The sequence below is a fragment of the Semicossyphus pulcher genome, unplaced genomic scaffold (genome assembly GCF_022749685.1).
Source record: "Semicossyphus pulcher isolate SPU_LCO1_2020_fin unplaced genomic scaffold, fSemPul1.0.p SCAF_11, whole genome shotgun sequence".
Taxonomy (NCBI): Eukaryota; Metazoa; Chordata; class Actinopteri; order Labriformes; family Labridae; genus Semicossyphus; species Semicossyphus pulcher.
In genome coordinates, this window is record NW_027211615.1 from 17603190 (window position 1) to 17673931 (window position 70742).

Sequence of the window (70742 nt, forward strand, 5' to 3'; positions counted from 1 at the left end):
GCATTTTTTAGTCCATCACGCGGCAGAGATTCAAACAGTTCTGAATACATCTTTAATCACATAATTACAATATGTACACATATAATTCATATCCATCATGTATACTGAAAGTGGTCTTCAGCAGGTCTTCAAGAGGACAACATATTTGATGTGATTTTATTCGTATGCATGTGCCTAAGCTTCTTAACTTCACTCTTAAAGGGAGCCCTAGAAAGTCAGCTTCAGCGTGATATACTGTCACTGCTCTTCAGCCTGTCGATGGCAGACAGCATCATAGATTCGATCTGCTGAAAGACGCCTCCTTCATGTTCAAACACACTCTGAAGCTCTTCAAATTGAATCGCCATGTTACACGTTTCTGCCTCCTGCTCAGGTGTAAAGGCTCTGGTTGGATACTCGTGTGAAATTCAGCTCTTTAAGTGAAAATAAAAGGGAACACTTGAACACAGGTGATGTATTTTAAATTGTCTCGGTGTAACCAAGATGTTCGGACGAAATTTGTTAAATAGCCTTTAAATAACTTTACCAAATGTTTTAGAACACTTAAACCTACTGTGTGGCGTTTTTAACTGGTTTTGACACAGAGTTAAATTGATTCAGATGCGTCTTTATGACCTACAACAGCAAACAAGACCATAAGGAATAAGATTGAATATGTCTATAGATTCATTTTTAATGCCTTTTACTGCTGCCACGAGTCAGACGATGTACAACACACAGACCAGACAAGACAAGGTCAGCAAAGAGATGACGCATACTGCTTTGTCCACGGGGGTCGCCAAAGCTGACACCAACTGTAAGTTCATCACAGCGTCCTCCAGTCAAATGGAAATGCTACAGCTACGTAACCAGTAAATCACTGTACAACAGTTTCACAAACTTTCAAGAGCTATAAACTTATTTTCAGATCCTAAATATGAATACATTATTCTCAATGTGTACATGTAGAAAATAGAAGTTAGGAGTTGGATTATCCGATTATACTAAACTAACTAACAGTAGGCTCAGTCAGTTAGCCTGATGTTATTAGCATAATGTTTTTCTTTGTTTGTTTTGTGACATAGGCTGTGTTACTTTTGCTAAAAGTAATGGTAAGTTTTTCTGCATTACATCCTTTTATAACATTAAATACTAGGACAGATTTTTGGACCATATTTAATCTTCAGTCTCAACATGTGTAATGTTAGCAAGCTAACTCTTTGCTAGTTGGTTCAAATAGCTACGTAGCTGTAACATCTGGCAGGTACTGGATGTAAACATGTTAATAACATATTTTAATTTAAGAACCTGCTGTTAGCATTAGTTTGTGTTGGTGTAACCTGTTTTAATATCTCTGCTAAGTGAACACATATTTTAAACTGGCTAACTCACATGCTTAAAAATGTGAGAGGTTGAATAGAGAGCACTTTCAAATGTAAGCAAAGTGCTTTGCATGTGAGACAGATAGCGTTGGACTCGCAGCAACATATTTCAATTAGTCGCCCTAAATTGATTTTCTTCTTAAGAGTAGACATCATTGTTTTCTGGTTCGTTTAAGTCCATTTTACTTGGATGACAGCAGTAAGTAATCCTAAAACATTATGAGCAAATGGGCCCATGGTTAGGGGTTTTGACACACAGTTTAGACACTGGACAAGAGAGCCTCTAAGCAGGCGAGAATTGCAAATGCTCCAATGTGAATGACTCAAAGAGAAAATGAATGCGACAACAGGGTGCCTGGCCCATTGCACTTACAAAGAGACACCGAAAACAGAGAGCTTTTCTTTGTTTTCCTCCAGAGAGGAGGAAAGAGGGCACGAGGTGTGTTATTCTGTGAGCGACACAGAATGAAGAGATGGGTAGTGAAGGGAGATAAGGTTCATTAGTGGAGGTGAGCAGGAACAAAGCCTAATCTCCATTTTAACCTTACCTTTAGAGAGAGACTGCAGTTGCTGCTGTGATAAAGGACTAGTGCAGCCCTGAGCTATGCTCTGAATACTGATTAATCCCTTACTATTGTTATCAGGAGACGTCAGCTAATGCCGCGATGCTGAATCGCACTCAGCTGCTGTGGCTGAGGACATTTTTTGTCTATCTCTTCCTTCCCCTCTCTCTCTCTCTCTCTCTCTCTCTGTCGGTCTCGTCCATTCTTTGGGTCTATCCGTCTCTCTCTTCATGAGGGGAGAATAGGCGCCTGGGGCCTTTGATGGCATAAGGGGGCGTTAGTGTTTTGATAAGCATTGATATCAATCTTATAAATCTGAATTTAATGACCCGATGTGCCTGGACTGTAGACATTTGTCATGGAATCCTCATATGAGGAATAAAGCTAATAGCGTCTCTGAATTCACATTGACTTTTTCGGACAAAAGAGCGCTTGCTCGTACATTATGTGCCATGCCGATGACAACCTCATGTATTTGTGTTATCGACCTACCACGCACGTTCACGATTATAATGTACAGTAACACGAAAGACAGTACACTTCCATGTGGGGAGCATGAGACGACTCCGGGAACGTAATAAGAGATGTCAAAGGGTAAGGATGAAAAAGAAGGAGCAGGGGGAAAAAAACGCAGAACGGAGAGATCAAACAGAGGAAGAGGGGTTTAGCCTCAGCGTGAGTTCTTACCGTCCTTGTTTCCCTCCACCACCTCCTCCTCCTGCCTCTTTGAGACTGTCTCTCTTGATGGATTGGCCCATCAGTTAGAAATAATTAGGATGAGCCGTAGTCTTGTCTTTCTGAATGCAGTATCACCAGGGAGCAGGGTCAAGCCTTAAAGCAGAGCTTCATCCTGTCTTCACTTTTATACTCCTAAGGGGACATAAAATTGCATCATTCTGCCTTTATTACTCTGATACCTCTGTGAAGAAACATGCAAAGACAAGCAGATAAAGTCTGGTGGTTTCACCTGCTACTCAAAGGAAGCCGTACGTGTGCCGTAAGCTGTTATTTTCACCTGCGGAAGTGCGAGCCTCAGCCCGATCAAGAAGAAAGTCACGGCACACAACATGTAGCTCCTCTCAGCGGGTTTAGTGAGGATGTGCTGGCCTCAGTCCGAAGGCCTCATCATGTGTGCCTTCCTCTCTTCTATCTGTTTATGTGTAGAGGATCACTCGCTCTTCAGCCGACACTCTTGTCCACTGGAGGCCACCACTCCTCTCTGCGGACTGCTGATTAAACCATTTTAAACTTATACTCCTCAAGTGTGTGCTGCTTATTACACTCCAACATACTGTTATGATAAATGATTTAGTTAGATGCATCATGGGAGCTGTGTGACTCACCGACGAGGACACTGTTGAATCAAGAGCAGAGAATGACGTGCAAAAGATCCGTCCTGCGGATTTAGATCGCAGTGATCTGTGAAAAAAAATGTTGAAATGTTTTTTTATATATACATATATATTTGAATACAGTTGTAGTTTAGTGTTGAAATCAGTTAAAATACATCTTTGAAGGTTCTCAGTCATCCAGGTCAGGGTCATTCTAGGCTTAATCCAAAAGTCATCTAAACCTCTGCGGGTAACCTTCTGCCACAGTTTGAGGAGAAGAGGAGCATTGGCCTTACCTTGCAGTTCCTGTTAAATGAACAGTACGCGTATAACAGGGTCTTTATTTTGTGTTAACAACGAATCAAATGACTTCCAGTTATGTAAAAGGTCTCTCGGTTAATTTCTCTGGCTTAGCGGCCTGTAGCTTTAATGTTTTTGTGCAATCTCACAGCTTTAAACTTCATTTACAGATACGTCAGATTGCTGTTTTCAGCAGAAAAGCTCCAACATGGGAGGGTAGAAAAAGTTAGCAAGGTTTATTTAATGGAGCAATTAAGTTTTTAGGCCTATTATGCCTTTATAGAGGGGGACAGAGAGAGAGAGAAGATAGTGGATAATGGTGGAAAAAGAGACAGTGGGGACGGCATGCTGCGAGGGTGGGGGTCGTACCCGGGGCCAGCGCCTCGAGGACTGTAGCCTCTGTATATGGGACGCGCAATTTAACCGCTGAGCTAAACCGGCGCCCTTTAACAGAGCATTTAACTGCTTAAGAGACGGATGTTTTTCTCAGGTGTTGGTGGAGACAAAATCAGAGCCAAAAGGAAACTAAAGATTTTGCCTACATTCGCAATATGACCACAAACACAACCCCTAATACATGATTATGTTTTTATTGGGCCTGCTAGATGTTTAAACTCTTTGCTAAAATGTTGCAACAAAATCACTTAATTAGGCAAATTTGTGACAGTGTTGTGGTTATAGCTTGTTGCGCTGCCCACCAGTGGCCTTAAATGCAGCTTTAAGCGTCACACACAACATACCAGTTGTTATTCAGCGGGTATTGGGGAGAAAATCATTAGTTGCCACTGCTTCATTAACAATGCACAATGTCAACCAATAAGAGCTTTCCTTTAAAATGAATTTAAATGTTGTAAGTAAAACTGTTTTGTTTTTACATTCCACCAGAGGAAGAGTTTTCCTGAGGGAGTCACACAACACTGTGCAATATGCTTTGTACATATCTGCATATAAAGCTGTAAATTCATCTTTTCGTCTCGTTGCAGCTTTAACCCAAGATTTCACGGAACAGCAGGTAACATAGCACTAAATTGATTTTCTCTGTCTGCGCCGGAGGACGATGCCTGATAGCTCTGCACATTCCTAATGACACCTATCTGCACCTGTACGTGTTGTTATATTCATGTAAGAACGCCTCTGCATGTCTTTCTGCAGCCTCTTGCTCTCCGCGTCCTTTACACTGATGAGCCCTGAGCCCCAGTGGACCCACTCACCCTTCTAGATAATGGCTTTCTTGTCAGGACAGAGTCTGACCTTCTGCTAATACCACTGAACAATGCCATATTATTGCAGTCATCATCATCACCATCAACAACGTCATCTCTCTCTCAATCTATTTTCTTTTGTTGTGATGTATGTAAGGCCTTGAGAAGGCATATATAATATTTTTCTAAAGATTATGACGCGTTTGTCTTTTCACTCAGATTCTGTAAGTTCTGCCTTTTTTGAGTAAATTTACGTAGATGGAAAGTTTAGCTCGTCTTTCCTCAAGTGTCTTGAAGACATATTGAACTTGTGGTCACTGTCTCATCTACCTGAAGAAAATTTGCAGAAAAGTCAGACAGACACTGGGGCTGTAGTTCATTCCCTGCACAGATTCATTATTTAAACATGACCTTTCTTCCTCCTCTTCTTTAAAAGTGGCACCTTCATGAATTTTGTCAGTCGGACAGATTGGTTGGCACCTTGTAAAGTGCGAGGTGTAGAGGTGCCACAGACAATCTTGAACAGGCACTTTCCTCTCCTCCATTATTGAGATGAATGTGATTCTGAGAGTGAATGAAAAGTGCAGACAGCAGCATTCGCACGGGGATACAGTGTGTGAATTTTAAGTGTTGTTGGTTTTTAGTCTTTTTTAACAAAAACGAAGGACATAACTATATTCAAATTGCGACCACCACGCTAAGGGTGAGAAGTTTATACATCGCATTTAAATGCAGAGAATGTGAAAATGTTTTATCAATTTAGGTGCTATCGACTGATCTGCAACTAAAAAGAAAAGGGACTGTGAAAATCCAGCAGACATCCGGTTGTATTTCAATTAAAATAAAATATTTGATCACCTGTAAGCTCCCCTTATACAACAGCTAATAGAATTCAACCACGTCCTAGCATACATTACTGTAGCTTGATCATTTTTGCCTTTTATGCCGTCATTATGGTAATTTAGCTAACGGTAGCTTTGCCTAATGTTTACTAGCTAACTAGTCATAGCACCAGTTTGTTAAATGCTAACATTACCTGATGTTACCTAGCTGATTCAGGCTTAAAGGGCATAAATTCCGAGTTTATGGTAATGTTTGCTTACAGTAGCTAAAGGGTAATGTTAACTAGCTAATGGTCATACCCATTGGTTGCATGCTAATGGTACCTGATATGACATAGCTGTAGGCATAAAGTGCATATATTCCTAGCTAACATAAATTTTAGCTAATGGTAGCTAATGTTAATATTAGCTACCTAACAGTCATATCACCAACTGGTTGAATGCTAACATTACCTGATGTTACCTAGCTGATTAAGGCTTAAAGGGCATACATTTCGAACTTATTGTAATGTTTGCTTATAGTAGTTAACAGTAATGTTAACTAGCTAATGGTCATACCCATTGGTTGCATGCTAATATTACCTGATATGACATAGCTGTAGGCATAAAGTGCATATATTTCTTACGTAAATGTTAGCTAATGGTAGCTAATGTTAATGTTAGCTAGCTAACAGTCATATTGGCAATTGGTTGAATGCTAACATTGCCTGATGTTACTAAGCAGATTAAGGCATAAAGGGCAGAAATTCCTAGTTTATGGTAAATTGCGTACTTAGCTAATGGTTATTGTTAACTAGCTCATAGTCGTATACCCATTGGTTGCATGCTAATGTTACCTTATATGACTTAGAGCTAGGCATATAAAGAGCATATATTCATAGCTAACGGAAATGTTAGCTAATGGTAATGATAGCTATCTAACAGTCATATCATTAATTGGTTGAATGCTAACGTTAGCTGATGTGACTTTGCTAGCGGTTAAACTGGTTTAAACTTGAAATATTGCCTTTTACATACCATAGCATTTTTCCTTTGCATTGTCTTTTAGTTCCTAATCAGTAAGCAGTGAAATTATAACGATAGAAGTTTCCCTATGTTGCTACGAACATAGAATAACAGAATTTAAGTGTAACACCAGTAGTGTCAGGTCAAAGGAAAATGGCCGCCAAGAATATGGTGAATGAGAGAGAGACAAACATGAAAGACATTGTGTTTGCATGGCTGAATATTTTTGCGAGAGTAAGTGAGTGTGTGTGCCAGTGACTGTGTGTTTGCGGTGCCTTTCATGTTCATTGCATGGTGCCTTGTCCGTGTCAGGCTTCACATCGTGATCAAACTCTGAGCCTGAGTGGCTCAGCTGGCTGCAGAGGACAGGACAGGACAGCTGCACATAACAAAAATGGCTGGTCACATCTTTCATGGCTTTTGTGCTTTAATGTCCTGTGTTTTTTGCACCAGGTGCATAGTCTTAGCGTGAACAGGATTTAACACACTTCATCCCTCAAATACCCTCTCTGCCCAAAATCCTTCTCATCTTGCTCCAATGTGCATTCAGGCTCATGCACGTATCCTCAGAGGGGGAAAACAAAGAAAAGGTCACATTTCCAGAACTTGAGCTTCCCATAGAGTACTATTTTATTTGCAAACAACATAATGAGTTCATGACTTAAATGACCCTACCTGTCACATGTTCGCCCATCTTTCATGTTCTGCTTCCTACCTGAGAGGAGAGATCCTGCCTTAGAAGTAACCTTCAGGAGGTGTTTCATAAATACTAAGAAACATGTTAAGTTATCAGTAAGTCTTCTTCCCTTCAAGGCTGTGACGTATTTTACATGGCAGCCACAGTGAAACCTGCTTCACCCTGGTGATGGAACGAAAGGGAGGAAGATGGAATTCCTTCTACTGAACGAAAACACATTTTCAATTACACCTACCCTCTCACGCACGGTGCGTGTTTGTGTTCTTCTAAAGGAAAGGGATCGCTAAAAATACAATCCAATCTTTGAACAAATGGGGAAAAGAGGCTGCTACATCCAAGGTTTGAAAACACATTCTGCTAAATCTAAGTAGAGCAAAATGGCTCTGTGTTTTACTTGACATCATGATAAGGAAAGGTTTACCTTCCTTTTTTGTGACGGAAAAATATTAAGCTCAAAAGTGGTTTGAAGGTTTGAATGTTTTATGTGTGCAACATGAGTTAGTGCCAGGCCATGTTGGGTTTCCTGGCATGGCTTTAATGGGGGCTGATGCACACACCACACAATGAAAGTCCATCTGTTTCACCATGAAATATATTCAGCCAAACAACTGTGCAGATAAAAGAAGCTTAAAAATCTGCATATTTTGGAATGATGAACATATCAAAAATATTAAAATCAGTGTTATGACTCAAAGTGAAAAATGTGCCCTGTTTCTGCTCATTCTGCTTCCTGAAATTAAAAACACTAGCTTTCCATCTTGCTGTGAACTTGTCACATTCAAATCAAATTAAGATGAGAAAAAATCTCATAATCCAAACCTTCAGTTTTGACATATGCCTCTCAATGTCACTTAGCTCTGCCTCTGACTCTGTGATCAGCATTCCCCTCACTACAGCAATGCATCGACCATCTCTGTCCTGAGGTTTCCCCTTCGGGGGACACACGTGTGTATCTCATCCCAAGGTTGGTAAACACAAATCAAAGCTCTGTTTGGTGATGGATCCTGGGGGTAGGCAGGGAGACTGGGTGATGTGTGTGTGGGGGTGAGGTGGGGCCTTGGTCTCAGGCTGGGGGGAGATTTTAGGATGGAGGGATGAGACGACATCACTTCAGGGAGGGAAAGGCATGTTTTTAAGGTATGTATAAATACGTGACCATGTGTGAGTAGTATATGTACAATATATTGTTTCACCAACTGCATGTTACAGTTGACAAAAGTGAGTCATGTATGCCTGAACAACCCAGTCTCTTAGAAATGACAGTAATATACCAGTTTGTTTCACTTGTTGTGTTTTGCTGTTATACACTGATATAAGTATACGGACATGTGATGGAACAGCACTATTGTTAAAGTTACATGCTATAACGACTCTTTAATGTGTTTGGTTTAATGTTCAGGTAAACGCTTCTGGCCACTTTTTCAATTATTAACTCTTACTTAAACTTCAAACAATTCCGAGAGCCTCACCTCCAGTGCGACAAGGAACTACATACATTTACCATTATCTGTAAAGGAGGCCAAGTTTTAGCTGAACATCTGACACACCAAGCAAGAGAGAGCAGGAGAGAGAGAGGCAGAAGGTGAAGCCATTGCTAACTGCTTTAAGCTAACTGCTAGCCACGTAGTCAACGATTTAGCGGATAGCTTGCTTAAGGAATGTGACAGCAATTTAAATGTACTGTAAATCGATACTGCTGCCTCTTTATGAGCTACAAAAACAAACCAGACCATTAGTGTAAAGAGTGTCTCTTTCTAACAAGTTATTTTTAAAGCTTTGTTGTGGAATAAAGCGCCTTTGCTTAGATATTACTCAGTAAAGTTTCAAAGTGAGTCATACGTTAGCTTTTTAAAGTGGAAGCAGGAGACATAACGCTTTGTTCACAGGGCTGCCAAAATGAATTAAAAAGGTTTACTTCGAGCTAAATGCTACTTTTGTCACAATGACAATGCTAATGTGCTGCTGTTAAGTTGTTTAAACGTTTACCAAATCATAATATTAGCATGTTACTATGCTAACATTTGCTCATTTAATACAATGTACAGCAGAGGCTAATTGTTGTTTGAATTTATTTGGACATAAAACAAAGTTTGATGACCCCAGAGTAAAATCAGAGAAGTTTTAACTCATCCTGAGTCATGTCCCTCATGATTGTGTGTACCAAATATCACAGCAATTCATGCATTATTGTTGAGACGTTTCACTCTAAACCACAAATGTGAGCCTCATGGTGGTGAAAGAGGAATAGTCAGGCGATTACCAAAGTAATTAGGATTCTTTATTTAGGAACAATGAACGTCTGTAACTAATTTCATGGTAATCCATCCAGTATTTGTTGAGATATTTCAGAGTGGAGTAAAGTGATGGACCGATTCATTACCACAGTTTCCTCTCTAGAGTCATGCAACTAGCATAAAAACATCATTCAGCATTCAACGTGACTTCTCCTTCAGTTGGCATGCTGTGTAATTGCTCTATTGTGAACATCTTTACCCAACAGTTTCTGAGTTCCGGCTCTATACAAAGTCTGCAGACAGACAAAGTGAAGAGAAACTGTCAGGGCCAACCTCCCACTGCCACAGTGAGAACAAACTTTATTTTCTGAGGTATAAGGACAACTGAAGATGAGCTCCTGACATCCTAGACAGAGATATAGATGAAGTTATAATGTAATGTTTTAAAATATAATTTACACTGAGGATGCAGACATGAATCTCTTTGTTTAAATGCAAACAGACAGAGTGAGAGCAATGCAAGGAGACAAGAGTTTTTCCGAGCATGTGGCTCACAAGTCTGTCCCTTTAAGCCCTGCGAGATCTCATACTGGGACCAGTTCCAACTGAAACTTCAAATCCATCTTTTCTCTTTGGTTTCTAATTAGCAGTTAACAGATGATGCATCACAGAGACAGAAGGGAGAGAGAGAGCGTAGCCTCGTACAGCAAAGCCTCTGCTGACTGATACCAGCCCCTTATGCCACCCACTTCTTGTGATTTTGAGATTTTTCAGGTGAGTGATTTCCCTCTTTCCCTTTGCACGCCTCAGATCAGGGTTTGGGCTGATCTCGGTTAAACTCTTAATAAGCCCCATTTCACGGCATGCGGCCCAGAGATTAGATCTGACAGGGCAGGCGTGGGCTAGTACTGAGACTACAGATCTGCAGGCTGAGCTCTGGATTGGAAAGGCTCCGAAGCCGGGTGCAGCTTGTTGGACGAGAGTTCCTTGTCGCATAATGATACAAGGAACCATTAATGAGGTTTTTAGATATTCTTGCTTTTAACTAAGTGTTCGCATGCACATGATGGTTGCCCCATGTTCCCTGAGTCTGTTTGAAGCGCCGGCTGTGCACCTCCTCAAAAATTAACGCTACGCGGACACAAGATGCAGTATGCACATGAACGGTAGGGGCGGTGTAGAGGCAGAGGGGATCTGACAGGGTCAACACAGCAGCAGGGAGTTTTGAAGACAAGCTGATAGGCCAAGTCCACAATTACCCACATCTGTTCGATGTGTCATTGCCTCTGCACAGCGATAAACATGTCGGTCAAAATAGCTGGCAACAGGTAAGTTCCATTTTAAAAGTCGACATGGGCCTCTATACATGTGTGTTGGTGAGTGTGTGTGCAGACCCTTGTGAGACCCTTCCCTCTGCATCTATTCTGTAGATTTGCTTTGCACGGGATGTTTTCAAGAGCGGCTGTTGTGGTTCCCTGAGCCAGTCACAGCGTATAGGTGAGTGTGGGAGTGGTTCAAATTAGCAACTAGGCCCCATTCAGACCGGCGAACATGGCGAAAGAGCGATGCAGAGCTGGCCTTCTTTCTGTTGGACAGGTAGGTGTCTCAAACCGGGTGGGACAAGCTAACCAGTAGTTAGCATTCTAGCGTAAAGGTAACTAGCGGTTAGCCTGCTAGCGCAAAGGTAACTGGCGGTTAGCATGCTAGCACAAATGCAATTTTTCTCTCCCTATTCCAATACTTGAGTATTAGCCAACACGTGAACCCCTCCAATACCAGGGCAATCAAAAGTTATACATATTATAGGTGAAAGAACATTTAATGCTAACATTTTGCTTGCTGTAGCAAACACTTTACTCTATGCTAGCCCCTCACTGCTGTTGTTTCTTACTGGGGCAGACTGCTAAATTACCACATCATTGCACACAGAACACCAGCTTCGGGTTGTATCAGAGGCCGATAAAGATACTGGTATTGGTATCAGAACTACTTCAGCAGTTATAGGTGGAAGATTTATGGAAAAAAATGTAACAGTGCCAACTTTCTCTCTGTCAGAGTTTTCCCACTGACCTATCCCACCTCTCACGCTGGAGGTGCTCTTCCTCCATCTCATGAGGTGAAAGCTGTTGGTTTGAGCTGCAGCAGCATATGAATCAGATTCCATATGAAGCTAAAGACATGTTCTCCCAGCCCAGAGCGCAGGCAGGTGAACCCGGCCCACCATATGGCTTCCAGGGAGCTTATTAGGCTCAGAGCAGAAAACACATTATCCACAGTGGACCAAGGCCACCGAGAGATGATTTCCATTATGAAAGCCTTTAATTCCACTGCTGCGAGTGGTAGGAGGAGGAGAGGAGGGGAGGGGGAGTGGAGATGTGGAAAAGTGCTTGAGGAGAGGAGCTGCATCCCGGCTGCTCAGTGGATGATATCTGTGAGGCCTGTGTGCTCCTCGCTGGCTTAGAGGGAGAGATGTGATTTCTCTACAAGTAATTACATTGTTGATAATAAAAATGGCAGACCATCTGACCTGACTGTATTTTCTCTCTCTGCCAATTCTCCCTTCAACTTATTCAAATTTACCTTGAGGATGTCTGTGGAGAATGGATCTAAGAGAAGGTTGATAATAAAAACTCAAGGCCTGTAAATGAAAGATTCCGAAAAACATTTTTAAATATAAAAGTGACCTGATGATTCTTCTCTTGTGCAACATTTAAAAAGCTTATTGATTTCATTCATGCTGCATTGAGACACTACACCTACAGAAGCCAATATCACTGTGAAATGTTTGACACTAATTACTTCTTTTGGGTGCACTTGATTTCTCAAAGTAACCTGTCAAATTAATGTTTTCACATACAGAATAATTATATCTATTTGTTTCTTCTTTTGCACAACAAAAAACAGACAAAAAACATTTGGTAACCTCAACACCAAAGTGACACCATCCACCCATACAGTGAACTGTCGGCTCTGTGCAGCAGCACTGCAAACCTTTTCTCTTCCCTCACCGTGACCTGTTATTTATTTTCACTCTTTATGGTATTTATTATTGTTGCGCTCTTCAAACACTGTGAATCATGACCAATTTTCCCTTCTGTCAAACCTCATTGTAAAGCTCATATATTGAAAAGATCAATCTTTTGTAAATGTGATACAGAACCTGCTTCATAAATATCAATGATGTGTACATACTGACCCCTTGTGGGCAGAAGTTGTAACTGCAACCAGACTCAATTTAACTAGAACCTGCTGTGACCCTAACGCATGGATGGTTTAGTGTATACTGTTTATGTACAAAAAGTAAAGTATATAATTATTCTGGTTAGATTAATCTCTGATGTCAAGATGTCTTTTCCCTTTAATATACAGTAAGATAATTACTTTTTTTAGAAGATGATCACATCTTTGTTCTCTGATAGAAAATGTTTAGTCTGATAATGATGGTAAGAACTGACATCTGTCCAATGCAAACCACCTTACTGTGTTTATCCACCCTTGGTTTTCAAATGCTGACTTTACCTCCGTGTATATTTCGGATGGCAATATCAGAATCAAGTTTATTGCCAAGTAGGGGTGAGACAAAATATCGATACAGCAATATATTGTTGTCCTGACTCATGCAATACAATCACTGATATGCTGGCGCCGAATATGGATATTTTAATTTACAACTATATGGTGCTATAAACAGATTTCTCTGCGATTTTGACTCGTCACTACTTAATGACTCCTCGCGGTGGTGCCTGTGACAAGATTGAGGGTAACGTGAACAACAGTTAATTGGCCAAAGAAGAAGTTGACAGCAGGATAAAAGAAGAAGAGGACAGCGGGATAATGTCGAACAGCGATGGAAAGAAGTTAAGAGATGCGCCACCCACTTTCAAATTAAATGTCCTAATTTGTTCTATAGTTCAGTAAATTTAATTTACAGACTGAAAACACACACATGGTTTCATCTCAGTTTGTGTTAAATTCTGTGACACCAAATTTAGAGAATAAATACATTCATTATTATTACCTTTTTAGGGGCATTTTGTATTCTTCAGATAATCAGATATGGTGATGTATCATTATATGATTGTCTTGCAATATATCAATTATCGCAGAATAGCTGTATCGTGATATTATTGTTATCGTGGGCCATGTATCGGGCATCGCATCGTATCATCCAACCCCTATTGCCAAGTAGGTTTACACATACAAGGAATTTGACTTGGTGTTTTGGTGCAGAACAATAAACACAGAAGTAGAATAAAAGTGAGTAAAAAGCTATTAAACAGTAGTTCTCCTACTGACAGGAGACTTAATTAGATACAAATAGACAATAAGAATAAAATATAAAAAATCAATGTAAAACAAAGTATGTACACCAGGTGTAATTAAAAAGCTGATGGTAGTGCAAATAGCTAACAGTATAAAATTAAAGACATTGTGCAATGAAAGCAGACAATATATAGTCCAGTGTGCGTTAATGTAACGCATACATCTGAGTTAGAGACTTAACATTAATGTGATGTTCAGTGATGATGAGATGACATGATAAAACTTTTATCTGTGGTATCATGCTAATTTCAAGTTTCATATTTCACTCTGTGATACCTGTGAAGTAGCTTAGCCTAATTTACAGTTAAACAAACTTTTTCTCACACTGGTGCTCTGTGCAGGCCCTCATACAGCCTCTGCCTGAAACCACTCAATCAGCTCTGTCCCTTTAAGAAACCCTGCCCCTACAAGCCCGCTTTCCTCTAATTGGGCATCTCTCGGAAGCCTGCTGAGGCTGAACTTTGTGATGTCACAAAGTGCAGCGTGTAGAAAAACCTGTGTGTAACCTGGCCTTCACAGCAGACTGAGCTGAGAAGCCTGGGGATTACTCCAACATACTTTTACCGACAGATTTGAAACTTCACCCACGTTTAATCTGGACATCCAACATTGTAACATTATATACATATCTTAAAATGTGATACAGCATAATACCCCCTCTTTAATGAGGAAAAAAAGGATAGATAGAATCAACTAATTAAGAGTTTAATTAGGATGTGAGAGCTGGCCAAGTCATGGCTCTGTAAAAACCAAGATTAAGATCGTAGGTTGAATGTAAACCCCCCGCAGAGAGAAGACAAACTATTATTAACCTGAGGAATACAAATGTCTCATGGGGGATAAGAAGGTGCCCCTAATATCACAATAAATACTCAGTATTTTGTTTGATATTTGTGCATCATTCACAGTTTTCCCATCAGACACTGTTGACTCGTCAGAAGCTAAAATAAAAGCTGCTCATAGACTTGACTGACAGACTGACAGTGCTCCTGCTCGACTCAAGAGCATCTGAGGACGTGGTTCTGCTAACATCACTTGAGGATTAGATTGTTTGCCATCTCGTTGCTGAGAGGCACATCTCAGGGAATGTGTTTCACTTGTTTGTGTAACCTGAAGATGTGAAGAGTTCTCAGGAGCTGCATCAGTGAGCTCATTTAAGCTCCTCAGCTTTGGCATTCCTCCGAAACACTTCATCACAACACAGTGCAGCAGACATGATCCTCAGACTCCTTTCTATTTCCTCCTAAACTTCCTGTGATGCATCCAAACACTTGTAAACGCTGAGAGACATCACTCCAAAATGCTAAAGTAAACATCGTACCTGCAGCATAAGAATGAAAGAACGAGACTGAGGGGGAGAAAAGACATTTCAAACAGGCCCTCTGGTGAAATAACTAAGAAGTTATGGTTGTAAATAAAGATGTCAACCAAAAGGTAACATTACATTACATTACAGTGTCTAAAGGCAATTTATTAATTTCTGTATATAAAAAGTGCAAAAGTATCCCTCACTTCCTCCCCATGAGCGGCCCACCCAGTGTTTCTGCTGTTGCCTCGTAACCACAGAGAGGTTATAATCATCATCTTCTCACTGCTTCTCTCAAGGTGAATGATGAATAGGAGCAGACAAGGTCGGCTGTGAGACATATTCATACAGGCTCTTTTTCTGTCGGATCAGACCGCTGGTGCGAGGAGCAAAGAATTTCCAGCGGGGAGCAAACAGGAAGGCCGAGTGATGCAATAAAGATGAGACTGACGTGACGGCCGTGAGAGAGGCAGCAGGAGGCTGCAGGCTGACAGGAAGCATGAGGGTCTGTCTGCGGTAACCAGCCTGCCTGGAACTGCTCGTGTAGGATAAAGCTGCAGACATACTGAGACTAGAAGATGTATTATTGGCTTGTGTAATCAGACAACTTGCTGTAAGCACATTAATTTAAAAAAAAATGCTTCTGACCTCAGTTTAGAGAAATATTTATGTGTCTTTGTAAATATGGCTGCAGGATGGGATGACATGGGATACAGCACCAATAATTTGTTCGATAAACATCACTTATGTTTAAGTTTAGCGAACTTTGTACATAATATAAATACATGTTCATGAGTTTGTGAAGAAGTATGTTTGATTGTTTAAAGTTTAGTTTTGTTGCCCTGAGGTTTCCTGTTGTACATTATGATACTTCCAATGAGGAAAACACAGAATATAAAAAGAAGAAATTCCATATAAAAGAGGGTTAGTATGTAAATATGTTACAGCAAAAGTAATGTACACAGTTTAGGAACTCTGCTCGGCCCACTGAATTTTGAATGAAGATCACGATACAGACAGTAAAAGATTAAAAGAAAAACCAACAGACAGTGACTTGGTTAGCAGAACTGTTTAAATGTAAGCTGGGTGTCTATCAACTGTTTTAAAAATGCAACTATTGTGAACTCACATTAAGAGCAATCATTGTAAGGTTTCTTTTCTAAAAGTAAAAGCTGGTTTTATTCTGTGAGGACTTCAAGAAATATCTGCCGTTATGAAAAGAACAGCAACATTATCCACAGAGACGCACACATACTCCTAAATATACTCCTCCTTTGAGTATATACAGTGTTCACCTCAGAATTAGAAAAAATCAAAAATATCTGTGAAATAATTTTGCTCTGTTTAATTAAGCAATATCACATGAGAGGGAGTGATGTTATACTGAATATCATCACGGCTGTGATTCGGTCGTAAGCACAAGGCCACAGGCTGAGTGCTGCAAATAATCACAGCCGTGATGATATTCAGTTCAACATCATGACCTCGAGTGTGATATTGCTTTTATACACCAGTTAAACAAGCGGTAAATAGTAGTAAACAGTAATAATCAACAACAGATTGTTAATTGTTCCACAACTTAACTGAAACTGGACTGTTGTTGCCAAGCAACCCAAACATTCTCCTGCACTGTGTGTCTACAGGTTACCATAGATCTGCTACTTTATCTGATGTATATTTAGCTGTTTGATTTAATTTACAAAGCAACCAGTAAAATAAAAGTCTGCTGTGTGATTCAGAGGTACCAGCTTGATTAAAGTCAACATACATGGTGTACAGTAATGTTAATTAACAGTATTCAGAATACCTGGCTGAGGCGGAGTGATACACAGAGTGAAAAGTCCTTGTGATGTTATTCTGTATATCGCCACTCATGGAATGCCTCTTGTCCAATCAGATTACTTAGTCAGAACTAAATGTTGTATAACTGATAATAATGCTCCAACACTTAGGGTCTAAAGCCATGCTAATAGCTGGCTATCTGATGCATTAGTACAGAGTTGTTAAATGCTAACATTAGCATGCTAACATCGATACTAACTTGAAATATTTTAATCTAGACTGAATTGGTGGAGCGACGATAAATTGTGTTCCAATGATGCCTTTTACAGGAAACACTGCATTGCTGTATTCATGGCTATTGGTTAAAATAGTTACAAAGTTAGCCGTGGATTAAAGTAATTTTCTTTAAATGAGTTGTTAATTGTGCTATTGAGCATACAGTCTGTATTGAACAAGGTTAAAAATAATGTCACCCATTGAAAAGTTGCTTCATTCGTCCACTAGGTGGCAGACACTCGTCAGAGAGAAATAGCTCGCTCTAATACTGGTTTTGAGACTCCCAAATTATAAGTATAGGCTTACATGAATAAAGTTTGGCATACATTTATTTATATTGTGTGCTTGCCTTATAAATGTAACGATTATTTAATGCTTTAACCATAAAAATCGACCAGTTTGATATCTATGTTCAGAATGCACTGTGTGCTGTGATTTGTTTTTCACCGGACCTTTTTTTTTTTAAATGTCAAAAATATTACCTGACGTTTTTAATATGTTAGAATAAAATGTGTCATAAAAAATATAACAAAAATTTATTTTCAGTTTTTATATACGCCACAGGGGTCAAAGTTGATCAGTTCGCCTCTCAAAATGGCGGATGAACCAACACGGGAGTGGAGCGATGAGCAGCTCAAAAGTGATGATTTACCCAAAAAAGACATTATAAAGTTCATTCAGGATAATGCAGCCCACTCGGTATGTTGATCACTTTAGTCTCTTTGCAGGTTTACAGTGCATACTTGTAGTTTACAGTGTTTATGCTCCCTTTGAAGCGCAGCATGCAGCATGGTTAGCTCGTGGGAGCCAAACAGGAAGACTGCTGTGTTTTAGTATCTTGGGAGGCAGAATGTACTGCAGTATAGAGTTCTGTTATTACACGAATGTGATTCACAATTTAGATAAAAGGCACAGCGAGTGGATTAATCTGACTAGCAGCACAAACAATTCCATTTACTTTTTGCTTTCATTTTAAAATTGTCGGGCCATAACCAGAACCTGTCAGTGATGTCACAGAAGATGCTCATACAAAGCACTTAACGCATTTTCCCTTTTCAGTTCCTGAATGAGCACAAGCTGCTGGGAAACATCAAAAATGTTGCCAAAACAGCAAAGAAAGAACAACTGATTATCGCCTACAACCAGCTCTTTGAGAGCAAAGTAAGTGATGCTAATGAGACATGATATTGCACTTTGTCACACTGCATCCTATGTCGTTCATGCGATCTATCTGAGAAACGCATCCAATAACAAATATATATGTGTGTGTGTTTCATGCTTTGTCATCTGCAGAAGTTTAAAGGCACAGAACCCATTGAGGAAGTGACAGAACAGGTTAAGGCTGTGAAAATTGAAGAGAAGCCCAAAGAAGTCAAGACAGAAGTTGTGGATGAGGTACTGATCTGGTCCGCATGTTGGATTTTCAGTAATTGCTTTGCACATATATAAACTTACATGAGCTGCTCCTGCTTTCTTTAGGGTCCACCCAAGTTCACCAAGGCCGTGCTGAAGAAAGGTGACAAGGAAAACTTTCCAAAGAAAGGCGACACAGTGGGCTGCTGGTACACCGGCTCCCTGGAGGATGGAACCGTCTTTGACACCAATATTCCCACAAGTATGTCGGACCAGCAGCTGACAGCTAACAACACTTTTCCTTCATGTTTATGGATACAGTTGAAATAAATACCCTGTGATAAAGTCCTGCATTTGGGCTTAAACCATCACTTCTCTGTCCCTGCAGCGGCAAGAAAGAAGAAACAGACTAAACCACTTACCTTCAAAGTTGGCCTGGGCAGAGTCATCAGAGGAGTACGTGATTGTTATGGGTTTCTTTTGCTCCGTGCATCCAAACTTTTGTTAGCTCCAAAATAAGACATCTTTCTCCAACATGCATCATCAATTCTCCTCTCCTTTCTCAGTGGGATGAGGGCATTCTTACAATGAGCAAGGGTGAAACAGCTCGCTTGGAGATCGAACCAGAGTGGGCCTACGGAAAAAAGGGTCTGCCTGACTCCAAGTATCCTTTTCTTTGGCTGAATTATATTCTGTGCATGCCATGTGCTCAGCTCCTTAAAGGAGCCATGTTTGTTTGTTTATTAACTGTTATTGATGTTAAAAGATTAACCATAACTTTGCATCACCTGCCGTCTTTTCCTTAATTCCACTTTTACCAGAGTTCCACCCAACGCAAAGCTGATTTTCGAGGTCGAGCTGGTGTCCGTGGATTAACTGACACATTCTGACCAGCATGCACTACATTTCAAGGACAGATGGAGAAAAAAAAAAGAAAACCCACCGGCCTTGTTGTAAAGATTCAATTTAAAATGGCATTTGGACTGCGCCGTTCTGTTTCTACTTTGTCTCCTCTATTATCACGTTGCAAGAAAGCACTAGTTATTACGGCGTTTTATGTTTGGCTTGTCAATAATGTAAATATGAGACACCCTGAAACCTTAAACTGTATTTTTGTTTGGTTCTTTTGCATGTACAATGTAAATGAGAAATAAACCTGTTTCAGAGAGTTAATCAGAAGGAATGAGAATTATTCACTGTGTGGTCACTGTGTTCACTGTCGATGAAATAGAAACTAGTTACTTAACAAGTTATTGAATTTCAATATGTTGTAGTTAATTACTGATTGACATCGCTTTGGAACTCTTCTTAGATCCCATTAAATTTAAAGTAGACTGTCTTGTGTTTAAATAATTCACTATTCTGGTACAAAAGCTACAACTTGTGCACTGATTGCAAGTTAACACAACCAGTCTGAATGTTCTTAGGCTGATAAAACTGCACGTTAACCCAGATTTCTCTTCAAAGACACTTAATACAAGGTTTAAAACCCACTAACAAGTTACGAAACTAAAAAAGGTAAACAATGAAAAGGAAAACTAAGCCTTTTTCAAAGAAACTACAGTAGATTGGTGACAAGTAATCCTTTACATGTTGAATGGATTTTAAATGACAGTATATTTGACATGCAGTCCCTCAAATAGCATCTGGTCTGCAAAAAGGACACCACTGAAAATCAAAAGATGCATCACAAAAGCAGTTTTTTGTCCAAGCCAAATATTTTATTCTGTATTGAAAGACAACATTGAACTTGGTAAAAACTGATGGGTGATGACCGGGATTCTCCTTTAGGGCATTGAAGCACTTAGGAGTTGGCGTTGGGTCCCTTCTTCTTTCCGAAGGTGGGCACAACGTTCACGAAGCGTCTGTTGTACTGGATGCGACGCTTAGCACGGCCGGTCTTCTTCTTCTTCTTCTCCTGCTTGTCAACCTGGACAACATGACAAGGAGAGGCATCAGTCATTATTCTGTTTTTACTCAAGATAAGAATTCATAAATGCACAGGTTTGTATTATACCAGTACAAAACGGTAAAAAGCATAAACATTTTCTTACCTTGGGTGTCTGTCCCCTGACTTTTCCAGCACGAGCCAGAGAGCCGTGAACCTTACCTGAGGAGGGGAAAAAGGAAATGAAAAGTGTTCATTAGGACATTTGACAGGCAGACTTAGGCTCCTTAAGTTGTTTAAAACACAAACAGGGACATGATTTAATGAAAACATTTAGATATTTCTGTGTCCATTTTTTATGATGGTTTTTGACATGACGGCTTGTGCCACAGTGATGTCGGTTTGGCTATCACGCCTGACAGGATGGAGAACACAAACTAAACAGGAAACACTGGCTTTATGATCTTTATCCCAACAGTTTATGAAAAACTGCATGAATTTGGCTCTAGAGGATGAGTGATCACATAACAATATTTTAAACAGGAGACTACAAAAACATTATATCCATTGTTACTGAGAATATGCAGATGGATTTGTGTACCGACCTCCCAGCAGCCTGCCAGCTACCTCCAGGGTGCAGTGCTCTGAGATGCCACAGGATGCCAGAGAGGCTTCATCCTCCAGTGGGCACCCAGCAAGCAACAGCACCTGATCCTCAACCAGGAGACCCTCAAGATCCTGGACATGGGCCTGAGAGAGAGACACAGGAGAATAAATATTATTTAAACTCTTTACACGTGAAATTAATACTACAGTTCATTTTATTGGCAACAGTACTTTTAATTAAGATTATTAGAATTATTAAAATTAAAAGGTTTGGGGTTTTCTCAAGAAAATGCAGATGTTTTACCTTGATCTGTCCAACAGTCTCCTGTCCGGTCACCTCAAGGGTGTGAGTGTTCTGGGCACGTAAGAAGAGCTGCATCTTGATGCTACAAGAAAGAAAGAAAAGGACCAAACCACAGTCATTGCATTAGGTACTATTGCGGAAATATACTTGTGGCGTTGCTATGAGCTGACAACTGAGCTGACAGCAAACTAACCCCGCACTAATATGTCCGAGATTCTAACATGAGTGAAACATTTAAATACACTTTTTAAGTAAACCCTAAAAAAAAAAAAGCTTGAAACTTTAAATATTACGAGAAACGATAAAAGCAACGTGCTGGGAACTTGAACAGACATGTCCCTCTTGGATCTTGCTAATGCTCTGCTAGCATAACTAGCCGCATGGGGCACGCGTTTCTTAAATTCGCTTAAAAATACACGAAATTCAGGGCAACTACTGGAAATAAAGTATTACTTAGGTTCAATGGTCATATAGGTGCTATAATCGCCTCCCAGTTTCAATAAGAGTTTTACAAAACTCTGATTTTTTACATAAATTGCTCAGGCCTTACCTCGTTTGATGCTAGTCGTTCAACGCTAGGCATAGAAAGGGCTGTTTGAGGGCCGACACTGCGCATGTGCGGATTTACGTATCCCGGGTTGGAAGCGGTGGCCACGCCCATCGAACTTTGGTGTGTGATGCAGTTATATTGAGTGATCAAATACTTTTTAAATGTTCTTTATTATCGGCAACGCCCCCTATCATTACAGTTAGTCACGCACAGATCAAGTTTAATTACAATCGTTTAATCATCTACCTCACTAGGTCATTATAAACAGGCTCTAGTTTGAGCAGTCCTGGGTGTATTTGCACTTTCAAGCTATGGTCTCATTTCTTTGCGACTCAGCTCAACTTTTCAATGTAATAAACGTTAAGTACAAGCAAAATATTGTATTTGTACATTAACTATTAGTTCTAATCATTTGAGGTTCACTGGACAGTCAACAAAAATATATGTGGTGTATTAAACACATTCTTGATTGCAGAATTGTGTCTGTAATGTCTGTTGATTGCTCATGGCCACTTCAGCCATCATTTAAGATATTTAGGAAATAAAATATGAAGAATTAAACATGGGAAAATTCAGGATATCAATCTCTTTATTATGAAATCAAGTCAAAATAAAAAAGGAGGAACTCTTCATTTTGTTTATGGAAACATAACCATGAAATATTAAAAATCTTTCAGTTTTGGGAGGGGAAAAAACACACAACTCAGAGGTACAATTAATAATGCCTCCTTTACAAGTTTAAATCTTAAACACAAAGAAAGAGACCAAACTAAGTCATCCGATCTAAAAGATAAAAAGCCTTTACCACACAGGGAAAAATAAATCTGCCTTCACAATTAACATGCATTAAACAACCCAAAAAAAGCAGCCAGTGTTGGAGATGATGGATGAGCTATTCAGATTTTTCTTTTCAAACATGAATAATAAACATGACTGCCATGGAGGGCCATGTGCGTTATTTTCCATATGATGGCTACAAAGTTTAATTAAACTGTTTAGCACACATTAAACCCCAAAGAAGCATATCAGCTTCTGTGGTCTGACTGAACTCTCCATGACAGCCATGTTCAGAGATGTAGGCAGGGCAGAAGGGATGCTTTCCTCTTGAGTCTCCATCTTCACGTCAGGATTTTGTCCATTATGTAGGAGGAGGCGGGTAGTACTGGTTATACTGGCCGTATTGATTGTACTGCCCCCAGGAGTTTTGTCCCCAACCGCCATATTGCTGCTAAAAAAAAAGGAGAAAAGGTAAGTTTCCAACAGGCTAAAAAAAAACATGAGCTTGATTGATATTTGAATTTAAAAAACACCAATTCAAGTTATTGCTAGAAAATACACACAATAATGCTGTAAATGACCAAACATGCTTGGTATGACTAGTGAAAGTAAGGAAACTTTTGTCTATTCCATCAGCTACTCGGATAAGAAACCCACCTGGTACCAGTTGTAGTTGTATGCCGAGTTGTTTGCCGAAGTGTCCGTCACTGCGTTGGCTGCACCAGAGGAGCCGTCCTCAACACGCTGCCTCTTAGCATCAGGTTCCTGGGAGCTGGAGACCAACAGTTTCAAGTTAGTCGTCATTTTTAAAAAGGTACATAACCAAGAAATAAAGTGTGTTACATTCCTACATACTGCTTAAATGGAAAGTTACTTAAAAAGGACTAAATTTGATGAAATTTTGATGTGTTGATGTGACCCAAGCCCTGTCCCATTATCTACCTGTCATACCCGTTCTCGGCCTTCCTCTTGGCGGGTTCGCTTTCTTTCTGGAGTTTCTGATGTTCCTCATTTGCAGCCACAAGCCTAAAAGATGCGAAAGAATAAATTAACTACACTTCAAACATGACAAAGAGAACATGTCAAATACTCTCTTTAAAAAGAAAAAACGTACACATTTATGTCACTGCCAAAGTCCTCGAGGAACTCCACTTTGCGCTGGCTGAAGAGGAGGCGAGATTCAAGGGGCATCGGGCTCTGCAGGGCTCGGTCGAAACAAGCCAAGATCTCAGCCTCATTCTGTGTCACGTCGCCGCTGTACTCCAGCTCCAGCAGGTTCAGATACAACTTTGGACTCGTCTGTAAAGCCATTATAATATTACTTCTCAGAATGAATGCAATACAGGCATAGTGACAAGAGGTGTGTCTTATTTTGAAAATCCCATGTACTCCAGTTTCTCCGACTGGTGAGAAGAATCTACAGGAGGAACACAACTAGCCAACTACCCAAGATCCCCCACAGTACCTCCTTTAAAATAAAATGTCTATAAATATTGTTAAATCAAAAGTAGGACTTGTTTTCTGTTAGAATGAAATATAAACAATTATTTTCAGTTACACAAAGAGAGAAATTAAAAGTGTGAACCAGAGTGCTAAGCAGTGGAGAAAGCACCCTTTCCTTGATGTGACGCAGTATATATAGTGTAACATTAATTTAGGCAAGATATGACTGTCTACAGACGAACACACCCTTCAGATATCATTCACTGTTGAACCTTGTACTTGCCTTTAAATAGGGCTGTTGGTAAAAGTACAAATCCAGCAAGTATATGAATGACCTGAACAACATGGGTCTTTTCATAAAAACAAAAACATCCAAATGGCAACATTGAAGGATTTAATAACGGTTAGCAGATCACAAGTGGTCAGCTCTAAGTGCAGCTGTTAACGCGCAGCCTCATTCACCTGTTATCGTGGCTGTGCACAGAAAAAGACGACATTGAGGGACATGTTATTGAGTCAGGGATAGACCATGAGGAACACAAATGTTTCATAGTGGAGACGAGCAGCTATAACGTAAGTCTGTCTCCTCACTGCGCTGCATTGTTAGAAACTATGATGAGCTGCTCTTGGATCACATCTGTTACCCGCGTCGTCTCTCACGCTCCTCCCTCGTCAGTTTGAGACTGTGCTGTAGTGAAAAATTAAATGCAATCTCCCTCACTGAATAAATACAAACACGATCTGTCCTGTATTTCCGTGCACACCACACTCTAATGCATAAACCATGTCTTCACATGCTAGGAATGACATGAAATATATAATAAACCTGGCGAGCGATAGGATCTCAATTGTTCCTTATTCTGTCCTGGGTGTGTTTACACCTGTACTCAAGGTTGTCCACTTATGATCCGATCACTCAAACCCTTTGATGATTCCAGGTGTAAATTACCTCTATCTGTACTATTTCTGTATGCATCTGTTGAAGGTCACAAACAGGCGCTCACCTGGTCTTTTTCAATAGCATCGAGCAGCACCTTCCTGGCCTTGCTCAGACTTCTCTGCACCTTCATCTGCTGCCTGGCCAGCTTCACAGCATAGAAAGATGTCTCAGTAGCATTCTTCGCAGACTCCATCGCTTCCTGTAACAGGGCCTCTGCTTCCTCCAAGTTTCCATGGCGACGCTCAAGGCTGACCCTCCGAAGGCGCACCATGGCCAGGCCTGGGACTGCCGCCTCCAGGGACTTCAGGATGTCACGAGCCTCGTCTATGCTGCCTGGGCAAAGAAAAAAGAACAGTTGGGTCAGTGTGGCTTTAATCAAATTATATTGTGCATCACTATAGACACAAAATGCCACACCCTATGATTTTTTGGCCTGGACTCACCTTGCTGCTCCTCAAAGGCAGCCCACAGCAAGTGGGTGGCTGGTTTCTTGGGCAGATGGATGGTACACGCCTTCTTGTAGACATGTCTCACACCGTCAGTGCTGTAGCCCTCTAGATATTTTGCATACTTCAGAGTGAAAAAGAGAAAGCGAGTTGGAAGAAATGCAGGAGAGGACAGAGAAAAAGAACAGAGGAGAAAGAGAAAAAAAGGCAAAAGAGACAACACATTTTAAACCCAAAACTTCAGTTGAGAGAAACAGTGAATTTCTTCATTGACAAGATCGTTTTTAGAAATTTTCTGTGTAAACCCATCAGCACCTTCATGGAACCAATTAGATAAGTTTCTGTAAGGTAGTGGGAGACGAAGAAGATGCAACGTAGTAGTTGGCAAATGCTGCAGTCAAATCTTGTGTGGCAAGCTGGCCATCCCCTAATACAACAGATACAGTCACATATCAACGTTACACGCAAAGAGAGTGCAGGACGATTTACTGTGTCGTTGTGATTATCATCGTTGTTGGGGAAGTGCAGGGAGGTAGCGGGAGTGAGAGAGAGGTTAAGGGTCACGTTACCTTGGTCCAGAACTCCTCGTAGAGCGCACAGGCGATGAGGCACCGCTCAAAAAGCACGACCACGCGCTCCGGGGTCCCGTTTTCGATTTCAAAGTCCAGGTACTCCTTCCAGTTGTTCAGCTGGGTCTTCTCTAAAGCTTTGACGTGGAAGTATGGTCTCTTGATCTAAAAAGACATAAACGAATGTTAGCTTTACGTGCTCATGTATATAAAGACAAAGCATACATCAAATAATTCACATGGTTATGAGAAAAACAAGACACATACCCCTTCTTCAAACGTCCAGCGCTTGCTGACTTCATGTTCGTTGTGGTTGAAGACCTCCTGCCGGACCTCGATAACCTTGTGGCGCATGTTCTCAATCTCTGTCACCCTCTACATTAAGACACACACAAAAAGAGACATGGTCAACACCCTTACATTCACATTAACCGATGACTTTCTCCACTTGATGTAAAAACTGCAAGTCCTGCAGCCGAGGATTTACATCACCATGAGGTTGTCAGACACAAGAAGCCTGCAGAGGGGGGAGGTATGTTTGCACCCTGCATGTCAGCCTCTGGGTGCAGATGCTTGGGTCAACGTGGTTTAAGGGCGAGTCCCTGACTGGATGCCAACTTGAATCCCACCTGGCATTCAGTGGCTTGGCTGCTGACATAAAGAAACCTCTTCAAACCTGAACAAAGTTCTTTCCATTGCATCATGGAGAACAGGCAAGCTCCTGTGAACCCTGCAAGCAGTACTTTTGTAAATGTGTCTCTCCTGCAGGATTGGTTAATGGATTTTTACCTTAGCAGGATCCGCTAGGTCCTCTGTACCAGGCGGCAGGTCCTCCTGAGGAGCTGGTGTCTCGTCATCCTCGCTGACCATCGCCGACAGGCTGTTTTTAGAGAGCTCGAGCCTGAGCTGAACAAACTCCTCTTCTGACAGGAAGTGTTTGGGGTTGTTGCTCTGCACATGATCTTTGAACCTGAAAAGATTACAACAGGTAAAGATACAATTAAATGGATGGTTTGAAAGGGTCTTTTCAATGGTCTTCGTCATCTATAAAACAGATAGATATTTCTTATTTAAACTCTCAGAACTCCTCTCTCAGGAGTATAACTCATATACGAATAGAACCACACACAACATGAATAACAGCAAAGTTTTATTCTGTTTTTCCTGTTACCTCTGGAAGTGCTGGGAATAGAGCTGGGTCGGGATGCCCAAGATGCGGTCATAGATGGCGGTGACGTTAGCCAGCTTCTCCTGCTCTGTCTCCCAGTTGACGAAGGCCTCCCAAAGACGGTCAGAGCGAAAGTCTGTGCCTGCAGCGAGCACTGCATGTTCGTAGGCACTAATGGCAGAAAATAAAAGGAAAGATTGTGAACTATGAGCTTGTTGGTGTTCAGAAATGGCTACTAAATATTTAGTTCAATTAAGGGGTTCACACAGAAAAAAAGAGTTACTCACGCTCTAATGCGTCCCTCTGTGTCCGGGTCAGCAGCGTCTGAGTTCTCTTTGATGAAGGTCAGGTAGTGCAGCCACAGGTCCACACTGAGAGGGATTGCCTGCAAGCCTCTTCTGTACACCTGAGAAAAGACCAAACACAGACAAGCCCGTCAATGGCAGGAACTTTTTTACTACATTAATTAAAGTGTCTCCCTCTTTGTCCCCCAGTCTATAATTCTTAAACAGTTAGTACATGCAGTCTCTAGAGGACCTAGGCTTAAGCACAATCACATGGTGTCTGATATAATAATGGGATATAGAAAAGGAACAATGCCAGCACAGTGAAGCTTGTGAGCAGATAACTATCTGATTGGGCAGCTGCTACAAGAAGCAGAACATGTGTGTTGCTTACCTCTTCTGCAACCTGTACATTTCCATGCTTTTTCTCAATATCCGCATACTTCTTCCAGTAGCCGTAGCAGTAGGGATAGCGCAGGAAGAATACATCAAATGCTTTTCTCACAGCTGAAAGGACATTCTGCAAAGGAGAAGTAACAGCAAAAATTATTACTATTTTCCTTTAAGTAACTTTGCAATCATGAATTTAATAGTTTATGATTTAGACCTCATTCTGTTCAAGCGTTGTATTAAACAGTATAAAATACATATGCATGCTTACCTCTTGCTCTACTTGCTGCAGCAGGTAGACCCATCCGTTGAAGTCTTCTGGGTTATCCTCGCACCCTTTGAGGAGCTTTTCAAACTCACTGGGCAGCTCTGGTTCTGCAGGAACAGTCGGTTCCTCAGCTGTGTCTTTGGATTGTTCTTCAAGCTCCATGCCATCTTCTGTCACCTGTGGTGCCTCAGTCACATCTGGAGAAGTTGACAAGGAAGTGGAATCAAGTGGAGGAACAAAACGGTATTTTCCCATACTGAATCTTGCAACTACTCACTAAAAAGACTAATCTTGGCTATAAATATCAAGAACAAAGCATAAACTAAACACCAACTATTTTGATTACCTTGACTGGCATCCGGTACAGCAGCCTCTGTCTCTATTCTCATTTCGTCACTCTCTAACTGAGCCTCCCCGGACTCTTCTTTTTGTTCTGGTGGCTGTACTGGCTCCTCTGTGGGCTGAGGTGGAGGAGGTGGTGGTGGTGGTGGCTGCTCCTCTGGGAAGAGCTGAGCACTGGCGAGTTTAAACTGTTCCACAGCCTTCTCTACAGCACCCAGCTCTGTGGCATTCATCTGCTGATCCGGTAGCTGTGGTTGCTCTGGAGCATCCTGGGATGCATCGGAGTCCTCTGGCAAGATGCTGGTGAGTGGTTCTGGAGCAACCTGATCCATGGACCAGTTTGCAGCTTGGCCTAGAACAGGAAGGTCAGGAAGAAAGGCATCCCCATTGCTCTCCATGGCAGGGGACTCAGTGTCCAGCATTCCAGTAATGGTGTCGTCTGAGAGGTGTAGGCCTGTTGAAAAGCAGGTTGGATTATCACCACAGCTGCAACAATTAGTTCATCAACAGTAATCTTCTATTTTGATTAGAGATATATTTCTTCAGTTGAGCTTTACAAGAAAATATTCTTGTGTCTTGGCTTCTCAAATCTGATTTTCTTTTCCAAGTTTTGGACTGTTGGTCAGACACAGCTATCAAGTTTATGGTATTACAGTGGGTAAATTTTCTATAATTTCATAAATGATTAAGTTAAAAATAACCCAATGGTTAAAATGGCATTGGCAATATAACAACAGTGGCTGAATTGGACAAATAGGAAAGTGTTTTTTTTGATATAACACTGGTTAACACAAGTTATTTCAATTGAGCACTCACACTGAGCCAAAATCATCCCACGAAGTGTTGATCAATCATTGAGAAAATAGATTATTAAGTGCACATCCTGATGATAAAGAACTTTCCAGAACTCGTTTGGTAATGCGTTTTACTTGCAATAGCCTTATGATCAATGTAATACATTGATAATCCTGAAGCAACGTAAGCCCTGGTTTAGAGTTACAGTAGGTCATATCGACATTTTCAAACGTTAATGTTTCCGGCATATTTACTTTCAAGCATATTGCTGATAGGTTGATTAATGTGCACGGTCCTAATTCAATAAAACAATAAAATAAATAAATACAAATAAATAAACTCCACACCGTAAAAGGGCACCCCGACAGAAGCAGCAGCTGCTGCTACAGTTCACTTCCTTGTTCAAACATTAAAACGACGCCAGCTTTAGCTTAAACCCGTGCGCTAACTGCTAAAAATATGCATCCACGTGATCGGTGTCCAAGTTAAATGACACTACTAGTGGCCTTAACAGAATAGCAAAGCCTTATAAATATCGTTGCGTGTTACGGCAACATGATTAATCGCCGTTTTAGCCTTCTTGGCTGTTTGACGCCATGTTGCACCAGGGAGGTTGTTTGCATAGTCAAAGTTCAATCTGAAGTTGGGCCTTGAGTCCGTCTATTTCCTGAGAAGTATCACGGCATCAAAGTGAGCAGGGGTTGTCGTTAGCTTCACATTGGCGCTCGTTTTACTAAGCCATTACGAGCATTTAGTTAGTTAACAACACTTTCCCGCTTAAATTGGGCTATATTTAAGCGTATCAACAAATTATACTCAACTGTGAATTACTACCTTATAAGCTATGCCAACTAGAACAACTACAACGTGTAAAGCATTTGCCTCCATCTCCAGGTAATAGTCGGTACCATCGGCTTCCCCACGTTAGCTAGCCGGCTAACGTTGGCCATTACACAAGGTACCATTGCTAAGGTTATAGTGATACTACATAAATTCCACAAATAAAGACAAGTTCGCGACCTTACCAGTATTTTCCATGAAATTTAGGTCAACCTTCTGAACTCGTGTGCAGCTTTAGAAGTCACTTGGTCTAACCTACTACAGACGGGCGCGCTTCGGCCACCATTCTTAACTGGGAACTTGGGGGAAGAACTGAGACACAGTGTGCGCATGCTCAGTGCAGCACCCGCCCGCGCGCGCTTGTGTGTCTGTGTGGTTCAGTCAGACCTATTAGTATTTGCCAAATTGATACATTTTGATACATTTTTACAAAGTGAAAGTTCATCAGATTATAGTTGCATAAAACTGTGAACTGAAGTATAAAAGTGGTGAGTTTTAACATTGACGATGAGCACATTTTTATTTAATCAACCGAGGGTAATCATGCCAATAACGACGTAGACTTAGTAATAAATTGCCTGCAGTTATACAGATATCGATTACAGAGAGACTGATTAATCACCCGGGCTGATATGTTGGCTGGTACGACTTTATTGCAGATAAAGGTGTTGTCATAGAATATTTGTCAGCAGGACCAAACTGCACAACATAAACTTGTTGTCATTCCATATTTTATTTAACAACCCTTAAATCCACACCATTATATATGCCCTGATCATTTTTATGCGGTATTATAAACATATCAGCCAATCTATATTAGTTAGTAATGTTTTAAACTCTTAAGTATATCAGTATGAGTGTCTTTGTCAGTCTAAATGACTCTTCTGGATTTATATTGTGCACAAATATGTCCTTTGCTTTCATACAGAGAATCCTCAGAATATATAGCCCAGTTGGGATAATCTTTTCAATATATAGCTACAGAATATTAAACGTATAAAAAACTGTAAAATCATAGATTTCAGTCTAATTTAAGCTTGAAATGCCCAAGTAGGTTTATGTTAGTAAATTTCAGTTCAAAGTTCACGAAGCTTATTGAAATCTGTATTTCACGATTTTAGTAATTAGAACATCCTTATGAAATAAGACATATAGGACATAGACTAATTCAGTCCTTTCATTGTTATGGTGTACGCTTTATTTTGTTAATAGTGTTCGTTCTCGATTTTTATAAGAATATGTCAAGTAATATGCTTTCAACGTGTGAAACTAGTTCCTCCTGCCCTGCCCACTCACAACCTCCACGTCACAGTCTGATCATACGGAACCGTTTTGAATGAATGATAAGAAAGACCCGACCGGAAACAATCTCTGGAGAGAACACACACAACTATCTCCTTACATCTGTTTCATTTATAAAGAATATGAGTAATTATTGTGGTACATTAAATATTAGAGGTTATAAAATACATAACGAAAGCTCAAATGGCGTCAACATGAGATAATGGACCGGTCTGCAGTTCAGTTTTTTATAAGCGCGCATGCGAAATGGCGTATGGGGCCTTTAGGTACAGTCGGAAATCTTGAACTGTATAGTGTTTGTTCCCAATGTTCACAGTGGTTTGATTGGAGGCTTGATTGTAAACGGGTTTTTATTCCTAACAATGTAAAAATTTAAAGGCTATATTTTTAAGAATCCTACTTTAGAGGCCTACTTTACATTAATCTGGCTGATCTTTGTACCCAAAGTGACTTACAATAAGTGCATTCAACCTTGTGGATACAACTCAATATTGCAAGAATCATGCAGGTACATCAATTACATCAGATAACCTAACCTGACCTGTGCAGCAACTACTCAAAAGGATGAATGAATTGGCATTTAATTTATAAGTTCAGAAAGTCAAACAGAAAAAACTGATAAGAATTTCCATAAATGTATTAGATCATAATCATAATACATCACAATCTATTTATTGCCATGCTGTCATGTATTTGTTAGGTGCTCGTGCTAGGCCAGTCAATGTTCCAGCAAATGCTATGAGGGTTGGACTAACTTCAAATAGCAATATAACACCATAACATTTTGTTAGGTTGGATTTAACTTTTGACCTTTCTGCAGTTATGTAGGAGTGTACACCTGGGAGTAAAAGTAAGCCAAGATATCACTACCAGGTGAGGTCTGTAGTAGCAGCAGACTTTCAACCAGGGTCAAAGGTCAGTGTAACACTAAATCAATTTGGTATAAAAGCCCCTGAAAGCTCTGCTTTGAATGACAGCGACTGTATAACCCATCAATTGTTATCAGATATTGATTCAAATATTGCTTAATCTTGATTGGTGCAAATAAGTATGCGATGGCCCTTTTTTTTTTTAAACTGAGTCCTGCCTCTTTAGACCAGTTAGAAGAGTATATAAAGGGAAATCTCAAATGTGGTAGGCCTATAACCGTTCTGTCTTACAAAAATGAAATACTATGTCCACGTCTCCCTCATTGTAAGAGGCAGATTTAAAAATATATATTTTCATGAACTTGATTTATCAGTCAACACTGAGGTACACACAGTGCATTTAAAAACATTTAGTAAATAATCTAAAGAGCTGTAACCTATGAAAAAGTGATGACAAGAACCCTACTTAGGCTACTAAATAAAAATTATTATTATTATAAACATACTTATAAGCCTATATTATGACATAGGCTATTTAAATCATAATTAAATTAAGAATGATATAACACTAGAATTTTTTTTTTGCGTTGTCAAACGTCGGAGCTCATGAGGAGCCCCTGAACGCAACACCAGTGTGTGTGAGCAGTGTAGAGGAAGTGGCGGCTGATCTGGGTCCGCACCTTTTCCGGTAACACAGCACCGCCACCGCTGTGACTGAACGGCTGTAGAGCGAGAGAGAGAGGGAGGAAGAGAGACAGAGAGCGGGGAGAAACGGCCCGGGGACTGGGGGATGATTGCCGCAGACGGAGGTACGTATCCCGCTCTTTATCTTTTTGTTTTTGTTTAGCTTTTCTATGCGCAGCGAGAGTCTTTTTTCGGACCCAAAGTTGTCCTCTGTTTCTAACACCCCTCCCTTCTCTGGACCGCTCTTGTGTCACAGGGGGAAGAGAAGAAAGTCGGATGAATCAATGACCTTTTGAAGCGCTCTTCCTCTGGATGTCCCGGCGCAGAGACGGACGGGAGGACGCATATTTTGGTGCGTTTTTAAGAAGGAAAAAAACTGCGCTTTGAAATACATCGACTCGTATTGGCTAAGGGCAAGTGTGGACACCCGGCAGCCAAGGAGGAAGTGGGAACCCCGGGCTTGGGCCTGATTTATATATTCGAAAGAAAAAAAACTGCTGAACGCAGAGTAACAGGTTTTTTAAAGAAGAATATAGAGCTCAAATGTGGATTTTGAAGGAACTTTGAAACAAGTGGATGTAATTTTTTCTTCCTACATTGGAGGGCAGTGGATCATGAAAATATATCCCCACCCAATTCAGCAAAGGATCTACACACACCGCTCCCACTGAAAGCTCACCCTCTCAGGTCACATCATCTTTGTACTCCGGCTAATTGTAGCGGCGTCTTATTCAACTGTACAAACTTGAAAGCCTTTTGAATATTGACACTTGTGTGATTCCACCGCCGCCATCACGTGGAAGGCTTACAGCACACACAGTTGTATTGACTTCTTTCTCTCATCAGAGAAGTCCTATTTTCCTTCCAACAAAGTATTTATGCACAGAAAACAAGATGGGGAAGATGCTGTCAAAGATCTTTGGCAACAAGGAGATGAGAATATTGATGCTTGGACTTGATGCTGCCGGTAAAACGACCATCCTGTACAAGCTGAAGCTGGGACAGTCAGTCACCACCATCCCCACGGTTGGCTTCAACGTGGAGACTGTCACCTATAAGAATGTTAAGTTCAACGTGTGGGACGTTGGCGGCCAGGACAAGATCAGGCCGCTCTGGAGACATTACTACACTGGCACCCAGGGTCTGATTTTCGTGGTGGACTGTGCCGACAGGGACAGGATCGACGAGGCCAGGCAGGAGCTCCACCGGATCATCAACGACCGGGAGATGAACGACACCATCATCCTCATCTTCGCCAACAAACAAGACCTACCTGACGCCATGAAGCCCCACGAGATCCAGGAGAAGCTGGGCCTGACCCGGATCAGAGATAGGAATTGGTACGTTCAGCCCTCGTGTGCGACGACAGGGGATGGACTCTGTGAGGGCCTGACCTGGCTTACCTCAAATTACAAATATTAACGTTTCACCAGCCTGGACACTTTGAGGCAAAAAAAAGTAGCTGAGAATGAAAACACCAGTAAATACATGCAATCTGAAGCAATTAACACCATAACCTCTCTGCTGAGTGTATTTCAAAGAGAGTAGCAGTTATATTTTGTTAATTTTTCCTTTTTGATAATGATTTCACTATAACCACAGATTTCATTTAAACAAAAGACTTTTGCTTTCTTTTTTCTAGTTTGCTTTGGTTCACTTTCTGTATAATCACTTCTCCTTAAAAATACAATAAGCTTAATTTTGGTGCAAATTCTTTTGCTTTCCTCCTTTTATTTTGTATAATTTCCATTGAGGGACTTTTGGAATCATTCTTCTAGTTTTGCGCCTCCTTCAGTATTCCCATGACCCAGCTACATATCCAAAAATGATGGAAAAGTCCGGAAAAACCATCGCCTACATCAGCATATCACTTTGGTGGCTTAAACTGCCTCTGTACTTTGTAAGAATGTGTTTAATGGACGTGTTAGGACCTCGATAAAATACCTGTTTTCATAATTGATTGTACTGGAGTGATTGAGGAAACGTGTCAGTGCTTACTTCCTGTGCCGTGATTACATCCATCATGTCTGCCGTGGCGGTTTGTTTGAAAGACACTACGTGGACGCTGGATATTCAAACACACACACTGTGATATGGATATATACCTTTTTGTTGTTTCAGGGTCTCAATCTGTTACCGCCACTCGTATTATATCACCTTTTGTTTCTTCCAGAGCTTCCATTTCTCTGAGTGTTTCTAGTTTCAGCTGCCTTAAAGGAGGTTACAGGTGCCCAAAAATCAAGACAGCTACTACAGCAGACGTGACGCTCCAATGCTGAGTTTGCACTTTGGGAGGGAAAAGAGGGGGTGGGGTTACCAGCTAGCTGGCTGTGCACATTTTGACTGACTTTTGGACCCCAGCAAATGTTTAAAAACTCCCCAACCCCCCACCTCCACTGTTGGAGCTGCTTCTTCTCTCTTTCTTTAACCTAACATCTTCTGCCTGTGCACTTCAGGTTCCACACACCAGCTATCTGTTAATAGTTCATAAATTCTGCTCTGTTTTATTTTTGTTCCTTTTTTTTGCTATGCTGATGAAATAAAAGAAATGTATCCAGATCAGTATGGAAGTGACGCCTTTTCAATGAGCAGCAGCCACAGTAATATTTCACTTCTGAAAAGCTGAGCTCTGTAAGAGGAAGTGAGAGTTTTGGGCGTTAGAAGGTTTTGAAAAAAGGGGACTAGTTAGAGCGAGCTGTGAGGTGAAGTGAGCCCCGGCCTGTTTCCTTTCTGCACATGCATGTGTGACTCACTGGCTGTGAATAAGTGATGAGCTCTCTGGTTTCAGAGAAGTGATTGTCAAGTAAACCGGGCTTTTGCTTAAGGCCTTAAAGTATCCTTTTGTCGATGGCACTCTTTGCTTTTGACATTTTCAAATTAAACCAGATTTCAAAATAAACAAGCTTAAACTTTTAAACAGAAAAATCTTGCTATGTAATGTGTAACTTCACATTTGTCTGTTTAAACAAGGGGGCTTTTCAAAATAAAATCAGATACTTTCATGAGCAGGAAATGATGCATTTCTTACAAACTAAGATTTTTATTGTCGTCCGGATAAAAAATCTTAAATTTGTTGTAACATCTAAGCAGGGTGAAACTGGGCCAATGAGAACTTGATGAGAGCAGTGTCTTACCTCATGTTTGTGTAACTCCTGAGGTTAGGGTGACAGCCTCACCTAAGAGCTGTAACACACAGACTCTAGATCAGGCCTCATTTTAACATCATTCATACTGTATATTGTGCTTAGATTGAATCTGTTTCCAGGCTATAAAAATAAGGATATAAGCTGTGTGTGTGTGTAAGGTCGGCTTCCCCTCTATGTGCATTAAAATAAGGTGGGTGTGATCGTAATTGTGGGTGGTGACATCACCTCATGAAGTCAGGAAACGGTTGAAAGCAGAAAATAGTTGTCATGGAAATCGGTGGTTTAGATTAAAAACAGTTACAGTGAGTGTCAGGTTGAATTGTGAAGATAAACACAGAGAAAAACTAAATTCAGAATTTTTCAAATGTTCAGGAGAGTCACAGTCGAGGAATTTGTCTGCAGGAATCTTCGCTCTCTGTCTGTGTATTTGCTCTGTGCTGTTTGCTCTGTAGCAGCTGATTTGAAGTTTGACCTGTTGCTGTGTTGAAAGCAGTGTCGTGAATGTGAAGGACAGGGACAGGCAGTTCAGCTGAGATAGACACAAATGTTGCCGCCTTTTATCTCTCCTGAAACTGCTGCGTCTGTTACAGGAATTCCTGCATTTTCAGAGCTCATGAGAGCAATATATTTGAACAGTTGAGGGCAGGGCCTCCGCAGTGTCAGACACGATCAAGTTTGCTTCTAATTTTCCATTCATGACTTCTATTGTGAAATCCCAAAGTCAAATCTATGAACGAGTTTCTTTTCTCATGAGAGGAAGTGTGTGAAGGGAGGGCAGTTTGAAACTGATGTTACATCAGCGCTGAGCCAGTGAATCACACTGCACATGTCAGAGGCTTTTTGTACAGCTGTCAGTGAACTCGGCAGCAGATGCACTGCACACATTGGAGGGTGTCAAGCGCTGTCAGAATCACCTGTGGCCCTCAGTTAAGGGACTAGATTTAAGGTTTTGTCCAAAGCTAGGCGTAATGTATTAATTAATGTGTAGAGAGAGTAGCTGCTAGAATAGATGCTACTTCTCTCTAAAGTTTTGGTTGTCAAATTGTACACAATTACCCTGCAACACAAGGGATTTACTAAGAATGTCTTTCCTGCTAGCAGTGAAAGCTACTACAGTAGTGTTGAACTTGAATGAAACCTCAAGTAGACCCGCTTCATTTTGTCTCTCGCACAGTTTTAGCCTCTGCGCTGCCATTGTGTGTCCCTGGGTGGGGGTGGACTGCACTATTGTACATCATTTGAAGGGGGTGGCTTCAAACAGTACTTTTAAACTGAGCTTAGTGGCAGTTCCTCTGTCCTTTGTGTACTCAGGCGTTCCTCTTTGATTCTGATCTCACGGCAGGTCTTCGTTCTGCAAACCAGGAAACAGACAGACAATGTACATTTTAGCATGAAAGAGTCATAAACTAAGATTTATTGAAACATAGTACATGCTTTCTATAAAGTAATCACCTGTATGAATGTGTGTGTCATGCTACTGCAAATCGTTCTCCTCTACAATCAGTGCTAGCTCTGCTAAAAGCAGTACAAGCATTGATACTGTTCATGCTAACAATAGCATGCACACATACGCTAACACTTCTGTTGAAGTTGAGGTGCTTTTCTCACACCTCAGGCAGCCGTTGTCTGTCTCTGCCCACATGTTTCCATAGAGCCGGGTGCTTTAGAGACGGTATGTTCACTTTACTTGAAGAGCCAGAGGCCAAGAGAAGCACTCAGTGAGAGTTTCCCCCTCGAGTGCTTCTCATCATGTTTGTACAAATGTGTTTAAATGTTAGCTACATCGGCTAGTGTAGATATGTACACACTCTGTGGAATGAAGTGAACAGATATACAAGTTTTGACAACATTTAGAAAGCATAATTGTAGAGTACAGACCACCAACAGTTAACTACTGTTGTCTGTTACAGTAATGAATGATTAGTTGGAGCGCTAAATGTTATATTTAGCAGAGCCGAGCTAGCTGCTTCCTCCTCATTACTGTCTTGTAAGCTAACAGGCTGGTAGCTGTGGTTTCACCCTGAGCAGAAATACATGAGTGGCATTCAACTTCTCGCCTGACTTTCTGACAGATATAAAGACATAGAAAATATACAGTACTATGTGACTGCCAAAAGAATAAAACAAATATAGACCGTTAAATAAGGAACTAAAGAAACGTGGGGTAAAGGGAGGCAAATTGAATCTTTAAAGCATTATTTAGCATTGAGGAAATAAAAAACTAGAGATTAATGGAGAAACTGGTTTAATGAAGAGGATTTAATTTAAATTTACTGTTATTTATGAAGTGATTTATCAGCCCCAGTCTAATAGTGATCGATTACCCTGGCCCACACTTCAGCATTGTGGATAACAGGCTAATTACCTTATATGCTAGTTGCTACATGCCATTAAAAAAGAGGAAGATTGAAGACTTGTGTCTCTGTTATCTTTATAAAAACTACTATAATCCAAACTATTTTGAAGCTCAGTCACTCTTGGCATGATATTTTAAATTTTATTTCTATTTAACCTTTATTTAAACCGGTCGTCTGATTGAGACAGGGTCTAATTCTCAAGAGAGACCTGTTGACCATAAGACAACAGCAGCAATACAACGCTAAGTTACACACAGGCAAAACATTCAAAAGTGCAAACCTAATTAGTCTAGAGAAAGAATATTAATTACAAAAATATTGTGGTCATGACGTTTCTATGAAGAGAAACAGAATGAAATAGCTAAATGAAAATCTACCCCGCACAATCAAACTTGTCACAGCTAATCACATGCAATCCTGATGTTTAAAATGGGGACCCTTCAACATTTTGTCACACCTCTGCATTCTCCATCATCAGCCTCTGGTGGTTTTCTAAACCAGGACAGTGCATCTTCCAGTTGACATGGGAAACAGGACCAAAAAATCCTGCACTCCTCAAACACACCCCTCCGCTGAGTCTTCATTAAACCAGTTTTTGTTCAGCTCATCATGTCTAAGATTCACCCTCAGATTTATTTTCTTTCCATCTTTTTCAAACCTCTGTCTTCTGAGTGAATGATTATCTGCGCCTGTCTTCACAAGCATTTCCTGTCCAACAACATCCACCATTGACTCACACAAAAGGGACTTCAGGACCGGCTGGATGGGCCCCGAGCTGCAGCGCAGAAACTCTCAGCGTCTGGGTTGTCATGGGGCCCGTTTAAACAGTGTCATAAAAGCAGCATGCGGGGTGACATTCAGCTTCCAGGCGGTTGTAAGCTACTCAAAATCTGTCGCACATTGCGCACATCCCTCCGCCTTGGACAATGTGCTGATAATTACAGGGAGCCCGAGGCCTGTGTTTGCATTTGGAGGAGAAGTTGTGCAGTGGGAGGGAGATGTGCGCTGCAGCAATGATTCAGGCTCACAGATGTAATTAATGGAGGCTGTGCATTTAGAGCACTGCTTTATCAACGTCTAGAACAAGGCGGTTTTAACAGAATAGTTCTTTATCATCGTCACAAAAATAGAAAATTATTGCAGGTGCAAAGGGAAAAATGTATGTTTCCCTGGTACACAAGTTATGACTTTGCTGGGTGCAGTTTAGTGCTTGTTTTTATGATTTATCTCTACTTTTAATGTCATTTATGGTGTTTTTAATCTCTGTATAACCTCTTATAAGCTTAATAATGGAACAGTCATATTGCTTCAGCAGATAAAACTATGAATTCAATAACAGGAAGCTACGTGATCTTCTAATTGAAGACAGATTACTCCCCTGAAGATAAAGACTTAACATGATTGGTTGATGTAGAGTTATGCTTTGGTTTGTGACAGGAAGTGACATGTGCTGCAACCTTCCTGTGTGGCACGTTGTTCACCACAGTAGCAGATGGATAGGATGAGATAAAACATTATTAACAGGACAAAAAAGAGAAGTACAACAGAGGTGTTAAATGGGGTTAAGGTAGTGTTAATCTGAGGGGAACTAGGTTTCGTTTAACCATACTGTAATTAGCTGGACTGACTGCTTTATATTCCTGCTGTAACTCCATCTTGAGGGACGATAAAACAATCAACAAGTGTCATTATGCCTCCCTTTCAAAGCTCTTGTGATACACCTGTTGCAGCGAGGTCAAAGGTCACCATTCACACTTTGTTTAATTATAAAATGGCCCGTTGTGGAATTCTGAAGAGGGAGCCAATTACTCTAAATGTCGCTGTGTCTCTGTTCCCCGTTGGCAACCTCCCACTAACACAAACACAGAAATAGCCTCACCAACACAACTTTCATCCCTAAATAACACACAACATTAAATCCCAAAATAACCCACCACACACACAGCCTCCCCACCGCCTCTTATTAATGACCCGTCTGAGGAGCCATCTGCTTTCGTGTGCAGCACACACACCGGCAGCTGCGTGTGTAGCCCCCGTGCTCGGGTCATGTACATGTATGGCAGGTTGTTGGCAGGTGCTGCATGGAGCTCTATGAGGAGCTCTATGATTTGTGAAAGGACTCAGTGTGCTGTGAGCGATCAGCGAGGAACGTCTCGGATCAGTAGGCTGTGTTTAAGCTCAGCTGCAGTTGTTCTACTAAAAAGGCTGATCATGTTACATGCTGGGAAATGTTTCCTCCTTTTTGTGTTGGTTCTCCTAAGAAGGATTGGATTCATACAGCTATTTTGTATATTATGTTGGATCAGTGATAAATACAATAATGAATGGCCTTTAGTGAGAGGAAGCCTTTCAAAATAAAGTTACAAAGTGCTTCAAAAAGGCAGCAAAATAAAAGATCATAAAATCATCAGGTTAAAAAGAAAAGTGTGGGCTGAAATGAGACAATTACAAATATTTTAAAAATAAACAATATACAGTTGAAAGAAAATTAAAATACAAAAGTAAAATAAGGACAGTCTCACCGATAAAAGTATGTTTTAAGAAGGGCCTTTAGTTTTCAGCCTGGTATTTGAAACAGACAAAAGACCTATATCAAAGTCCGTACCCACTTAAACGTTTCAGGTCAGAAATAAACTATAAAGAGCCTTAAAATCTGGCATTATAAATCATAAAGATCTGCTCTGAACACGTACTATAGGAGCCAGTTCAAAGAAGCCAAAACAGGAGTTTTATGGTCATGATTTGAGGGTCAAAAGTCTATAGGGTATAAATTGTCTGTGTCTTTAAAAGTTAACATAGATTGTATCTTTGAATCATCTTTTCATCCAAAGTGAAACAGTGGAATATACAGTATATTGCCCAGCAAACCAGCTTCAAAGTTTAATCTTGTCACATGTGCAGCAGCTTTATTTGGTCCTTTTCTGACTGGGATTTGGCTCAGACATCTCTACAAGGCCCTTAAATGACTTCCTTCCCTCCTGCTTCTCACATGATCCCACGTCATCTCTGCTTGTGTTGCTCAATGATGTTGGTTATCTTACAGTACCATTATGTGCAATCAAACTTCCTCCAAAATCAGCACATATTATTCCAAACAATAGTAACTCTGCACTCCCATTTTGTTCAAGCTATTATCCACAGTTTATACAATCAATTTCTGACGCCATTTATTTCCAGTGTTTTGCAACAAACCTGCTTGTGTGTGCAATTAGTCGTCCCTGCGGGGAACCACAATCACGCGCGCAGCCTGTTGTGTGTACGTGCCCGTGCAGAATGGGAATATGCTGAGCCATCTGCACTATCATGTCTGCTCCATGTAGGAGTCTGCCTCCTCATCACACACACAGGCGCAAACACCCAGCAGGCATGTGTGCACTCGTGCATCACAGGTAGGACACTGTCTCTTTGTTACGAGCAGACGGCAATGGCTGCATATCAGAGATCATATCAGGATTTAAATAAAGGTGGTATAATGACTCTTGTTGCTCTGTTTGGTATTTTCACTGGTGCACATAAGCTGCAGGAGATGTGGTGTTTAAATGACAGACATACCTTTCCTTTGTTTGCTCTCGTCTCTATGGCAACATGGACAAAGACTCAGCGGCAGATGGCTGTAGCACATCTAAGTGGTCTAAATTGACCGTCTTAGTCCCATCCCTTACTTACCAGCCCCCTCAGAAATATCTGTTTCCAGCTTTTAAATCTGCCTCAACCAATTCCAGATTGAGGAAGTCGGCCTGGCCTTTACATCACAGATACACTGACCCTGATTATAAATCAATCCAGACGTCACATTTGTTGCCATATCATGCAACTAATTGCCAAAAGCTTTAAAAGAGAGTTTTGTCTTGTCTGATAAGGATAATGTCATCTATTTGTGTGTCCTTACATTTTAAATTGTGTATACGTATAGTATCCTGTTGTTGTTACATGTAAAAGTGGTTATATTTGTGTAAAGATTCTCTGTTATTTGGAGCATTTCTCCCAGAAATGTCCTTGTTTTTGTTCTGCACGAGCATGCACTTCTAAATGACCAGTGTCCACCTCTCCTGCTTTGTTTTTCCTGACTTGTGGTGCGCCTAGCCAAAAGCTGCATAATGATAGCAGAGGTAATACTTTCCACATGTTCACAATTAGGCGTAAACAATCTGATCTGTGATTTGTTCACCAAATATGGTTTCAACATGATTTGGTACATGCAAGACTATAAATTCCTTTCCAAATTGCCTGGTTAGATCCCTCATATCCATGACGGCGACATCAATCACAAAGCAAGCTGCTATAAATGGAGATTTTACACTGAGATGAACTACTGTGCAGCATTTTTTGTATATTATGTGCTCTGTTAATACTAATCAGCAGTAGCAGGACGTGCACGAGACCTCACACTGAGGTGACTGACTACAGAATTTGTCAGGTCATTATGGCACAAAGTGGCTGCCAATCAAAACTGCCATGTCCAATCTTTTTCATAATAACATCAGTTCCTTTTTACTGAGAGAGGATCTAGATGGCAGAACTGATGACATTATGGAAAAGAGTCTCTATATGAGCATTTTCCTTTGCGTTTGTGAGGTAATATCGAGAGCAAAAAGATGCTTTATAATCACACAGGAAACTTTGCAAGGACAAGCATCTTCCCCATAATGACCTCAGAGAAAAGCTACAAGAGGAATTCTTCAGTGGGGATAAATGAAGCACTTCAAGTCATTAAATATTTTGATTACCAGACATGTAGTGGATTTAATTCCTTCAGAGAATTCCAATTCCAATTCCAATGAGACTGAGTAAATAATCCACCCAGTGCACACTGGATCCTCGCCCTGCTGATTGATTGTTACAGCCATAAACTATGTACATTAAAGAGGGCAGAGAGGATTCCTGCTGCAGGATGGAGGCCGAACATATTTTAATGCTGGAATTTCGCCAGTCAAAGGAGGGGGGAAGCATGAAAGAAAAGTAAGAGCAGAGGAAAGAGAGAAGAGAAAATGTGAGATACAGGGAGATTGAGAGCATGAGGAGGGTGTGACCTTAATCCCTGAGTGGGAAAGAAAGGCATACACACGCACACACACATCTGGTCCATCCAGTTTTGTATCTCAGAAGAAAAGTATGCAGGGGTTAAACTTCTGCACATGGTGGAACTTGTGTACTGTTAAACCCTTATGAGGTGAGTCAGCACTGCAGTTGGTTAATTAGTTACTCTGTGGCTGCAGTGGGCTGTCGTTCATTCATTTTGGGTGTGGTTGTTTGTTTTCTAATTGATGCTGGAGCTCATTCATGACTCATCAGCCCTTTCAGTGTCATCAACAGCCTCTGTGAAGTTGAAACACTTGAGCTGATGTGCGAGGCAAGGCATGGGTGTTTCCAATTTGAATTTGTTATCATATCACTCATGTAACATCTGTACATTTGCACAAGCAAATGTTTTAATGACACTGATAGCTGTGATAGCAGAGGCTAACATCACCACAAAGTGCAGAGTCTTGCAGAACACTGCATGGCGCCTGCATGCAAGCCACTACATGTTACACCACCCCGCCAGAACCCTAAGTAGGCTACTGTCAACATGAAGGCAGCCATGCCGGCGTGGAGACACGGACAGATTCTGTTACTGACACTCCAGATCTGAGTTCAGTCCAAGAAGGCCTGCAGGGAAGGCTTTGCTTTCAATCTCATCAAATAACAATGAACAGCAAGGAAAATGTGCCAAGTATGTGACTTATCTGAACCAACTGTATGTCTCAGTCCCATTCATTCATATTGAGATACTATAGGGTCATATCTCAGAGTTTTACCAGAGAGAAAGACACATTATGGAACACAGTAAATGCTATTTCACCAATGCACAACTGATGTTTCGACTAAAATCTGTGTAAATAGTCACACTTGACCAACTTCATGAGCTGGAAAGTTGTAGTTTGCAACTGAAGTGCACTGCCCTCATGTGGCCACAGCATTGTGAGTGAGTACGTAGCCTACACACCACTGTTTGTTTGTGTGTGAGAGAGGGAGGGAGAGATGGAAGTGTAGGCTCCAGCCGGCCTATATCTGTCTCCCAACTCCCACATGAAATGCAGACAAGAAGAAAAGAAGGTGTCTCGTCTGGGGCGCAATGGTGACCCACATCCCAGCTACACCACACCCCCGAAGCATCTCATTACGTCAGACTAGATAATCACTCGCGAGATAAGAGCTATATTATGTCCATACATAGGATGTATGGCCTAGTCTTTTACTTTAAGTATGCCAGCACGCCTCTACACGCCAGCAGATGTGGGCACTTCCCCTGGATTCCGAAATGCCTCATTTTGTTCTATCAGTGGGAGCAAGCTTCTCACCAAGGTTGCGTCCATTTCTTGTTCCATAGGAATATTCATGCTACCGTGCATTTATATTTACATTATGGATATGTTTCTACGCAATTTAATTGCGAATAAAGACTTACAAATGTTTAAAAAATCAACAAGCACGCATTTATCGGTTAAGACATAATTTTGTCAACTATTGTGAGATATTTTCTGAACGACCACCCCTACTATAGATGGTATGCCCCACTCCCTGCCGTTAGCCGTTGTTGTACCCTATGCTACTGAGCAGCAGATATGTTGCGTTACTAACTAGCTACAGACTGGCGTTTTAGCAACGAAAAGATGCGCCTTCACGGGATTAAAACAATAAAAGAAACATCAAGAAGTCGGGAAAAACTTTGCCCAACTATGCCCAAACTTTAACAGACTAAACCCCAAATCACTTCCCGTCAGTTTCGAGTGTGTTAGCATTGTTTTATCCCTCCACTGTTGCCATTGGACGCGTTTTTTCTCCTGGAGCAGTCCAGTCTGATGAATTCACCGAAAAGAGACGGAGATGATGATGTGCCCATTAAAGACCCGGTGAAATACGGCGAATTGGTCATTTTAGGGTAAGTCCTTTAAAACCTGAACCGTAAAAGAAACTGGTGGGACGAAGACAACCCTCCAGCGGCAAATTAACGTTTAATATGTAGCGGCACCATCAGCACAATAAACCAACAGATGACGTGTAAGGTTTAATCCACTGCTCTTATTACAAATACCCTCTTTATCGCCGTTTTAAGGGTCGGTAATCCACTACAGCATAACATTTTAGCTCATTGTTCTTTAATTGCCGTCGTATGCCGCTAGTCTATGGCAATGTATTAATGTTACAAACTAACTTTGTCTTCCTAATAAAGCATATTCCCTGAAATTATGACACATTTACACATCATGGATGGTACGTTTGAGTGTTAAAGGAGAAAATTGTGCTATAGCCAAAGCACATATGTCTACTACGGATGTAGCCGCTTTTCATCAATGGTTGTAGTGTGGGTAAGCAGCGCTGGCTTGCTCAGGCTGAAAACCCCAATGATGTCATACTATGCTGGATCTGTGATAGCTAAAGAAAAGTAGTACTGAAGGTGATATCATTGTCTGAAAAATACATGCATCTTGCTCATATTATTTAGTCATAAACCTTCATGTATTACTAATTAATAAACGTCGCAGCCAGATGACCATCCATGCCAAGGAAGGAGGAGTAGGAGGAGGATGAGGAGGAGTAGAAAAACCCCTTCTACATCAGCAGCACACACAAGCACACAGTGGGCAGGATGTGCTGATGACAGCCACCAGCTTCCACAGCATTTCCACCCCTGCAGCTCCACACTGTGCAGGGTCTGCAGGGACCAGAAATGCCACAGCACACACACACACACATGCAGACACAGTCATATCCAGGCTTACACAGGCCTCCCTGTTACCCCGCAGAGCTTCCTGTGTATACCAAAGATAACTGACCTAATGGCCTATCTCTTCCCCTCCGGCTGAACATGGAGCGAGGAGGCTGTGGGCTGCCTGCATCAGAATACTGATTAGCGTCCTCCTCATCATCTGACTGTTTTAACAGAGCGGCCCTTTACTTTCTCTGATGAGAAGAAGGACTAATGATTTAATATGTATTTTGAAGTGTTGGGCATGCAACTTAAACAGAAGCGAGCTCTGCGGTGTGCACCACGTTGTATTGTGTGCCCAAGTGAAGGCTGCAAATGCACTTTGAATTAGCTTACTAAAACTGTAGTGAGTGAGGTTTGATCTTGTTCTGATGGGATGATGGCCACAGGCTCGTAGGCGATTATAGGTATTATGTCTGTAGTTTGAATCATGTGGAAGAAGATACACTATTGTCAATATTATCACATATATCCGGATCAGCTGGATCTGTTTTCTGTCATCTCTCCCCAAACACTCAGCAGGTAACTTTGACAGCAGATACAAAGTGACAGAACAGGCTGTTCTTTCTGCTGCATGGTGTTTATTTTTTATATCTTTCTCTCCTCTTTGGTGCAGGTGTGTTTAAACTTTGCATCTGTCAGCCTTGATGATTACATGCCCATGTGGTCGATGTCTGCTTCCCTGCAGGCCATGTGATCTTTGCAGAGGCTGCCTGGCTGCCATCACTCATTGTCCTTAGTTAGCCTGGACACCATGTACAGCAGCTCGACTCGCTCATAACCCGCTCCCATCACAGTGCAAACACCCTCTTGTACTCTGTATTTATCTCCCCCACGCCTTTTTTTTTTAAATCTCACCCGTAACATTGTCTCTGTCGCATTCCTCCGTCTATCACCCGGTCTGTTCCCTGCCAGCCTCCTAGTGTTTTGCTGAGTGCTGACTTTCACAGAGGCAGGCCTCCTTGGTGGCTTGCCCTCAACGAAAATAAACCCAGTGTCGAGGGGCAGAAGGAGTGAATATTTCATATTGTGCTTTATGATGTATGCACATGCGTGTTACGGGTCAGAACTGACCTGGCAAATTGCACTTTGTGAAGCAGCTCATCCTCTGGCCTCTTCCCTCGACCCCTCGTCTTTCTCTCTCGCCCTTTGCTTCATTTTATTCTCCGTCTTCTGTTTCTGTCAAGGCGCTGGCTTTCCTTCCCCATAAGCTGATTTTTTTCCCTCCTGTGCCCTCTCATCCTCGCTCCCATTTCACATCTCCTGCCTTCTAAGCAGACCCCGCAGAAGCCTTTCCTCCCGTGCCTTCCTTCCCTGACCCAGTCCTCCTCCTGTCAGACAGGGTCCAGTTTGAGCTGACAGGCAGGGCTGCAGAGGGAGCAGGTAGCACTGAGTCATCCTCTGCGATTGGACTCGACATTTATTAAATATCACAAGCAAAATGTCCTCGGTATGAAGGGATTTTCCAAGTAACAGACGTGATCCTCTCTCCAGAATCATGCTGAGTGTCTGCCCTCATCTGGCCTCGGGGTTGTTCCCAACAGAAATACATTTTTGCTCCTGAGATTCATGGAAGTAAAGCTCATTAAAAATGCATTACGTCAACAAACTTTTCCTAGACACATTTTCAACTTCAACCACCAAACCAACTCCCACATGTGGACTGCCAAGATGAACTGCTATCACAGAAATAAACATGTATATCAAAATAATGTAAAGTAAATAGAGGAAAAAGTCTTCCATTTGAGGTGATTTTCACTTTGCTTTTGCTGAAACTCAGGTCAGAAATGTTGATTAGCTGGGTTTCGTCTTAATTCCCTGCCATCTGTTGTGTTTAATCTGGTTAAACTCGTAAACAAGCTGCTTTTTCTAACTTTTATTGAAGAAACATTTGAAACAATTCAGATTGAGAATGAGTAGAAAAAGAACAGAAAAAAGTATTCACACCAATGACTATATATCTAAACGGACGACATGTCCCCATCTGCTCTCATTGAAGCCAAAATACCCCCCATGACGGGCGCTGCCTTCTTGAGCTGGTGACGTCATTTGGAGCCAGAGTTGCGCAGTAGAGACCGGCCAGTGGAGCCGCTGTAGCCACAAACCAGAGCACACACTTAAATTACTATTTAAAAAAAAAAAAAAAAGGCAAGGATCCCGCATATCGGCGTGCTGACCAGCAAAGCAGCTTCTTGTGTTGGTCTGAATCAGACGTTCCCAGATATGTAAACTTCAATGACTGTAGTGATTGTTTTAGTTACGTCTCCTCGCGCCGTTCCTCCTCTACTCTGCTGAACAGATCGGCTGCAGGAGCCGGATTTGTCAACAGAGCTGTCATATAACTAATTAAAAATAATCTTGTCAGAAAAATGAACACTTGGATGTAAATTTAGCATGATAAGAACTAACTATTTGTCCCATTTGTTAACATGGAGGAGGCGGGCTTTATGAGCTATACTGCAGCCAGCCAGCAGGGGGAGATAGAGATGTTATGGCTTCTCTTTTAGGGAGCTGTCATGTCGTCCATCTTTTTATACAGTCTATGATTTACACACATTAGTGTGTTTTTTACTATTTGACACAAAGCTACGCCAGTGTGAAAGTGGCGAATATTGGTGAATATTTTTATTTAAGAAGCAAAAACCTGTTATTTATGTGCATTTTTTGCTTTAGAAATAACTTAAACGATTAGAAAAATAGTTTCAGATTAGCTCTCTGTGAAACGATTGTTTCAGCGCTCCTATTAAGTACTTCTCCATCTTAATTGCGCTGCAGCTAAGGATTACTTTCGTCGACAATTATTCTGTGAATTCTGATGATAAGAGTTGCTTTGTCACAAATAACACATGCACACTGCAAGAGTGGTGTTTCAGTACTGATTGGAAAAATAACCAAAAGATTTCAGTGATGTTAATGTTGAAGTGCAGGGACGTTTTATGAACAGCAGCAGATATTGGCGTTTTCATTTGATGAATAAATCAATTGTCAAAAATTGTCATTGATTTTCTAATAATAGACTGCTCGGTAAATTAACTTCAGCCTTTTGGTATGGAAAGTGTCAGAGTAAGTCGTGGCTTCTTCAGCCCACCCTTCAAGACAGACCAGAGCCAGACCAGATGCCCTCTGATCTGATAAAGTTTGAAGGCCCGGCAATGACGCTCATTGCCCCTCACAGAGTGTCTGCTGGGTATCCTCTGAGTGGTTGTTAAGCAGGACCATGCCCTGCTGTTTGCTGGAAAAACCTGCATACCACCGTCTTTTAGAGCTCAACCTGTAAAAATCAGTCTGACTCAGCTCCTAAAAAAAAGAGGACCGTCTGTGTTTTAGTCAGCACCTGCCTCGCTCACTTTTATTAAAACATGACAACTGAGATCATCTTCTCAAAAAAAAGGTTCGTATTAAATTATAAAACACTCGGGGCTTAGTATAAATAATTAACCACTCTCATGAGAAGAATCTGAGTCTTCATGTCTGTTTCTGTTTCGATTAATGAACACAAAGTAGTATGAATCCTAGCTGGAGCTCTTACTCAAGGTTATATGGTTAATTGTATTCGTGCGATGGTGTCACTGACCTTCTGAAAACGTGGGTTAGATAAAGAGCGATGGCCTCTTTAGTAAACATGAGCCTCAACGAGCTGAGAGAGCGAGATCAAGCGCTTGTTGTCCTCTTTCTCTACGGTTCAGATCGGCACTTTAATGTGAATCACGAGAGTCAGTGTCAGAAGCATTTGCCATAATGTAAGTGTAAAGAATGATTTTTTAATTCTGCACACATCCTGGCAGCATCGCGAGTTTCTATTTATAGCTTTAGTTCCCCACAAGTGGTGGCAGATCATAAGTACAGTATGCAAACAGTGTTATAACCCCACCGTTAGGCTTTCTAGATAACATCGGACAAACTGGGAATTACATGTGTGAACTTGCATCTGTCCTGTGTTCCAGTGTGATCTAGATCAGTCAGCGCTCATGTTTCCCTCCCCCCTGTGTTTGCTTTCCTCCAGGTACAATGGCTCTCTTCCAACCGGAGACCGTGGGCGCAGGAAGAGCCGCTTCGCTCTGTACCGAAGGGCCAAGGCCAACGGCGTCAAACCCAGCGCCGTGCACATCCTCAACACACCGCAGGACAGCAAGGTACGTGTGCGTCTGCGTGTTTCATCAGTGTGTGAAGCATCGGTTTCCTTCCTGTGACCGCCTGTTGTCCTTTATAAATGGAGCAGAGGAAGGATGACTAAGTATGATATCTGTCTACATGACTGTCCGTCTTTGTGTGTTTGCGTTTGTGTCTGCCAACGTACAGATACATAATGCTTTTATTTTAAAATTATTCATGTGACTACATTTCATGGATTTTTTAAAGCATGCAGTGATTCAGTTTGATGTTTCGCCTGGCAGGAAAATTCACCAGAAGATGATTTAATCACCTCTGCTCATTGCTGTTGTTGTTGCAGGCTGTCCACAGCAGGGGGCAGCACAGCATCTCTTTCACGCTGTCCCGTAACCAGACTGTGGTGGTGGAGTACTGCCATGACAACAACACAGACATGTTCCAGGTACAGAAACACGCCAAGGATATCAAGAATACATGCTCAACTTTTTTTTGAATGTCCTGGATAATTCATGGTTCGTTTTACAGCTAAAACAATCCTAGATATGACATCATGAGCGCTTCCTAAAATATGCTGTTATGTAACGCCATCAAAGGAAGTCAGAGGAGGTAGATTATTTCGGTTCAGGCTTGGGACTATTTAAAATGAAGACGTGTGGAAAATCTCCGGCCTATTTTTACACCCAAGGTTCTTTTCTTATTATAGCAGCGCAGATAGATTTAATTTTTAACGAATGATGACGTAGCTGTAACCCAAATAACCCGCAGCAATGAAAGGCAACATCAGGTGGAAAAACTAAACTCTCGCTCAAATGTAGAAGCTGCTAGTGTGAATCTAGAACTCTTACTAATTGGGTTGTTATGTGTTTGAAAGTTAATGTGTCCTAATGATAAGGATAAGGACTCAGTGAAGGAGTGTGCCCTCATCCCAAAACTTATACTTAGCCTACCACATGACCCTTAGTGGTCACAGCAACCCAAACAGCGTTCCCAACTACAACAAACACAGGCTCCAGGTATTGACAAAGCTGATACTAAAATAATGTTTTTGAATTCAATACAATAAGAAAAATAGAGAGGGAAAAAGAGTTTGTGGAGAGAGATGTGTCGGCCGGATCGGGCTGTACGCTCTACCTCCCTCTACTCCCTCATTAAGGTGAGGGTGGGAGGTAACCCTATCCCCGAACCAATACTACCTACCCTACCACATGGCTTTTTAAAGCCCCCCACAACTTGTTGTTAGAGCAACAGGGTTATCAAGTGGGCTCCTCCCTTCACAGGTGTTTCGTCAGGTTAGGCCCACAAGACCTCGGGGAGGCTCAACAGTTAACTCTGGCGTCCCAGCCACCCCCCTCCATGCTAGCTCTCACCACCCATCAAAACCTTGTGCTATCAAATCCTTATGTAAAAACTGCAACAATTCATGGTGCCAACGTTACATAAGAAAAAGGAACGGAAAGGAAAAAAGGCCCCCAACTGGCATTATTTCTCCTCATCCAAATCCACTGACTTGTTATAAAGGAGCAATTCGCCCCTCGAAGAAGCCACTGCCAGTCAAAGCTGGTGTTCTCTGTAATCGATAGAAGCAATAATATTTGAAATTGGCGCCATAGCCGTGGAGACAGTTGTACAAACAGCTCGTGGTTTCACCCATTCTACAATCCTACAACACCCAGCGTGCATTGCGAACGGCCCAGCGAGAGACACTGGAGTGAAATACTACAGTTTTCCAGTCAAGGACATTGATCGCTGCAGGCAATGGCTCAGAGCGGTACAGACTGCAGTTTACATTTCAAACCTGACAATTTTGAACGAGACATGACATCGGAGGCGGGCGTCCTAGATTGAGGAAGTGTAGTTTAGCGAGCTCCCTGGCCTCCGCCAGATGACACGTTTTACGCAGTCTAGCGGAGGTTTTCCAGCGCCCATTGGAGAAGCACATAGCATCCTCCAAAGGCACAGAGCCAAATTTTTAAAAAAAATTCTACCATAATGGCGTTAGCTCCCCATAATAGCATGATAGGACTGAGGTTGAAAATCGGGCTACTGGCCCTTTAACTGCTTCGACTGACATCTCCTTCACTGCCTTTCGCCGACTCTGTCCACGCACTCCCAGTTTTCCCAGTGCTATGAACCCTCTACATCCCACTTCTACTGGACGAACCCTAACCTTTCATCCTCGCTGTTCAGCTTCTGCTGCCAAATCTGCATATCTAAGCCTTTTCCTTTCATACACCGTCTCCACTGAGTCCTCCCAGGGCACCGTCAGCTCTGTAAAACACCAAAATATAACAGTCATTCATTTGTGAATATCACCTTAAAAGGCATTTGTTGGGCTGACTGTTAATCCAGGACAGTAACAGTGAACATTTCTCTGTGCTGTTCTCTGCAGATTGGACGCTCCACAGAAAGCCCCATTGACTTTGTGGTGACAGACACCTCTGGAGGGGGGAAGGAGGGGGAGGATCCCTCCATCGCACCCAGCACCATCTCACGTTTTGCCTGCAGAGTTGTGTGTGAACGCAACCCACCTTACACCGCACGCATCTACGCCGCCGGCTTTGACTCGTCAAAAAATATCTTCTTAGGAGTGAGCAGAGAAATTATTCAACCAACAAAGAGTATTTATGTACAATCATCATAAACTAAGAAAAAGGTTTAAACTGATTATTTGTGCTCATCACAGGAAAAAGCAACCAAATGGAAAAACCCTGATGGGCACATGGACGGCCTCACCACCAACGGAGTCCTAGTGATGCACCCAGAGGGTTTCCCAGAGGACCCAAAGCAGGGTCTGTGGAGGGAGATCTCTGTCTGTGGAGACGTCTACGCCCTGCGGGAGACACGCTCCGGACCCAGCCGGGGCAAACTGGTGAGCCACTGCCAGAGTGCTTTCTACCTGCACAGTTCTTTTTAAGCCTGATCAAGGCTGGGAGGTTTGCTTATGGTGCGATTTTTTTAGCATGTGTCTGTCCTCTGCAGGCAGAGGGTGAGAGCAGTGCGCTACGTGACGGTTCCCTGGTTGATCTGTGTGGTGCAACCCTGCTGTGGCGTACAGGTGAGGGGTTGATGCGTGCTCCAACCCTGCGTCACCTGGAAGCGCTTCGCCAGGAGTTGAACGCGTCGCGGCCCCAGTGTCCTGTCGGCCTCAGCACACTGGCCTTCCCCAGCCTGCCACGCAGCCACAGGTAGGAGCATTATTTTCTATCGTTATTTTGGTGTACAGCGCAAAGTTGAAGCATGTATGACTGATCTGTTGTGAAATATGTTATGAAATCCTGGTAGGAAGAAGAAGATGATGAGTTCACACCAAGTTGAAAATAATGAAAATCTGTTTATGCTCTGCTTCAGCCTTGAGGAGCGTCAGCCCTGGGTCTACCTCGCCTGCGGCCACGTCCACGGACGCCACGACTGGGGCCAAAGATCTGAAGGGGAGGAGCTGCCAGGAGAGGGCGAGGGCTCCACCACCCGCCGAGAATGTCCCCTGTGCCGGAGCGTGGGCCCCTACGTGCCGCTGTGGCTGGGCTGCGAGCCCGCGGTGTACGTGGACGCCGGATCTCCCACTCACGGCTTTGTGCCGTGCGGCCACGTCTGCTCAGAGAGGACAGCCAGGTACTGGGCCGAGACCCCGCTCCCCCACGGGACGCACGCCTTCAGACCTATCTGCCCCTTCTGCTCCACTGCCCTCAGCACCCCTGGGTGGACGCGGCTCATCTTCCAGGGCCCCATCGACTAGTCGCCACTCCTCAGCAACCACTTTCACTCTCACAGTAACAGGAAGATGCCTGAGCTACATTCAGGTTGTAAACGTTTATCAGTGTTCTTACACTCAGGCCAAACACTGTCCAACGTCTTCCCTGAACGCAGCTCAGGCTGAATAATCATTCCCCTTGTTTATCCTTTTATGCTTGTTGATTGGAGTAGGATCTGTAGTAAAGGTGGGAAAAAAAATGACCTCCAGGCCTCCATCATGGAGGATTCTGCTGCTTTCATTCCAACCAAACGCTACACAGGCTGATATCACCAACCTTTCAACAGAGGGTGATTCTCATTAATAAGATCATATATAGACCGGAGTTTAAAAGATGATGCTCTCCCCTTTTTAAACAATTATTTTCACTCCATTATCTTAACAACACTAATTATGTACTTTGTCATACTAAACAGACTGATCCAAATACTTGTATTTGTCTGTCTCTGAAGCCATGTAAGAAATAACAAGTAGCTTTTTGCACATAAGAAAAGAATGGCCTTTCTCCTCTGCTGATCCCCAGCGTCTGTGTGTCCTTACCTCGGTGAAACACCACCTCTCTTGCACTTCTCGGCCTGATATCCGACCACCTCCTTATTACTGAAAGATTATCGCCTAATGCTGCAACTCCATTACATTTACTTCTTAATTTACCCTCACTGTTATTTAACACCCAGTCTCTTTATAGATTTGCACTACCCCCTTTTCCTTCCTGAATAACCAGCTGATTTATATTCGTAGCTGCATCCTCAGCAAGCCAAATTAACCACTTACGGTAAAAGTGGGAGGTTAGGTGAAAACTATTCAGCATTTCATATTATTAACCAAATTAGAATGTTGTTGAGTGTATGCAGTCGTCTTCTTTTGCCCTAATGTATCATTTTAGTATAAAAGCTATGCAGAGATCCCATAAACAATACCCCTTCTGTAGTGAGAGGTTGGAATGAAAACCTGCAGACTATCTGCGAACATCTAGAGGGAACACTTCACACCGTGTGATCACACCACAAAGAATCCACCTGTCGATCCCAGATCTTATCCCGACCATCAAGCAGAGCGAGGATAAGCCAGGGCCGGGAATGAAACCAGGTATAAATCCACTTCATAACTCTCTACAGCAATAAGAGCACTCCCATAGATAAGCTAGATGTTGTGCTATGTTTAGCCAAGTGTTACGTTGGCGGACGCTTCAAACATGGCTGAAACGGTTTCCGGGTTAAGGGCTCAACCAGAGGTGTGTTCAATAACAAGAGTGTGTGATTAAACCAAAGCACTAGACTTTAAAGATGAGCAATGAAATACCTGACGTTTATTTAAATAATGTTTGCAGATGAGTAGCCTCAACATGCTAACGGAAGTTAGCATGTTGAGGCTGCAGAGGAACACAGCAGGCGTCTGTTAGTGTTGGTTTGAACACACCTCTGGTTACTGAATAATGCTAAACAGGGTCCATGTTGGTTAGAAGGAGTGTCAAAAAGGTTTGACCTTGTGTAACCTCAAAAGAGAACCGTTTTTTTGTTCAAAGAAAATTATTTTGTTAGGAAATGGGGAGGGATTTATTCGGGGAAGCGGGGGGGGGGATTGTTTTAGGTGTTCAGTGTTTAAAAAAAGCTATTTTTCTAACTGATAATTGGTTTTAGTGAACTGTTACTACTCAGTGTAAGCAAGTTCTGTATGTTTCTGAATATTCTCGTGTGGTAGGTGTAGGAGAGCTTGTGAGTGAGAAAAACATTGCCAACACTGTGTCCGACAAACACACACTCAACACACTGCTACCGTTTAAACATTGCCCAGACAATGAATGTAGCCAAATACTCGGGCTATATTTAGCCTTCCCTGGTGCTCATATTGAATGGTCTATATTGTGATACTATTTTTGTAACTGAATATTATGGTGTAGCTTCGGCGATCTAGCTCGGAAAAAAAGTCGGATCATTTCAATAATAGCCTCAAGTGTGGAAGACGTATAATTGATAATACACGCTCACATGGAAATTGTGTCTAGCTTGCATGTGCTGAACGTACACATACAGTATGAACACTACACGTACACTTACTCGAGAACTTTGCACGGTTGTTTACCAACCTGTTACTCATGCTGAGAGCGTTTGTCGCAGACAAGATGTCTTCCGGTTCAAACTGCAGCGTTTCTGTTTTTTTATTTTGTCTGGAAGACCTCTCCTAAAGAAAAATGTAAGAAAAAAAAAAAAAAAAAAAGCGAAAGCAAGCCTAAAAAAAATCCTCATACTTGATAGATGCGTGACGTTTGTGAATGAGACCTATCAAATCCCACTTTGTACTACTATGCTAATATTTTCCACCAAACGACTTCACTGCAGAAAGACGTCCACACACACGCTTGGTTTCATTCTGTATTTAGACGGAAACATTTCACGCTACTGGAAGTCAGCCTGCTGTTTCCAAACAGCTTTTTTGTGTGTGTTTGAAGTCTAAATACAAGATTGAAACTCCCCGCAGTGCGGTGGATAATTGATGTAGTGTTGATAATTACTGTAGCTCAGGATTAGGGATTCCAGATTCACAGCTGGCGAGGCTCGACGAACGCCTGGTCGAGGACACTTTTAGGCAAAGGGATTCACTACTGTGGAACAAGACATTAGACGTGTTTGTAAACATCCAAAATAAAGGCCAAATAATAGAACTCACACAGATTACTAACATACGGGTCTCAGTAAAAAAGAGGTCACTAACAGGCGATGACAACATCCCCATGAGCTGCCCTTTACTAAGCACGCCAAATCCAGTGAATCCTGCTTCTGAAGACGATATATTCAACGATTAATGTAACAACATTGGCATGTGGATGGAAGACAAGTTGCAGCACCCTCATTGGCTTCTAGTTTAGAACTGACATATTTATTTTCTTTACTTCTTCTTTGTTTAATTTCTTTTTTAACACTTTCTGGATTATAAGTGTCCATATGCAATTTCCTTTTTCTTATTATTTTAGACTTTAGATCTTCTCAGATACAGTATTTTAGCGTGGCATCAGGCTGTTTAACACCAGTAAACATCAGTAGCTCTTCCCTCACGTTGTTTTTTATTACATGTATTAATTGACCTTCATTCCAGATGGCAAAACCTCAACTTATGAGCTCATCTTACTATAGGTGAGTGAGTAGCTGACATGTATTATACAGCATAACAACCTCACAGTTATTAATGCATTCCTTTACAAACATCTGTTTTTATGTACAGCTATTTTCTATTATTTTATATCATACTCTCCTGTAATCGTCCGGTGCACAGACAATCGCTATACACATGTCAATAAACCTGTTAAAAAGTTGACTTTCCTCTGCTCTGAATTTTTTTGAAATGTCTTCTTCTTCATGGTTTTAAATACTGTAGATCAGCATAAAGGGAAGACTGTGCTCAGAATGCAGTTCAAATGTGCCAGCAGAGGGCGCTCTCTACCAGCTCTAAGGCACGCACACCTCCACTGTGATGAGGTTGCTCTCGACTTGCATCACCTCTTTAAAATAATCGACTGTTTAAATGAGCAGTTTTGGCAGTCGTCTTCATCTCCACGCAAATGTGATAAGACGCTGCAAATGTCTGCAAAATCACAGAACGGCCGATTTAAAATAGCATTTTGTGAGACTTAAGTTCCCCTCTTTGCACAGAATTCACGATGTCTGCTGAAAGACGCCGCTAAGAGTTGTGTTGTTCGGAAGTTTGTTCAGAAATTGTTTCACTCTTGGACCAGGAGGCGGAGGGTGTTTTTTTTTTTTTCTTTCAAAGATTATGAAGCCTATTTCATGGCTTTCTCAGAGCTATACTACGTTTAATCTCGTACAAAGCATGGGAGGGTGAGAATGATGAAAAGCCTGCTCACAACTCTTTAAAAGAGACTGTATGAACACATACATTGTTATACGTGTTAAAGGGGGTGCATCGCATTCAAAGGACAGAACAGGACTGAGTAACAGTTTACAAGATGTTTTTCAGCATGTCCTTAACACTCAGATTAAAGCCATGTTCCTGATGCTTAAATCTGGTTTAACTGGAAACTATGTATACTGTCACTGAATAAAATACCCAATCTTATAAGTGATATAAAGTTTAACTGCACTGTGCTTTCACTACAGACAAGATAGCAGGTAACAGCTGGATGCAAGGAAACTTGATGGTTGAACTCTCAGGAAATGCCTCTTGTTGTTCTTTGATTTCAAAAACAGATAACTGATAAGGTAAAGTGGGTAAGTGCCTAAATAAGTAGAGCCCCAGACCCCAAGGGGAACCAAAAGGTTCAACGTGATTTTTGGTAACTGGTAACACAAAACCGAAATATGGCACAACTGGGAATATAAAGTCCAAAAGGTTCAGTGTATTTATCTCTGAAAACTTCAACTTCTCCTTCGAAGTGTGTAAGAGAAGGCAGAAGGCCCTGTCTAGAGCCAGTGTTGGGTTTGTCCCTTCAGGGCTGCTGAACATGCATGCAGTGGCATGAAATGTTTCCTTTATTGATATTAAAGGCTCAATTTAAGTAACGACTCTTATATTTGTGTGATTATACAAGAATGGAAATGTACTTATGTACAATATATTACATGTATATCAATATTCTGCCAGTAGATCTTTCTTCCTCTACTAAAATATTTATAAAGAAACTGATTCTTTACTATACTACTGTCTGATACAGTAAAAAAAAGGGGTGACTTTCATATACATGACTCTGCAGTTCCCCTCAGCTCCGCCGGGCGTCTCAGTCTCAGTCTCTGCTCTTTGTTTTAGTTTTAAAGCACTCAACCACATCCACCTTGTTATAGACAGCAGCATGAAGTGTTAAATGATAAAGCACGGACGGAAAAAGGTCGGTAAGAGTGAAGGGGCCAGAAACATTACTCCAAATAAACTTTAATGTTGCTTAAGGTTACGTAATGTTAACTTTAGCCAAAGCTGTTTCAGAAGGCCAGAATATGTCTTCTATTAATTATGATTTACCATGTGTGATGTATAAGTTGTCGTGGAGATCTGACAACAAGTGGCCAAAAAAAACGTTAAGGTGAGTCCTGTATCAGCAGCCAAACCTCAGGCACCTTCTGTCAAAATCTAGCTGTAATAATTCTACAATTAAAGGGAGGGAGGGGTGGCTAACAGCAGCTCTTTCCTCCCCTCAGGCTCCCTTGCAGGTTTATCCATGGTGTGTGTGTGCGTGTGCGTGTGTGTGTGTGCGTGCGTGTGCGTGTTAGAGAGAGTGTGTGTCATGGGACCAAGCATAGATGATGGAGGCAGGGTTTAGTAATACAGTTCAATTCTCAGAGGAGGGATTTGTAGTTTTTGATCCCAGCTAATTAATGTGAAACCCCCAACGGACAGTAATGGGTATCTGTGTATGGGAAGTTTGAAGGGGACGGTGTTTGTGTGTTTTCATGCATATGTCTGCACGTGCATGCACACAAAGGCATCTGTTACAAATGAGGAGCATGTGAAGGCATCTTGTGGGGGTCTGAACGTGTGTGAGTATTAATCAGTGACTGCAAAGTCTTCCTCTCCATACTCTCTGTGGACTCTGAAGGTATCACAGGGCATTCACGCCATTGTGCCATCAATCCTCCCATTAACTACAAACACTGGGAAACTTTAATTAAGCTGGGGCCACAGACGATTAATTAACTTTAAGACTTTCACTTCTTTTTTCTTTCTTTCTACACATTTCATTAAGTCACCGAGCCATAGGAAGTGTTAATTCAGCCACATAATTTACAAATCCAATTAAAGCCAATATTAAGTCACCACAAGCTGCTGTCCTGTGTTCTCCAGTCTTATAAGACTATTTTCTTTTGTGGCAGTGAATGCAGCACACGTAAGATGAGCACAGTGTATTTAACAGGGGTTAAGATTTGTAATAAGTTTGATTATTTTATGGAGTTGATTATGCTGTGTTATCCTGTTAGGGAGGTGATGTTGTGGTGGTGGGATGGTAATCCAGATCCTCGTGTGTCTCACCAAGTGGTCTCCCTTTTTGCTGTCATGGAGGCTGTCGTCACACGTCACTGCAAGGGAAGGCCCATCCTGGATGTGACAGTACAACAGGAGAGGGAATCTGTTTTAATATCTGTATCATACAGCTCACCTAAGCTTTTAGGAATATGCTGAAATATAACGGCTTCAATATCGGCTCCATATAGGCTTCAATTTACTGAGAAAGATGCCACTTCTGCCCACAAGCGGGTAGGAAAATTGCTTCGATAAATGTCGCAGTGTTAAGCCCCGCCCACCCGCTCGTGGACCGGAAGTTACCTGAATGTTATGTACGCAATTTTTTCGTTACATGGAGGAACCCCGGTAATTACCCATTACAACACTATTTTGGCGATTTAGCATAAAGAATATGTGCGCATAACTCCACATTGCTTTTCTACATTTATTTTAGCTTCTAGGTTTTGTATCCTAGTAAGTAACTAATTCCCAACAGCTAATGAGACCACCTGCGTGGCTAGCTTAAATGTTTCAACTGTAGCTAGATAGCTTGTGTAGCTAATAGAATTGTTGTGGGGCCTGTTATCCTTTCACATATTCGCTGCTCTATTGAATTGTTTATATTTCTTTTAATTACATTTATAAATCTTATTTACAATCCTCTTTTAGAGCTAATGAAGTATGTTATATTTTATTTAATCTAAAGTGACTTACCCTTTTCGTAGTGTTTGTGATAACCGTTATTTCAAGTCTACAGTGGTTTCCTGTTTGATATGATACCTCTTTTTACCAGTTTTTTATGTTTTGCACTTTTGTACAAACGCAGCTTATATGATATTATGATTTGTGTCCTCGTTTGACTTGTATTTTGCTGTTAAAGCCAATCTTATTTGCCTTTCAAATTTCCCCATTTTGCTGAGAGAAATGCTCCTTCTTGGCATCTTTCTGCTGCGAAATGAAAATAGGCCAAACGCTCCTCTGTTCTCACATATTCCCAAAGTTTCTTCTTTTCCTCTGCGACACAGCTCTCGCTGTTCGCATTCAGCGTGACCAATAACAGCCCTAAGGAGGCATCGCTGTAATTCCCTGTAAATGACAACTAATGAAGATGGTATTTCCCCTCATTACTGTGTTTCTTTGAGGGGGCAGGACTCTGGATGGCGCTTGGTTGATGCAAGCACGTGTCACTTTTATTTTACTCTGTACCATCCACTCATGGTTGTAAAACTAAGTGCTTCCTCTTTTCTTTTCCCCCTCTCCTCAGCATCTTCAGCGGTCAAGGATGAGTAGCTCCACTCTTCTGGCTGAATCAAGCACACGCCCAATTAGCGTTGCATGGTAGGTGAGAGCCATTTTGAAAACATTTCTCATTACACCTTATCACCGAGGCACAGAGGGGGGCGACATGAAGCAAATTAGAGGGGTGAATGAGAGACGGAGAGCGAAAGGAAAGAGGGAGGGAGGGCTGGAGACATCAAAGTGTTCTCGCTCTATTTAAATTGAGTGATCTTGTGAGAAAAGATCCCCACTACATAAAGATTAACCCCATCCTCCCTCCCACACACACACAGCTAATATCACACACACACATACCCTTGGATTTATGTGTCAAGGGTTAATAACTATAAGGATGATGACACTGGGGGGTTCATGAGGGGTATCCCGCAAAAGCACATGTGTGTGTACATCAGCATGTATAAGTATAATGTGTATATGGATGTATGGATGTGAGGATGTTTGTATGTGTGAGTGGAAAGGAGGACGAGAGTACACACAAGCAGGGAGGTAGAGATCACACAGGAAGTGCGAGCGAGGCTCAGTTTCATCTCAAACCGACGGACTGACATGTTACAAATCCCACCAGAGGCAGCACTGAACAGACCTGCCAGCACTCCTCAGGAAGAGACTCACAAATACACACACGCACACACACACACGCAGAAACAGAATGAGAGGCAGTGCGAGAGTTGATCTGTTGCCTGTTTTTCCACCAGTTTCATCATGTCCTTTGGCTAAATGCAAATTTTGGTCCTTTTCAGAACATTGTAGAGTGTGAGAGTTGATGTTGTGGTATCTGTGTGTGTGTGTGTGTGTGTGTGTGTGTGCGTGTGTGTGTGCTTATGAGCCTTTCATTTCCTGTTTGTCCTAATGTGTGCCCAAGTGTGTGTAGGTATGTTTTCTTCAGTATATGAAAGAGTGTGTGTGCTTCCTGTGTCTTCCCCAAGTAGTCTTCCACCGCGTGTGTGTGCGCTCAATCCTACCCAGTGGATTAGTGACGTCGGCGGAACTCACCCTCTTCCTCTGATAAGGCCACGCGCCGCTGCCTCCCGCTCTCTGCTCCCCGCGCTCAATTTCAGATAGTGCTAATGGAATCTGTCCTGCGCGATTGTAATGCGAGCGAGACTCATTTTCCACGGAGCTTGGAGCTGTCAGCTTGGCAGGACTGTTGGGAGGGTTTGAGAGGAGGAGGAGGAGGAGGAGGAGGGGAGAGATGACGAAGAGAGGGTTGATGGGAGGACGAGGAAGGAGAGGCTGATGAGGAGGGTGCGCAAGTGTGCGCGTGTGTTTTTGTGTGTCTGACGTGTGTTATGTTAGGCCTCCTCCCTGCTGTCAGGGAGCTGTAGTGGAGCTTCCCACACACTGTCCATCATGGTGCTTCCCTGCACAAACACACACATTTCCACATCTACACTGCACACTTAGCATATGGTGACTTTTTCCTAGCAAAAGTTCCATTAGTTAAAGGTTTTGTTTTCCAAAAGAACATTTTCTCATTTACTTGTTTTGTTGTGGTCTGAAGTGTCCAGGTTTTAGGACATCACCAGGAACTGTTCTGTATGTATGACGTAGTTCTAGTAAATGGTAAATGGACTGTACTTATACAGCGCTTTTCTAGTCAAAGCTGCTTTGACACTACAAGTCACATTCACCCATTCACACACACATTCATACACTGATGGCAGCGGCTGCTACGTAAAGAGCCAACTGTCAATCAGTTGTCACATTCATATGCCACTGGGTGCAATTTGGGGTTCAGTGTCTTGCCCAAGGACACTTCAACATGTAGCATGAGGGAGCTGGGGATCGAACCCTCCGACCTTCCGATTGAAAGACGACCGACTTGACCACTGAGCCACAGCCGCCACAAGCCCAGTAAAACCTCTTCACAGTGAGTTCTTGGGATTAACAAGAGAAATCTGAGCATTTTTACCTAAAAGACACATTGCTGTTATTCTTTTTAAATGTAGTTCTTCATTGCTGTGAGTGCTGCAAAAAATGCCCTTTCACCCCACTGTAGGTCGTTACCCAAGAGGTCAAGTTCAGTGACTTGAATTAGCTTAGTGATGCCAAGCTACCCAAACATATCTGTTAAAGCACACACGCCATGCATAACGTTGAGCTTTAATACTTTTAATACTGAGACTTCTATAACGATGGAGTAGTTAGGTATAAAGACCAAAACAATTTTCTATACTATGCTGTCAACATTTTTATACCTGCTGAAAGGTTTTAGGCATTTCTGCATTTTCTTCAGTCCATGAGGTTCTTTAGCAGCAGATCCTTTAAGTCCTGTAAGTTGCGAGGTGGGGCCTCCATGGATCGGACTTGTTTGTCCAGCACATCCCACAGATGCTCAATTGGATTAAGATCTGGGGAATTTGGAGGCCAAGTGTTCGTGTTCCTCAAACCAGTCCTGAACTATGTTTGCAGTGTGGCAGGGCGCATTATCCTGCTGAAGAGGCCGCTGCCATTTGGGAATACTGTATTGCAGCCCCATACGCAACAAACTGCGACGCACTGTGTGTTCTGACACCTTTCTATCAGAACCAGCATGAACTTTTTCAGCAGTTTGAGCTACAGTAGCTCCTCTGTTGGATCGGACCACAAAGGCCAGCCTTCACTCCCCACACACATTCATGAGTCTTGGCTGTCCATGACCCTTTCACCTGTTCACCTGCGTTCCTTCCTTAGGCCACTTTTGGTAGGTACTGACCACTACAGACCAGAAACACCCCACAAGAGCTGCAGTTTTGGAGACGCTCTGACCCAGTCGTCTAGCCATCAGTTTGGCCCTTGTCAAAGTCGCTCACATCCAGTGGTGGTCATTATGTAATGGCTGATCGGTATAAATACTGCTTAAATATACAGCAATAAGCTACTACTACTTTACTCTATTGTCAATGTAAGGTAAAATGAGGTAAAGGCCTTCATGTGTTTTGGGAGGAGTAGCCTGTCCTGTTTGGAGCTGTGAGTGAACAGAGCAACCTGGGTCTGAGCCATAAAGAATATTAGGGGAAGTAATTTAAGACTTTCTTCTTAATATCCTCGCTCAGCCGTGTTTTGTCCTCTAATGGCATCAAGATATCTGAATTTAGAAGATGGAGGACTGGCTTCACATAGGAAATGTGACACATTCCTCCCCTGATAGTAGGGATGCACCATATTGGGAACACACTGACATTGCGATAACTTCTTGTTTTGCAGTAATTATTCAAATACAAAGAATACGAGAAATTATACCAGATAAATGCAGTGTGTTTTCATGTACGTATAAACAATGAACAATTATACTTTATATTATTTGGGACTTTAAAGTCTATTTTCTATTTTACAAAACAAAAATCCTCCTACTTTTAACCCACGTTTCGTTCAGCGGCTACAAATAGGCTTGTGGCCTGCATCTGGGTTACTAGTCATCTACCGTTTCTAATGGTGTTCAAATGTATGTTTAATCAGCGTGACCAGCCCTGTGACGGTAGCTTTTGGAAACCAAACTCACGCATCCTACTTCCTGTCGCCAAACGCACATCCTCAACAGTCCGTTCATGTTGCCACAGTGTTAAACAGCACCGGGAGGAGGTTCCGCTAATAACGGGAACACATTCACTGAACAGCAGCCTCGCGTAACTGCGTATCTGACTCAATCATCCTCACTGACCTGACATGCAGCTGTCTTGTCTGTCATCCCATCATACCTGTGGGCAGTCACTCATTGCGTGACAGGAACATGATGATTTTAAGTTGATTACCCCACAACACAAGCTACAGCTTCCCTATCATTACAGTTTAGTTTTTTTTATATTCTACATTTAATTTTAAGCATCTTTGTGCTTCGCTACACACGAAGGGCTTGACTGGTTACAAGTAAAGACCAGTAATTTAATTCTTCCCTTATTTATTGAGGCTGAATTGCAGCTTGGGGGCCCCCTAGTGGCTACAGGGGCCCTATGCATCCGCATAGTCCGCATATAGCAAAAAACAGCTCTGGCCCACATGTTCTGTGTTTCTTTTTGATTTACAACTCTGGGGATTCGAGTTATGATCATCTGACGTGACAGTGGTGCAGCGTCATTATCTCGTGATAATGTGATAGATAAGTCGAGATCTCTAGAAAACAACCAGAAATATATATCACGGAAAAATGGAGTAAATAAAATGTATGGATGCATGTCCGCTAAGGGCTTCCGTACATTAGTGATGGTGGTTTTGGTGTTTTTATTCCGTAGTGAAAACAATATAATTTATATAATTCGACATATAAAATGTTAATAAGTTCTGAGCTTAAGAGGTTCTGAAAGGCTTTTCTTTTTTTTTTTTTACGTTTGGACAGTGTCAAGCTAAGCTGCAAGCTTTGTGCTAAGCTAAGCTAACTGGCTGTAGCTCATCTTTGGGGTACACTGATGAAAACGGTTGATCTTCTCATCCTAGACTTGGTAAAAAAAAAGAATAAAAAAATGTATTTTGTAAAACATCGAACCTTTCCTTTCTAGGTAGCCTTTATTATTTTGATGAACCACTGAGATTTGTTAACTCTTCCATCTTGAGTATTGAACAATTTAACCAGTACATGTCTTAAATTTTTAGAAAATAGGACAAACTAATATATTATGATACTTGATTGCAAGAAGTTCTTGATCAAGTCAAATACATTTCATTGCGTCACAGAACTGCATATGATTGTGTGCGGACAGAGAGCGTCCTGATGTCCTGTGACACATGTCACTGTATCAGTGCTCTTCCTCAACAAGGAGAGCGGGCGAACAACCAGCAAAATGTATGTAGCGGACACACTGCCAGTGGAAACTCAGTTCACATCTACTGTAAAAACAAATAACTTTTGTCTTGTCCAGAGAACCATCGAGCAGGGCTGAATTTGCCATTTAAAAGACCCTTTTCTTTATCCATTTCTGCTCATGGAGGTTTGTTTCTGCATGCTATCCACAACATTGCAGCTGCATCGCTTTCTGATTTCTCAAACTGCGAGGCGGGCGGAGGGTTATAATAATAGAACGTGCGTGCATTAATCGCACGTTAAAATAATGAGTGGTGTTGAAGGGAATGTGCGTTAACGCGTTATTAACTTTGACAGCCCTAGTTTTTACCAATGACTGTATGGACGATGCGTCTCCATCTGCTCTCATTGTACGGAATTGATGCCAAAATAGCCCCTGTGACAGGCGCTGCCATCTTTTGATGGTGATGTCATTTGGAGCCAGAGTCTGCAAAGTAGATATCAGCGGGTGGAGCTGCTATAGCCACTCCCGTTAACCAAAACACACACGAAAAAACAGCAGGGATCGCGCAAGCGGTGTGTTTAACAGCAGAACAGCTTCTTGTGTTGGTCTGAGGTTAACATTCACAGATATGCGACCTTCAATGACTGTAGTAATTTTTTTAGTTATGTTTCCTCTCGCCGTTCGCCCTCTACTCTACTAATCCAGAACAGATCGGCTACAGGAGCCGTATTTGTCAATCATCCTTTTGACAGCACCAAATATCTACTTAAAAATAAACTTGCGTAAAATGACGTAAATCAGCATAATAATAAAAATCAGCATTATGTTGAACAATTAATGAAAGAATGTGTGGGGTTCATTCTTTCAAGCTTACAAATCTATTATAAGAATTTTTGAGCCCAAACTGAACATGCTCACATAAATTGATTGGAAGAAAAGTCTATGTTGAAAAATTTGGAAATGATAAAAAACTGAATTGATCTCACCCGGGTGTGGAGGTGTTAGTGCCAGCCTGGGCTGCACTTGGGCTGTGATCTGCCTGGATCATCCATCCAGGGTCACAGAGTTGTCAAAGTTACTCACCCCTGACAGCAGGAGGAGCAGAGATGAATGAGATTTATTTATTTATCAAAGTCTTCAAAAATAGCCTGGGGATGCTAATACTGCCAATTCTACTGAGAGTCAACACTCCTCTGAAGCTTTATCAATCCTTCAGCTCTTTTAAAAAATATTTCGTTACATAGCTGACAACCTTAAACAATGCTTATTTGTTCTACTGAATGTGAATTAAGACCCAGAGCACATGACAGACATTCTTCTAAAGACACCACATACATGTCTGAACATGTTGGTAATCAAGATCTCGACTTATCTTTCTTGTTATCACGAGATAACGACACGGCACCACCGTAATAGATCATACCTCGTATCCCCATAGTTGTAAAAGCACAAAACAAACATAGCTAGACACAGGCTTAAATTACGAAATATATGTGAAGGAATTAACACTTTAACATTTTAATTAACACTTAAGTTTGTATGGTGCAGCAGCTTAATGTAGTGCCTGGGAAAAAGTCGATGAGTCTCCTGGTGTTACACAGAAGATATGCCATGTCTGTGTCTCCATCTTGAAAGCGGACTTCTAAAATTGGTTTGTCGCTGCGTCTTTTTTTGGCCCCCACGTTTACACGGTGTCCAGCCTGCTGTCTTGGGTCTGAATAGTAGCATATTTGGTTACTTACACATTACTTTGGTGAATGAACACTTGGTGTTCGCTACAGGCCTGTCTGAGCAGGGACTGAGCTAATATTTAGCAGTGGGTGTACAGCAGCGCTTCAGTTCACAGCCCAGTGTCAGCATATGTGTGTGCCTGCCTGGTGAAGCTATACTTTGGGGAACGATGCGCTGCAATGGACCATTAAGCCCTCATTTATAATGTCGGCAGGATGATTCAGTGAGTCGGCTTGTCAGTGAATGTGTCCCCATTATTAACGGAACTTCCCCCCGATTTTGCTAAACACTGTGGCTATGAACGGACCGTTCATGGAGCAGAGGTGTCGCGGAGTGGCTTCACCTGCTGCGCACACACGTATGAGGTTGTGTGAGGTTGTTGCATGAGGTTGTGTGTTTGGCGACAGGAAGTAGGATGCATGAGTTTCGTTTCCAAAAGTTACCGGCTGGTTGCGCTGATTAAACATACATTTGAACACCGTTGGAAACGGTAGATGACTAGTAACCCATTTGCAGCCCACAAGTCTATTTGTAGTCGCTGAACCAAGTGTGGTAAAAGTAGGAGGATTTTTGTTTTGTAAATTTGAAAAGAAAAGAAAAATACCGTGGTATACTGTGAAACCGCGAGAATATAAAAAAATACCATGGCACAGATTTTTAGTCATACCGCCCAGCACTAATTTGACCCATTATCTTGGGATAACAAAGCTTGTGTTCTCGTGTGAACGAGATCAGTTTCAGGGCTAATAACTGTGATTCCGGTTCCGGTGGCGCGTGAGTGGCAGTTAGTTACGGCAGCTCTGTCCCACTTATCTTATTACAGACCCAGGCATGCCACGCTACCATTGCCCACAGTGTGGAATTTACAAAAATAGCTTCAACAGGAGAACGATAAAAACGTATTGCACTATGCCATCATCATTTTTACATTATGAGTTATTTTTAGTCAATATTGTACAACATCATCAGCTGTCATTATGGCAGTTTATTCTCTTTTTTTATTGTCCTAATGTGTGAATTAGTCTGTGCATTGAAGATTTGTAACATGTTTGTGCATGTTACTGTGTATAATGAGCCTGTTGTGGTTTTAACAGCAGCCTGCAGGTGGCAGTGTTTGCATTATGAACAGTTCAAGAGCATAGCTGCTGACCACTGGATCAGCTCTGCTCCCTGAACTACACTTTGATAACCAATTTGTTCTATATTTGCGTTTGTATCAAGCTGATCACATTTTGTTCTTGTTCATCTTATTTATATCACTTATAATTATTAGAAATAAAACACGTTTCTTCACTACAGCTAAAGTAAAGCCTCCAAATGTCCCCTATGTGAGCAAAAAGGCAAACAATTCCTCGTGTAGGTGTTTCCAGACCAGTCTGATCAAACACAGGGCTGGGGAGTTCAGTCAGTTCAGACGATATATGTCATGACGCTCAGTCTCTTCCTGTCCCAGTCTCGGCTCATTCACTGCGGCTCAGTTCAGAAAAGGAAATACCAATTTGGCAGCGCTGCAGGGATTACAGTGGTAGTGGGCATTTTAATCTGGGACAGACTGTGGCATTTGTCTGCACTTAAAACTGTCATCAGTCCTGACCCATCTATCTCCCTGTCACCCCGTCATCATCCTGTTAAAAAAAAAAAAAAAACACTGCTAGAGCTTCAAAATAAATAAATAAAATAAACAGACAGCAACCTAAATCTCACAGCCGGGGGTTTAGGCTGCTAGAGCCCCCATTACTGGTGCTCGACCCCCCGGGAGGAGTTTAGTGTCAACAGGGCCTCCCTCTGCAGGGTGGAGGAGGGTCTCCATCATAGAGAGTAAACGAAGAGGAGGGTATATAAATAATGTGAAGCGGAGTTTATAAAGTGTCAGACCTGATGAAGTTCAAACAACCTCCAATCAGTCTCTCCAGGGTTTTGCAGGCATTTTTGTGAGATAGTTTCCTCCTAAATTGGCTGATTACACAGCTTATAAAAATTGCAAGTTGCAATATTATACGTTTTTTTTTTTCATTTTCAATGAAGTCGATGGAGCTTTTGAATATTACAAAAATACTCACTTTACATAAAAGGGCTTCTTAGAAAACAGTCTTTATATGTAGATAAAGAAGTGCACCTGGGATGTTTCCCTCAAAGCACCGACATCTCCTTAAAGCTTTAAATCAGTTAAAACAGCGAGCACTAAATTAAACAGCGCAGAGAACATTGGTAAACTGTCAGTGACAATGGCAAACCTTGTGTTCAAAGGAGAATCCAAACAATTGTTTACTACATTCACGCAGGTTTACTTGTTATTTCGGCTAGTATAAAATGATAGAGAGTGGGAGTATTATTATGGTAAATAGACTTTACTTGTATTGCGCCCTTCTAGTCTTTGCGACCACTCAAAGCTGCTTTTACGCTACATGTCACATTCACCCATTCACACATGGATGGCAGAGGCTGCTACCTGACGTGCCCAACTGTCAATCAGTCATCAATCAGTCATCACAATTACACATCGCAATTTGGGGTTCTGTGTCTTGCCCAAGGACATGTAGACAGAGGGAGCAGGGGATCATACCTCCGGCCTTCCACCACAGCCGCCCCAATTTATTTTCATCATTCCACTCCGCTGACGCACACCTGAGTAACAGAGCCTGTGGTTGGTGGAAAATTAGGATCGCAGCTTCTGACTGGCTAACAGCTTTCAGAACATATATTTTTTTTTTAATAACAAGGAAGTGAATTGGGTGACGTATATGATGCACGTTGGGCGGCTGTGGCTCAGTGGTAGAGTCGGTCGTCTCAATCAGAAGGTTGGGGGTTCGATGCCTGACTGCTACAGTCACATGTGGAAGTGTCCTTGGGCAAGACGCTGAAGCCTAGATTTGCTCCTAAAGGCATAGCCATCAGGT

At 41.8% G+C, this 70742-nt stretch overlaps 5 protein-coding genes across 6 annotated transcripts; 3 read left to right on the plus strand and 2 right to left on the minus strand.

The window, feature by feature from the left end:
- Nucleotides 1–17810: 17810 nt before the first annotated feature.
- fkbp3 (FKBP prolyl isomerase 3) lies at nt 17811–19748 on the plus strand. The gene is made up of 7 exons (XM_069657251.1): nt 17811–17921; nt 18282–18383; nt 18516–18617; nt 18702–18837; nt 18964–19031; nt 19142–19239; nt 19397–19748. Exons 1-7 carry the CDS (start codon nt 17817–17819, stop codon nt 19449–19451), a joined length of 666 nt encoding a protein of 221 aa, XP_069513352.1. The 5' UTR covers nt 17811–17816; the 3' UTR covers nt 19452–19748.
- A 526-nt stretch (nt 19749–20274) lies between these two features.
- On the minus strand, nt 20275–21978 carry faua (FAU ubiquitin like and ribosomal protein S30 fusion a). Its single transcript, XM_069656506.1, has 5 exons — nt 21924–21978; nt 21374–21455; nt 21069–21213; nt 20630–20685; nt 20275–20505 (listed from the first exon to the last, which is right to left on the minus strand). The coding sequence occupies exons 2-5, from the start codon at nt 21446–21448 to the stop codon at nt 20380–20382; spliced, it is 402 nt and encodes a 133-aa protein (XP_069512607.1). The 5' UTR covers nt 21449–21455; nt 21924–21978; the 3' UTR covers nt 20275–20379.
- A 516-nt stretch (nt 21979–22494) lies between these two features.
- Nucleotides 22495–30478, minus strand: prpf39 (PRP39 pre-mRNA processing factor 39 homolog (yeast)). 2 transcript variants are annotated; one of them, XM_069657767.1, is made up of 15 exons: nt 30371–30478; nt 28555–29004; nt 28212–28405; nt 27945–28070; nt 27554–27672; nt 27270–27437; nt 26888–27068; nt 26366–26473; nt 26099–26263; nt 25527–25653; nt 25148–25416; nt 23815–23999; nt 23643–23726; nt 23358–23472; nt 22495–23148 (listed from the first exon to the last, which is right to left on the minus strand). In XM_069657767.1, exons 1-15 carry the CDS (start codon nt 30381–30383, stop codon nt 23062–23064), a joined length of 2391 nt encoding a protein of 796 aa, XP_069513868.1. In that variant the 5' UTR covers nt 30384–30478; the 3' UTR covers nt 22495–23061. The 2 variants fall into 2 exon arrangements, with proteins under 2 accessions (XP_069513868.1, XP_069513866.1); XM_069657765.1 differs by having other exon boundaries at nt 22495–23151.
- A 2575-nt stretch (nt 30479–33053) lies between these two features.
- arf6a (ADP-ribosylation factor 6a) lies at nt 33054–35602 on the plus strand. Its single transcript, XM_069657768.1, has 2 exons — nt 33054–33165; nt 33297–35602. The coding sequence occupies exon 2, from the start codon at nt 33935–33937 to the stop codon at nt 34460–34462; it is 528 nt and encodes a 175-aa protein (XP_069513869.1). The 5' UTR covers nt 33054–33165; nt 33297–33934; the 3' UTR covers nt 34463–35602.
- Nucleotides 35603–45128: 9526 nt separating this feature from the next.
- LOC138613363 (E3 ubiquitin-protein ligase pellino homolog 2) lies at nt 45129–55696 on the plus strand. The gene is made up of 7 exons (XM_069687031.1): nt 45129–45465; nt 50297–50426; nt 50744–50845; nt 52793–52990; nt 53087–53272; nt 53383–53588; nt 53752–55696. Exons 1-7 carry the CDS (start codon nt 45386–45388, stop codon nt 54134–54136), a joined length of 1287 nt encoding a protein of 428 aa, XP_069543132.1. The 5' UTR covers nt 45129–45385; the 3' UTR covers nt 54137–55696.
- The last annotated feature ends 15046 nt before the right edge of the window (nt 55697–70742 follow it).

Excerpts from the sequence above, each read along its gene's own strand:
- arf6a (XM_069657768.1), top strand. The coding sequence starts at position 33,935 with ATGGGGAAGATGCTGTCAAAGATCTTTGGCAACAAGGAGATGAGAATA.
- prpf39 (XM_069657765.1), bottom strand. Across the intron at positions 28,406-28,554 it reads TGTACCGGATGCCAGTCAAG|ATGTGACTGAGGCACCACAG; the intron begins GTAATCAAAATA and ends CAACTTCTCCAG. Across the intron at positions 25,654-26,098 it reads ACGAGGAGTTCTGGACCAAG|TATGCAAAATATCTAGAGGG; the intron begins GTAACGTGACCC and ends TTCACTCTGAAG.
- fkbp3 (XM_069657251.1), top strand. The coding sequence starts at position 17,817 with ATGGCGGATGAACCAACACGGGAGTGGAGCGATGAGCAGCTCAAAAGT. Across the intron at positions 17,922-18,281 it reads AGGATAATGCAGCCCACTCG|TTCCTGAATGAGCACAAGCT; the intron begins GTATGTTGATCA and ends TTCCCTTTTCAG. Across the intron at positions 18,838-18,963 it reads TGACACCAATATTCCCACAA|CGGCAAGAAAGAAGAAACAG; the intron begins GTATGTCGGACC and ends CTGTCCCTGCAG.
- faua (XM_069656506.1), bottom strand. The coding sequence starts at position 21,448 with ATGCAGCTCTTCTTACGTGCCCAGAACACTCACACCCTTGAGGTGACC. Across the intron at positions 21,214-21,373 it reads AGACTGTTGGACAGATCAAG|GCCCATGTCCAGGATCTTGA; the intron begins GTAAAACATCTG and ends TCTCTCTCTCAG. Across the intron at positions 20,506-20,629 it reads TCAGGGGACAGACACCCAAG|GTTGACAAGCAGGAGAAGAA; the intron begins GTAAGAAAATGT and ends CATGTTGTCCAG.
- LOC138613363 (XM_069687031.1), top strand. The coding sequence starts at position 45,386 with ATGAATTCACCGAAAAGAGACGGAGATGATGATGTGCCCATTAAAGAC. Across the intron at positions 45,466-50,296 it reads GGCGAATTGGTCATTTTAGG|GTACAATGGCTCTCTTCCAA; the intron begins GTAAGTCCTTTA and ends GCTTTCCTCCAG. Across the intron at positions 53,273-53,382 it reads GACCCAGCCGGGGCAAACTG|GCAGAGGGTGAGAGCAGTGC; the intron begins GTGAGCCACTGC and ends TGTCCTCTGCAG.